This window comes from Sphaerodactylus townsendi, linkage group LG05, assembly GCF_021028975.2.
Source record: "Sphaerodactylus townsendi isolate TG3544 linkage group LG05, MPM_Stown_v2.3, whole genome shotgun sequence".
NCBI lineage: Eukaryota > Metazoa > Chordata > Lepidosauria > Squamata > Sphaerodactylidae > Sphaerodactylus > Sphaerodactylus townsendi.
Window position 1 is genome coordinate 47858992 of NC_059429.1, and position 60948 is coordinate 47919939.

Here is a 60948-nt window from a genome sequence, read left to right on the forward strand (position 1 = left end):
CTCACACACACTGGGTACAACTACTGCGATTGCCAAGCCACACTCGGGTTACAGCTGTGCATGTCTGCCAGCCTACTTGAAAATCCATAATCTTATTTCTGCTACCTGTCTGGTACTACAAAAGCAAGGAGTTGTCATTAGCAGCTAACAGTACATGGCTGGTGAGCAACATTTCGTTTAATGGGTGTCCAATTGGGCTTGGTTTTGGATATGCTTTGCATACTTGTGATTGTATATGTATATACCCATAAGAACATACATAGTCAGCTTTTTCTATATGGTTTCCTCCCAGTTCAGGTAATCTTCTGAATGAAGCACCTGCAGACAGAAAATCAAGCCAGGTTAAAAAGGAGCAACTGCGAAAGATACAGCCTGGTGGCCCTGGCCCTGTCACCCAGGATGATACTTACAGTTTACACATGTGATTACCGTCAAATTCATGCACAGAATGGCTTGATAACTTGCCTTAGATTTTTGGACTAGCTCTCTTTGTAAAGCAGATGTGCCCATCAACTTTCTGACTTCATTTGGTGAAACAGGGTGTGATGAGTGGAATTGCTCGGTGATCGCAGTCGTGCTGTATGTGTGTGTGACTTTTAAGGTTCTCTCTCCTTAGCCCCCAGTCTTTCTTGTCTTTACCTTTTTGAAAGGCTATTAAAATGTTTGGATATATGTATAGTCTTGTGATAGAAGTTTTGGTTCTTTGACATGGAATGTACGGGGAACTTCTGGTAATGAAATACTGTAGCCTTTTGAATTTTTTTACTTCAGGCAAATTAGCACTTTTAACACTAATTTTATGGTGAACTGTTCACTTAAGTGAACATGGGCAAATTGATAATTTTTTCCTTCACTTGAATGTATAGTAAATTGTAGAAGATTAACATGGCAGGTTTAGTATTTATTGTGTGATTTGTGTGTTTGTGTTCAGATTACCTCTTTCATATCTGTTAAATGAAGGGCAAATCTTAGATTGTGTCTAGGTGAAAGAGAAACAATTGTAACAATGCCATGAAATGCACAAATCCCAAAAAATCATAGTATTTTACATGCCAAATGTAACTGTATTTTTTAATTGTGAAGCTATGTTTACACAGGAACTTTTGTTCCTTAAAAGGATCGTTCTAGTCAATAATAAAATTATCTTAAAATGCACCTGCAAAATAAATGTAATAAGTATATTCTGCAATGTACGCTTTTGAGTTTTCTTGTAGCAATTGCAAATGTTGAATTGATGGTAAGTAGCACATTGCTATTGGGGCTACTTCTGGCTTCCCCAGGTTTCCTACCTGGATATTGGAATTCAGTGACCAAATGAAATAATTCAGCGTGAAAGACAGGAGAGTATACGCAGCTTCAGAGATTGACCACATTTATTTATCCCACTCTTCCCAGCAAAGAGCTGGGCTCACGGTGGCTAATAGAGAGAGAGAGAGAGAGAGATTTAAAAATCATCTATAACAATTCAACAATTTAAAACAAATAGCAATAAAATATTGATACATTCAAAAAGGCCCAGGCTCAGTCCCTGACACCTGCTATTTAAAAATATCTGAAACAGAAAGTGACTGGCAATGACTGGCAACAAGTCTAGTTCAGTAGCAGGCAATTTGGATAGGGATAAAAAAAATGAAACTGATTCCTGTATGTTTATTTTTTATATATTGCTGTATATTGTTATAAATGTTTTCCAAGAGCTAGAAAACTGACAAAGGGTTACTAATGCATTCCAGCAAAGTCTATGCCTGCACATCTGATCACTTGTCTTCCGTTAGTTATTTGCACAGAAGACTGGTGCCAAAACAAGTTGATATGATAACTCTTACAAAAAATCAGCAGAGCTAATAATATGCAACAATATGTACGTGGGCTAGATAGGCAGTGATCTTGTTTAAATGATAAATGTTTTGATCATTGCAGTGGGTCCTCTGTTAAACAAAAGTTGTATTCTTGAATATTCTTGACAGTGTCTTATATTAATTTTTGCTCCCAAAGATGCGCTATGTCTTATTTTCAGGGGATGTCTTATTTTTCTGTGTTCTGTTCGTTGGGCATGCTTCCAAACAAAAACCTTGCTATGTCTTACTTTCAGGGGATGCCTTATATTTCGTACTTCAGCAAAACCTCTACTATGTCTTATTTTTCGGGGATGTCTTATATTAGGGGAAACAGGGTAAGACTGAAGAGCCAACCTTCTTTTAGGGTGACTATTTCTGTTCTGTCCAAGGCCCATACATAGAAGTGACAGAATTATATATTCCTTGGGAGAACTTCTCGGAAGGAGAGGAGATAGAAAACTAAATCATGCAGAGGTATAACAGGCAGCCTCTTGTGTCAGTGGGAACTGTGGGGTCCTAGCAACTTTTAATCATTTGATAGTTCCTGATTTATCAGAGCCATTGGGTATCATGGTTGATAGCAATGGACCCTAATCTGGAGAAGTGGGTTCAATTCTCCACTCTGCTTTGTGAAGCCTGGATGACCTTGAGCCAGTCACAGATTCCACAGAGGCAGGCAATGGCAAACCACTTCTAAATGTCTCTTTCCTCGAAAGCCCTATGGGGTCACCATAAGTCAGCTGTGATTTGACTGCGCACGCACACAGCTCTTGCAGCATGTTAGTTCTGGTGCACAATTGAGCAATTAGAGCACTAATCTGGAGAACTGGGTTTGATTCCCCACTCCTCCACCTGAGTGGCAGAGGCTTATCTGGTGAACCAGATGTGTTTCCACACTTCTACATTCCTACTGGGTGACCTTGGGCTAGTCACAGTTCTTTGAACCTCTCTCAGCACCACCTACCTCACAAGGTGTCTGTTGTGGGGAGAGGAAGGGAAAGGAATTTGTAAGCCACCTTGAGTCTCCTTCCAGGAGAGAAAGGTGAGGTATAAATCCAAACTCCTCCTCTTCTAAAATCTCAAGGGAGAATTGGAAAAAAACACACTTTAGTACCAACTTCTTAGCTGTACTTATTTTAGTACATGGCTAAATTATTGTTGCTTTTAGTATTGTTGCTTTTAGTAGTTTTCCTGCATGAGAGCTACTTCATGCAGAAAATGCTTCTTATATAGGGACACTTTCCCCATAATCATTGGTGAGGAATGGAAAATCCAGCTCTTCTCCAAAACAAGCTTTGTTTTTTTGAAACTATGCATGCCACTAATCATACTCGGCCTCACCACATTGCGCTACTTGTTCGGGGTTTGTTTTGTTTTGTGTTTTTGCTGCTGAGGAGAGGCCAATTTTGCTAGGGAGGCAGATGAGGTAGAAATTGATGGAATTCTCATATCAAACCGTATTTGTTAATTTAAGCATTTTTACGTGGTTTTCTCCACACCAAAGACTTAAAACAATTTGGAAGAAACACAATTTAAACAATCAAAAATGTATACCACACCATTATCCTGGATCTGCTGGTCTAATATTGCAGTATGCTGGGGTAAGAGCTTGCACATCTGGGGTTTCTTTTTGGATTGGAAGTTTATCTCCAGCCCACATGGTACTCAGTCCCATGGTTTCTTTATTGCTTTTGCCTTGAACCTGCTCCAGAGTAAAGTCATTGCCCTGTGTGGGCTGAGATCTGGGGTTGGGATGATAGCTTGAGGTAACACAACATTTCTGAATATTTTTGATCTTGTTCCAGGGCATTCAAGCTGCCTTGCTGTGAGCTGATACTGGTTTGCCTTCTATTAGGGCCCATATCTATGTTGCCTTAATTACTGGGAAAAGTTGGAGAATTCTCCTTCTAGTCATCTTTCTAGGCAGTGTTTTATCCAGCTCCAGAAAGACACCTTTGGCTGCCAGTTATCACAGGCTCCTCTGCTGTTATCCAGTACCTGTTGACAACCAGGGCTTTCGTCTGGATGAGTTTAAAACTTGGGATCAGGGATTTAATATAGATGCAGCCTTAGAGAAGGGTATTATTATTAGCTCCAGATTTTCCCCATGATTGAAACCGCTCACACTACAGCTTCTTATTTGTTCAACATCACCTTCCAGAAATGTAGCCCTCAGATTTCAAAAAATGACAACTGCTGCATTAGCATGCCATTATCAGCAAGCATCAGTTGGTCAACAAGTATACATCTGCAGAGCTCTGGAATTGGAGGACCTTCCTCATTATGTCCTGTTCTGTGACCTTTACTCAGTTTCCAGGGCCAAGTTTCTTGCAGCCATTCTAGCTAGCTAACCCTGCATTCAGTAGTAGATGAAATCATTTATCCTTTATGTAATGTGGATCTACATGTCAATTGTGTGATGTAATTATACGCACTGGCAGCCAAGATGATTTGTGCTAAACTCTCATCCTGATGTTTAACATGTAAATCTTTAAAATATTTTTCTGCTGTGCTTTCTCTTATTGTTTTGTTTAATATTGCCTGGGCAGTTGGTTTTGTTACATTGTTGTGGCCTTTTATCGCACACAATAAATGTTACCTACTTACCACTGTGAAAAATGTGGGGCACATACTCATGCCAGAGCTATTGTCTTTGGGAAGGGGGGGGGCTCTGAATAACTGAGTCAAATGGAAGTGATCAGAGATGAAGCTCTAGGGCCACTAGACAAACAAATGTAGTAAGTCTGGTTCTAGATTGCATACATCCAAGGATTCTTAAATAAATCCATGGGTCTAGAGAAGAGGTGTTGAATTCATTTGTTATGAGGATCAGATATGACATAAATGAGACTTGGTTGGGCCAGGCTCAGAGTGGGGGGACCTGCCTCAGCTGGCTCCAGAACAGCACTGGTGGTGTGTGTGCCTGGACTGGTGAGCTTACAGTGGGATGGAGTAGTAGCTGCTTTGAGAGGGCTTATCAGGCCTGTGAGCTAGCTGAATCAACACCCCCCCCCCCAGTAGTTCCTCAAGGGGCCCAATCTGAACCCTGGGCCACTTGTTTGACACACTTTGTCTAGAGGGTCCACAGGAAATTACAGACCAGTTAGTCTAATATCTGTATTAGGTTATTTAGCAGAAACTATTAGTAACTACAGAAAAATTCAACATAAAGAAAAAGGAAAATCAGCAGGGGTCCTGATAAGGAAAGTCCTGTTTTAGCAGGGCCTGAGGTTAGCCTGAGGTTTATAGCCTTGGGCTGGCAGACTAATCAGCTGAGAGAGAGAAAGACCTGCTCTATACTTAGGAGCCTTCCCTTCCCTCTTTCTCTTGTTTATTTCTACTGTACTTTCTCTTTTGTTTTGTAAACTGATTCAGGTCTCCACCGGGAAAAATGTAAGAGACAAAGAAATCAACCTGGTGGAGTTGTTTGAGCAGGTTAATAAGCAGGTGAACAATAATGAACCAATAAACATTATAAACTTGGACTTCCAAAAGGCTTTTGACAAAGTAGCTTACTGAAGACTCCTGAGTAAACTCAATAGTCAGAGGATAAAAGAACAAGTCCTCTTATGAATTAAAATGTGGTTAAAGAACAGGAAGCAAAGAATACAGTTGTCCCTTTCCACAGTGTGACTTTGCACATTGTGCTTTCAGCTTACTATGGGTGAGCACTGGACCCTATTCCCCAACACGCTGCTCACTTCCATCCAGAGGCAGCCACCTTGTCAACAGCTGTGCCAACTTGACGTTCTTTGCCAACTTGACGTTCTTTGATCCATGCTTTCCCACCACACAAAGGAATGTTGCTGCACAAAGGAATACTGTAACATTTTAAAACAGTTTTCCAGGGGTGCAGGAGGCACCGCCCAGTGATGTGGAAGGGACAACTGCAATGATAAGTGAACCAACAGAGGGCAATGGGCCCCCACAAGGATCAGAAACAGTACCAACACTATTTAATCTGTTTGTAAATAATTTGGAATTGGATATGAATAGCATAGTGGCCGAGTTCGTGGAAGTATCAAATTATTCAGGATGGTAAAAACCAAGGTAGATTGTAAAGAGAGATAGGAGAATCACTTTAAATTAGGTAAGTGAGCAACATCATTTATAAAGTGATTCACATTGGAAGGAAAATATCCAAACTGTATGCTGGAGGTATAATGGATAGTTTGAGTATGGCAGTAATGAAAAAAAGGCAAACTCCATGCAGGGATTATTAGGGAAAGAACTGAAAAAGCAACACCCAATATTGTGATTCTCTGGTATAGAACTATGGTGCAGCCTCATTCAGAATATTCTACACAGTTCTAGCTTCCATATTTCGAAAAAGGATGTTGTAGGGCTGGAAAAAATGTAGAAGAGCACAATAATCAAGATGATTAAGGAGCTGGAACTCCTTTTCTGAGCAGAAATGCTAAAGAGTCTTGTTCATAGTTTCTGGTGCATGTGTGGAAAATTACCAACTAGGAACTCGGACCTAAACAAATTCTTTGGAAAAACCCCCACTGATTGCAGTAGAACTTCATAGTTAGATAATCAGTTCATTAACTGACAGATTGCTGAACATGTAGTGGGGGGTGCGAAGACAGCATTGTTCAGATGTAATGATAAAGCATGGTCCAACAGGTTTCACCAGGGCTCATTCCGCACACGCAAAATAATGCACTTTCAAGCTGCTTTCACAACTGTTTTTGCCATTCCGCACAGCTTCAAAGAGCCCTGAAAGCAGCTTGAAAGTGCATTATTCTGCATGTGCGGAATGAGCCCAGGTCATCTGGCCCCCGTCAATCAGTCATTTAACCCTGAACTGTGTGCTTGTGTAAGAAAAGCACAGGATCACCTGCACCTCCCATCTCAGGCTGATATGATAGATGTGAACTTAAAATAGTTGCAAGATGGGGAAGATATTCCAACAAGTCCCTCAAGGCTAGAAGTACAGATTTATCTCTTTTTACACACAAAAACAGGTACAGAGACAACTCTACAAAAATAAAACACTACAGAATATAAAAAGCAAACATCTAGCTAACATTTTATTCATTTTTTAAAAAAATACTCAATTTTTTCCCCACCTTTCTCTCCAAAGGGAACCCCAGGTGACTTGCACTGTTTTCCTCTCTTCCATTGTACCTCAAATCAACCCTGTGAGCTAGGTAAGGATAAGAGTGTATGACAGGCCCAAGGTCATCCAGTAAGCTTCAATGGCAGAGTAGGGATTTGAAACTGGCTCTCCCAGAGCCCAGAGTTAATGTTTAGAGTCCACTCTAACCACTAATTCACAAATTCAGTCTGAAGACACAAAAAAGTGTGCATATTGTGATAGCTAAGAAAACCCTCATCTCACAGCATCTGGCTTCATTTTGCAGGTGTCTCACATTTTATGCAAAAGGGAAAGGGGGGGGGGGAAATGCTTCTCCTGGCTTCTTCTCTGCTTTAGATGAGCTCTTCTTTCCTGAGCCCAGACATTTTCAGCCTGCATTCTTTCTTGTAAAGATGACAGTTAATGATGAAGGGCTGGTGAGAGCTCATTACATATATGATGTGTACAGTAAGAGAGAGATTCTTGCCAGATTTTGATTTGGAACATAAATTGTTTTTTAAAAGTTAGCAAAATGTGATGTTATGTCAACTTCCACCTCAATTATAAAAATATATTCAAAATGGAAAAATCTGATGACTTCAGTAGAAGTTCCACTTAAGTACATTAAGAATGTTAGCAATGCTGACCTATTGTGTCTAGTCAGAAGGAAGTCCCGCTGTGTTTTTAGAATATCACTCTGCTATTTGCACAGGTAAAGTACTCCACACAAAAGCACTCTGAGCAATACACCATAAAAATCAGAAATCCAGAAAGCCCCATTTAGCCCCACCCAATTTCTAAAAATACCTGGCAAGCACCAAGATTGGTGTTGGCAGGTGCCATGGTACCCAGGAATACCATATTTTGGACCCTTGATGTAGTCGTTCTTTTTTTTTCATTTCACCACTACATTTGGTCAATATATTTATTTATTTTATTTATTTATTGTTTAGTTTTCTATACCACCCTATCCCCGAGGGGCTATAGTATTAAATAACTTCAAGGCTAATCCAAGTAAGAGGGCACTAGGTTGTATTGATACCGTTAGGATTTCATGCTTGTTTCATCCTGGAAAAAAGTGGGTAGGAGAACATTTTTTGAAAAATCAATACGTTTCTTGAATTATAACAAGGGTGGCATTTTTAAAATCAGCCTTTCTCCTTTGCATTTTATAACAGGGAGTGACACACAGAAATTTAGCAGTAGATAATTATCCCAGCATGGAGCAATGTACTAGGAAAAGCTTCATCAGCGTAATGTCTGTGCTGCTAAAAACAGAGCAACAGCAAGACAAGATGACAGCTGTATTCCCCAAACAATAATCTCAATCCTTAGTAGTCTTTGGAAGTTCCCATGTTCAATTTCATCATCAACCGGGTCCAAATGTGTTATGCTTTATAGTCTAAATTATCCATCTTAAAGGAAGGGTATTTATAACAGGCCCCGTGTCTTTGAAAAGAACTCGGCCAAACCTGAATGTATTCAGCAAAGATCAGACTTACATTAACCACACTTGCAATACTTGCCTCCTTGCTTTTGTAAGATAACTAGTCTTTGTGGAATTAAAAGGTTATCACTGACCTGTAACTGCCTCGGTCCCCTTTATTACTGAGAATCTCTGCATCTTTCCTTGAAAGGCACAATATTGGCAGACTGCTGGTACATTAAGCAACAACAAAAAAATCCCCATGGTCAGCATGACCTGGATGAAAAAGCCACATTACACGTCACAGAGACATTGCCAAAAAAGCAAAGTAACTCAAAAATATAAACTATTTAAGCATTATAGTACACAAATATCTATTTGTCCTTTTCTTTATCTGCAATTTATTGGCACACTTAAAAAAATAATTGTTCAAACTCAAAATTTAAAGAACATTTAAAAATAACTTTGGGGAACTGACTTTTAATTTTTCCTTTAGGCCGTTTCCGCACGGGCGAAATATGACGTCGTGGAAACGGTAAAAGAACCGCCATAGCGAGAGCGGTCGCACGCCGCGAAAGGCGCGAAAAGCGCGATCGGGCGCCGCCGCTGAATCTTAAACCGCCGCGCATCGCCAGATTCAGAAAAAAACGCTTTAAAACCACTCTTTCCCCTGTGACGCATCGACGCCGCGACTCGCTTAACAGCCTAGCGCGGGAGCCTTCACAATGGCGACCGCCAGACGCTGTTGGCCACTCTTCATTACTACTACCACACGCTCGCCCCTGGTAAAGCTTCTGCATGGCCAAGCACCTTTCCTGCAGACCCATGCACTGGGAGTGACAGTAGCTGGGCGGGGAAGCACTCACAGATGGGGGACGTGCAGGACTTCAGGGCAGTCACTTTGTTGTCCATCGCGACTGCTGCGGCATGACGTCTGGCCTGCATCGCTTCTCGCGCAGGCGCTATATCGCGAGACGCCGCCTCTAGCTTCTTCAGTGCGTAACCGCCATATTTCTGGCGGACGCCCGCAGCTCCGCTTCGTCTGTGTGAACGCCGTGACAGCGCCGCACTTACGCCATCGCATCGCTGCTTTTTTTGGCCGCATGAAACGGCCTTAAAGTTTGATCTAGATGTGACAGTATACACAATCCGTGTGTCAGAATACATCTCATGTCAAACAAGCAGAGAGTGGAGATGCTGTGGGAGCAATGTAAGAGGTAGACAGAATGAGGGTGCTGACAGTTTCCTCCTGAAAATGACTCCCTCCAGTGGCTTTTCTCTTGATGGGCTTCTTTTTAGTCCAGGATCTCCACTGAGAGAAAAAGTTCCTGATAACAGTGAGTGGCTCCTCACAAGCCTTTTAGTATGAAACAGACATCAGTTACTTACTCAGCGGCATTGTCAACAACAAATTTATCATATAGCTAAGAGAACTTTTGGAAACAAGGGTTAAAATGAAACTGAGAAATTACTTTTTAAAAAACAAGGTTATTTCATTACTCAAAATTTTATGTCAGGGCTACACCGTAAAATACTGCCACTTAGTAACCTTACATTTTCCCAAGCAAGAAGAAGAGCAAGTAGTTGGTCTGCTGAATAGCCTGTATCATAGCCAAAAACAGAGCAATTACATCCACTTTAACTCCTTTATAATGACTGCAAGGCAGAAACACATGGGATGGAGTCTCTATCCACCCATGCACCACAAGGACAACACCAGCCTTCATTCTCTTGTAAAGAGATGTGCTTATAATAACCCTAAAGAATTGCTGATTGGGTAAAAGCTCTCGTATATTTGGGGATTCTTAAAGAATTTACCGGTACATAGAATTGCAAATTTAGGTCCAGGTTTAAAGATGAGCAAAATTTATGTGCAAAGGCATGCTCGTTCTGGTAATCTAGTTCACAAAACCTTTGCTTGACTATGCCTGAACTTTTTCCAGATTGTGACACAGAAAAAAATGAAAACACTCTGCACTGTTCATTTCTTGGGTTATAACTTTCTTCCATTTATTAATGAATGCATCTTACAATATTAGAGAGGTGAAATTTAATTCTTGATTGGCAAAATTATGGCTGCTATCCTGGCAATAGCTGCTAGTGAACATATTTCCACTTAGACAGTCCCACAATGCCTCTAAGAAATCAAATCTGTATCCTCTCTGTATCTGGATTGTATCCTACAAACCAAATAGATACCCTGTACAATAGTTACTTGTGGCAACACTTAGGCCTTGATTATATGACAGATTTATTCTCAGTCAGAAGCATTCCAGTATTGTTTTGTCATCCTTTTAAAGAACTGTTTGTAGCAATATTTTTAGCCCCTATAAATTTCCCTGATTTTTTAAAAGCCATCTTCACTTCAATTCATTCCAGTTTTTATTGGGGTACCATAGCATTCCTAAATTTATTTAGTTAATTTTTATCTTGCCTTTCCTCCAGGGATCCCAGTGTGGCATGCATACATCTATTTCCCATTTTTATCATTATAACACACCTGTGAGATAAGTTTGGTTGAGAAAGAGTGACAAGTCACATAGCGAGCTTCATGGTACAGTAGGGATTTGAACTTGGTCCTCCATATCCTATTTGTCTAACCATACTAAATCCTTAATCAATTGGGATAGGCATTAATTATTGCTCTTTAAAATCAGTTCTTGTTGAAGGGAGGTTTTGAATGCTGCTTTTATTTTCTTAATTACAAAATTAAAATCAATTTCTATATGTACTAAGCGGTCCATTACAGTTAAATGAGAAAAAAATCTCCCTGCATGAATGTACTTAAATGTGTGTTTTTATACACACAGACACAACATTACAAATGGTTCCCAATCAAGAATCCATTCAGATGTCACAGCAATACACAAAAATTAATGAATTAAGTACAAAGCATCAGTGAAGCTACTTCCAAGTAAACATAATAGTTGGATCATGGTGATGATAATAAGCACTGCTGATTTTAATGGATAATACAATACTATATTAAGTGATATGTGGAACTATAATATAAAGTCCGCTTAAGGTATAATGTGGAAAAAGTATCTTCTACAACACAAACATGTCATGGTGAGGAATCACCTATTATAAGGCTAGAATTCTCATTCCTTTTACATTGGGTAATAGCTAGATATAACAAACTAGAGTTATCTTGTAAAAGCCCTCTCTTTACTATGACAATGCCATAGATCAACTTTGATCTAATTAAAATATAATTCTGCTTAAAGATTTTTTAAAAACCCTCAGGCCAGATCAGTGGCGTTCCTGCCTAGGGATGGGCACGTCCCTGGCGCCCCCATTCTACGTGGGGGGCTTATCTCTGAGGGTCCTTTGTGTGTTTTAGGAATTTTTTATGTTTTTTTCATCGCCTGCCTGCAGGGGGTTTTTAGTAGGCACCAAAATTTCAGGGTACCATCCGAAGATCCTGATGATATCACCCAAATTTAGGATGTTTGTTCAGGGGAAGCAAAGTTATGGACTTCAAAGGTGCCCCATCCCCATTGTTTTCAATGAAGCTAACCTGAGATGAAGAATTTGAGGGACCATAACTTGGTCCCCCTGAACATAACTTCACCAACGGTGGAATCATAAGAATAAGTTATCAGGATGACACTTAAAATTTTGGTGTCACTAGCTTTAAAAAATACATCCTCCAGCACCCCAAATTTTTTCTGCTCTGAGTCTTTGTTTTGCAGTGACTTTGTTCCATTGTAGCCAATGAGGAATTTCTGAGTGTGTGCAGGCAGGCTGCATTTTGAAGATAGAGTGGGTGGTTCCAGAGGGCTCTGGTAATAAAGCATCCAGGTTTGGAGATTCCTGTTTGGGGTTCAATTTCATGGCCCCCCCCAAAGCTTATTTTGTTTCCGCCTTGCACATGAAAAGTCTGTGGCTGAGTTCTTCCTCAGAACTTCCTCTCAACTCCCCCCCCCCCCACTCCAGAAGCAAAGCTCACCAAGCTTGATGCTATTACTCATGGGCCTCTGAGCCACCTTGAAAGTCTGGTGCCTCTATCTTCAAAAATGTACAGCCTGCCTCAGAAATTCCTCATTAGCTACAATGGAGCAGTCACTGCAAAACAAGAATCTTAAGTAAATTTCTTTGGGTGCTCTGGAAGGGATAGTATTTAAAGTTAGTGACACCAGCCTCTGTATCATCTGGTAACTTATTCTAGTGATGTTAATTCAAGTTTATGGTGTTCAGGGGATTAAAGTTTATGGTCCCTCAAATGGATAGCCCCTCATCTCAGGTTAGCCCCATGGAAACAATGGGGATGGGGGCATTCCATTTGGGCATTCATAACTGTTGCCCCTGAACCACAAACATCACTTCAAACTTGGGTGATATCATCAGGTAGTCTCTGGATGATGCCTTGAAATTATGGTACACCAGCTAAAAAAATGCACTCCCTGCAGGCCGAAAATTGGCAAAATACCTTCAACCCAAATACCTTGCATTCACATTTGTTCATATTTAAGTAGACATAATTGGGACAATTTTGGTCCAAATGTGCCTAAATGTGCCCAGATTCCAATGACCCGTTATATTTATTTCATCTGGAATCTCCAACCCTCAAAAGTGATGCTGTTTCAGGGTGGACTAACAGCATCATCTTTAACCGGGACCCAGAGATTCTCCCTTTTAAGGTGATTTCAAAGAAGAATCTGAGCTCTAGTTTAAACAATTCATTGAAAGTGATGCTGTTTGGGGTGATTCCACTTTTCGAGATAGTTTTGTGAGATGATGCTGACATTTGTTTGGTAAATGTTTTGCTGGGGTGATTTGCTAGAGATTTACATGCTTAATGGACTTCCACCTCGGCTTGGAGTTGTTTTCAGGGCTAACAAATCCTTACCCTCATAGGGTTGTTGTGATTAGGAAATTAGGAAAAGAGTTGGTGGGGAGGAGCCATGTAAGGTTTTGCTGGGGAGGAGGTGCTTTTGGTGAGCTGGTACAAAAAAAATCTTCATTGTTTGTCATGGGGATACCATACTGGCAGGGGCCAAACTCAGGTTTTGTCCTCGGCTTCAAGCTTGTTCATAGGTACTCTGGCCAGTTGTATAATGCCTTCTCCCAGATACAGGCATACATTCAAGCACAAATGCATCTGAAAACGGGGCTTCTAAGAGCGGTAGAACTATTGTTAGGGTTCTTTAATTGATACAAAAGGAGGAATTAAAATATGGGCAAGCAGGGTGAATATTTCATTAATGGTCCCAAGCATCAACTTGGTATGTGAAGGGTTATCACTTATCTATTAGGTAAACTTTTGCATCACAGGTTAGGTCAAAACAACCTGGCAAAAATATCCCTATCTAAAATAGTGTCCAAGATAGCTATGAGTCTTTAAACACATCTAGTAAAATAGTATTTTAAAAAATAGTTTTCACTTGAAATACATTTTTATGGAAAATTTCAATAGCATAGAACAATAATAAAGGTGGAAGAAACTCAAAGCATATGATCAGTTTTGCGATGAAGAGCTGTCACCCATCAAAGTAAATGTCTGAATGGTTGGCTCCATCCACCCTTCAAACGTTTGCCAAAACAGATAAAAAAATTGTAACCTCAGCAAAATTCTAATCAGCCGGGATCACGTGTTCTTGCTGCTCTCCCTATAAAATACCCAAGAAGGATACAGACTGGCATTCACCTTCACCATGAAGGGAATCATACTTGCTCTCGTTCTCACCCTTGCGGGTAGGTTCATGTTTTCTTTTATCCATGGTAGAGTTTTGTATAGTATAGCAAAAATACAATTTTAAAGTCAAATGCATTTTACTGTTATACTCATACCAATGTATTAATTTTCTTCCTACCAGGGATTGTGAAGTCAGCTCCCCGTAAGTACACTGGTTTCTTTTCATACTTAACAGCACATTAGTTGAGGTGACTTTCAGGGCAGTAAGACCTCTGGTGGGAAAGGAGTTGAATCGCTTATCTATATAGTACATTTTATGCTATCCCGTCCTCTTCAGGAGCTCAGTATATGGTGTGCCCTTTTTCTCCTCTATGACAGGCCCAAGGTCAACCAGTAAGCTTTCAAGGCAGAGTGGGATTTCCAGCCAGATCCCATTAGCTCTAGTATGACCCTCTAAGCACCACACCACTCTTGACTCTTGAAGAAACTGTGCTGCAAAAGTTCCCAGTTCAAACGGTGCTTCTGCTGTGAATACATTTAGACTTAGCAAACCCCTCTTCTTCAGCCCCACATCTGCAAGGGAGACATTATAAAGCTATCTCATAGGGTACTTCTAGGGTTCTTAACAGGATAATACCTATAGTGCACTTGGAGCATTCCAAAACACTGTATAAATGCATTGCATTGTACTATGTGGCTCCAAATGATCAAGTGGTTAATTAAATTTATATTTGCACCTCACCTGAATTGCAAAAGATTTTTGAAAAATACTGAAGGAAATCTTAGATATTACATGATTTTTGTAAAAAAACACCACTCGTTCAATGATCTGCCTGCCTACCCATTTCCAGAGTTCCAGATTACTCCTGGGAAGACCCTCTTATACAGCTACACAGGTGAGGCCCTAACTGGACTGGAAGATGAAGAATCACGAAAGGTTGGAATGAAATTCACCTTCGCTGTAAAGTTAACAGGAGACACCAACAGACGATTCACTCTTGAGGTAAGAATTGCAGCCTGTCCAAATAATCCATATATGAATTTAAAACAAAAGTAGCTCAAAAAAAGATTCTAGTTGTGAATGTCCTCCCCCTCTGTGAGGAAACTACTTTGGATGGCATGGGCCCTGGAATGCAAGTGGCACCTCCTGTCCGAGCCTATGGGCTCGAAGCCATTCTAAAGGCAGATGCACCTGCACCTGGCCAATGGCAGCCAACCATGCTCCACAGTATGCTTGCCCTTTACTAGTGGCAGGAAGAGGGAGGCTGGAAAACCTATAGGAAGGGAAGTTCCTGGCTGATTGAAGAATGACTAAGAAATAGGGCAGGAGAGGATGTGTGAGAGCAAATGGTAACTAGTGAATTTGGAGTGGAGGGTGGCGGCTTACCTGAGCTGGGAAGCTACAAGCTTAAACCAGAAGGCAATAGTCAAAAGAGAAGGAGGTGGTCAGGACAGGAAGAAAGTCCCAAGGAGAAGGAAAATGAAGCTGAGTTCTGTAGTCCTGTTTAATTTTTGATGAACAGACTTAATCAGCTACCCCTGTGGTATTATAACCAATGGGAAGCCAGCCTAAAGCCACCAACAGTGGCCTCTTGGCCCCTGTCAGACTCTGGACAATGAATGGGAGATGGAAACTGGAAGCCATGCTGGGTGCCAGGTTCAGACTATCATCCTCTAAGAGACTGATCTGAATCTACAGATGTTCACCTTCCTGCCAAGGAAATGATTGCTCCTAATTAAATGCTTAGCAGAGAAAAAAGGTGGTTTTTTTTAAGAACCAGAAGTTAAATAGTAGAAGGAAAAAGAAAGAAACAGACAGGTTTCCAAAGGCAAATATATAGGAGAGGAAAAACAGAACTGAGCACAAGGGGAATGTTATCCTAATCCTTTTTATATTTCCCCCAGACATTCATGCCCTTTGGGTTTCAATTTCTGAACTTCTGTCCATCAAATGCTGTACACATTGAAATAGAATCTTATATTTATTATATTCTCACATAGCCCTAAAATGACTGATGCATTAGAAATATGTGTATAAAAGTGTGTTCAAGTTGCGACTGATTTACAACAACCCCTCATGGGATTTGCAAGGCAAGAGATATTCAGAGAGGGTTTGCTATCACCTGCCTCTGCAAGCAACCCTGGACCTCTTGGTGGTTTCCCATTCAAAACCTAAGCAGGGCTGACTTTGCTTCGTCTCCAAGATCTGGCAAGATCATTCTTGCCTGAGTCATCCCGGTTAGGGTTACATTAGAAATTGAAGGGAGGTCAAATTAATTGTGATCTTGATATCATTCACCCATTCCAAGTCCTAACTTTTAAGGGAATATCATGTTTAGTCCTTCCCCCATTTATTAAATTTATTAAGTACAATAAAGTACATATGGATAACTGATTCCTTTATTGGTAGCTCTTACAACAGTATTAAATAGTTTTGCCCTGGCCTTGGAAAGTTTGCTATGATAGTATATGCAAACAATACTTGTAAAGTATTCATATGGAAGTTAGTAGAAGTAACCAGAGGGAAATAGCCCACAGCCTGCAATATGTGTCTTGGGAAAATGTAAGAAGAAAGGGGATGTGGAGTTTGGGCGCAATCATTCTCTTCTTCTTGCATGAGCCAAGGGAAAACTTGTTCAATTTACTTTCAACTTGTGGATCATAGGAGCCAAACAATTTGTTTTCAGTGTACATTGTTGCCAATTTCTTTTGAGAAATACTGTATAATCTGCAAGGACACAATCCAGTCCTATTTCATTACTATAAGTCTTTCCAGTTGAAAGAGACAAGACAGGTATCACTGATACTATTCTTTATTCTTTTTTTAATGGAAATAATTTTTCTCTCAATTTTGTCCTCAGCTTTCTGAACCAAAAGTGGAAGACTGCATGGGGAACTCATTCATTCGATCTCCCAGGCAAACTGAGGAAATACAGCATTGCTGCCGTTTCCCCACCGGAATTGAAATGAATGGCAGAAGTATTGGGAAAATTTATTTTCTAAAAAATGCCCCTCAGTTTTGTAGGAATATAGTCAAAGGAATCGTGGGTTTGATGGTCATAACATACAAGGACCAGAAGATGTATGAAGCACAAGAGGTTTGTTTCTTCCATTTAAAGTATACTTGCAGTCATTTTTTTAAGGGGGAGGATTTACTTCTGCACTTTACTGTTTGCACTTCTATTCCTGATGTATGGTTTTGGGTTGAGTAGTTACATGTTAATTGGATTGTTTTTCATTAAAACTCCTAACTTATTATCAGAATTGCCAAATGGCTGGATTGGAACTAAATAATTTGTGAGTGTAGCATTATACTCACTATGAAATCCATTGGTCAGAAAGCACTACCAAAAGTATGGGGACAAGCCAGTCATCTGCCAGATCTATTTACATTCAGATTCTAAAATATATATGATGTAAAAGCAGAACACAAGGTGAATACCGGGTATTAGAAACGAAATGACAATTTGCAGCTATAGAAATTTTCCTACTTATCTAGTGGTATTTTCATTTTTCTAAGACACATTCCATGTATCTGTTTATTAATACTGAAATTTGTGTTTTTGTATCATTAACTTTATCTTAAAGAGTGGTATACAAGGTGACTGTGATGCTAAGTACACTGTCAACGAAAATGGAAAGAACGATTGGATCACCATTACTAAGACCAAGAATTTGATGAACTGCAATAAAGAAATGGTACAAGATATTGGAATGGCTTACATCCATGCTCTTCCATCCTACCCAGTGGTAAGAGTGCTGTGAACAAATTTACTTTCAAATTAGTGTCCAACTGATCTGCATTCACATTTATTCAAGATGCCTCTTTCTGTGGTTTAGAAAAACAGGTTGCTTTTTGGAAGTGTGATAACTGACTACAAAGTGAAATTTGAAGATAATACTATTCTGATCAGTAAAGCTGAAGCAAATGAACTGTACAAGGTTTCTCCAGGCAGTGACTTTGAGAGTCCTGTAATTCTGACAGCCAAGTAAGTAGAACAGCTTTAAAAAAATTAACACACAACTTATCATTTCAAGAGCCCTGAGCAAGACTGAGATTTCACAACAACACGGTCATGCACTTCAATAATTAAAGAATGCTGCTATGTTGACTTACACTGTGTAAGCCATCTTGAGTCTCAGTCTCAGAAATGTGGACTATAAATAACGTTATAAATTATCATCAGTATAACTTGTGTGTGACTTAACCACTTTACCAATGTTAACCAACAAGCTATCGTTCAAAAGTCCATGATCTACAGACAACATGTATATAATTAAATTGAACAAAAGTTGTTCATAAATTGTAAAGTCCTACTTCTAAGTTCTTCCCAGTATATAGCAGCACCCCATTCATAGGCTAAAGCTAACCAGCGTTTTTTGTGACTAAGCCAGTGCCAGGCAAAAACAGTGCTATTTGGTTGTCTATTTGGCTCCTCACTGAAATAAGATTCTCATTGTTAATATGAATAAGACCATGAGTGTCTGATCATATAAATGCCATACAAATTATACATTTACATTTATATTGTATTTTGCCTCTAGATGCATCAAAAGACCTCCTAAAGCAATGTGATCACTAAGAGCCCAGCAACATATCTTGTTTTTCCTCAGGTCCACCCTGAGTTTGCAAATGTGTATTTCAGGTTTTGTGCTGAAAACTTAATCTCAGGCATGCACAGATCCAACTCAGATCAGGACTATGCCTCATGGTTAGAAGTGGCCTCAGCCTCCTTCCCCCACCCCGTTTACCCAACCTGGAATGACCCTGCACGTGCTATTTGCCCCATGTACAGGTAGATTCCTGCAATGGGACAAACAGTGCTTTCTTGGCACTGTTTCTGATCAGTGTAATGAGAGCATCATCCTAATCCAAAATACATACGTGTGTGCCTGGATTTAATTCCTGGCTAGACACTCAAGATATATTTGAGTATGCAGATCCCAGAAGGACTTGAGGAAATAGCTGTTTTTAGATCCTCAGAAGCTGCTTCATGGTGTAAGAATATTTTTGAGATTAAAAAGTAGTGGATTATTTGACATAACCGCTCTAGAAAACATCAATGTTGGCAGAAGTTTTGGGCTTTTGTAATCTGTGTCAAACACAGAATTGTCCAACACATGGAATAATAAACTTTGCTTGGAAAAAGAGAGGTTGTGGGAATGGCCAGTGAAGGCAAAGAGGAAACAGTGAAGGAAGTAGATACAAGGGGAAATGAGATACCCCCTTGCAGGTCCTTGTAGCTCCCCTACTTGTTCATGCCTATTATCAAAGAAGGTCCAATTAAACATATTGCCTGTATTCAGTAGTTGCATTTCCATGGGCGTTGAGTTAGTATTGCATCTATTTCCTCTCAGTTGTCATCTTGATTTCTTCAGGCTAATCAAGAATAAACCCATTACTCTTTCATGGTACCTATGGGTTTTTGTTCCTTTCTAGACAAGAGCTTACTCTGACTGGAGTGAAAACTGAAAATCCTCAACAGCAGCAGCAGCAACAATCTATCTGGCAACATGCTGACGATCAGGACCATAAAAACATTTATTATGAATTTTCAGACCAGCCTCAGATGGCAATTCATATGGTGGAGATCAACAACATTCCACAACAGGTAGAAAATGTTTGACGTACTAAATGCCTCCATGCTTTGTAAAGACAGCAAGAGAGGACTTGTTCTGATAAACTGTTGTGAATATACTCTAGCTACTGTCTTCTGTTGAATTTAACAGATTATGGAAAAAGTACAAGAATTAGCCCAGAGTATCCCAGCAGGCAGCAATGTAGATACTGCTAAAAAATACCTAAAGGTTGTTGAACTGGTCCGCAGAGGAAGTTATAATGACCTGGCCACTGTCTTAAAGAAGGTTGCAAGAGAACCTGATGTCAGGTATGTTGGATATCTGGCACTTAGTTCATAATGCTGAATTATGTTTTGGCATACTGACTTGTACCCACCCTAAATCCTTTGCTACCAGGGCTACTAGGCTTGGGCCCCTTTTCTTATCAATTTCTTCTGAGAAGAAGGGCTAAGAATAAAATCTAAATGTTTCTTCTCTTTGTAGACGTGTTCTGCTGCATGCAGTTGCTATGTCGGGCAGCAATAGCTCACTGGAACTCCTCAAAACTGCCATCCATGACATTGAACTGAGCTTCCCTGAACTACTTTGGCTTTTCCCCACAGCCTTCTACTTTGCAACCCCAAATGAACACACAGCTTCACTGGCAGCAGTGAGTATATGTGAAATCATCATTCATTGTATCAAAAAATTGTGTGCACTCGTTTTGTAGGGAAATCAACAGAATGCAATTCAAAATAATGATTGTTGCAACAAAAGCAAGACAAATCTTCCATCAAATGCTATCCTCTGCAATTACTTTTCTCATTTTTTTCTGTTGAACAGGAAATAATTGCCAGCCCCAGAATCAGGGATGATCACTTGCTTCGTATGACAACTGTCCTGGCATCTGGAGTTCTGGCTTCCAGATGTTCTTCTCGGTCCTCATCTAATCCCAATGAAATTCTCAAGGTATGTGTCCTTATTTTAGGCTAATTTAATGTATTTCATTTTTAATAGATGTATTTTCTAGAGAAATAGTACAGTTTCTTTACTCTGTTCTGGCTGATAAAGACGCATTACAAAACTGTTAATTTCAGAGAGGCCCATTAGTCATTACTAATACAGGTGATAAGCATGTAAAGGAAGAGTGAAGCGCCTAGATGCAGGGAATCGTACTGGCTTCTATAGAACTTTTATAACTGTTAGTGGAATGAATTTTGTTGTTGCCTTGGAAAAGAGCAATTGTATGCTTGGAAATGAGGACTTCGGTTTGTGAATGAATTTTGATTGCTTTTTTGCATGAGTGGGGATTGCGTGTGAGTGGTATGGATGATGCTAAGATCTCTTTCAGCCTATCCTTTGCCTTCATAATCACAGAACATAATAGCATATTCCAAAACAGCATGACCACCCAATCAATGACCACAGTAATGCCATTTACATGGAGCTCTTCATACTTTCCCACTGAGAAAAGACAGCAACACATACAGTATGTTGATTAGATTGTACATTTCTTAGCATCTCTCTCTCTCTCTGTAGCATCTCCATGACCGCTTGGCTGAGGCAATCCAAAGGGAAAACGAACAAGATATAATACTATATTTGAAGGCAATTGCCAACGCAGGTCATGTAAACAGCTTGAAGCCCCTCACAAAAGTCCTGCTTGCACACGACAAATATTCAGACAAAATTCAAGTGGAAACTGTTTTGGCCATAAGACAGGCAGCCAAGATGGACCCTAAGAAGGTAAGATGAATAAATGAGACTCGTATGAAATTCATGAGCTCAAAATATGTGCCCTTTGGAACAAATATACTCAGCTAACACAATATTACTATAGTGATATTTTCAGTGCAATACGAAGTGATATTCACCTGCCCTTAGAGGGCTTTATGGATACAAGGCCTGAATTTAAGTCCATTGCTGTTTTCATGGTTTCCCCTGCAACTTTGACAACTAGATTTAAAAAAAATAGAAAGGCAAGGTTTTGTGCCAGATTCGTGAAAGGTAGATCAGTTATATTAACCTTAATAGGAAAAAAAATGGAACCTTTGTGTTCAGAGATAGTATTCAGGAGCAGCGATGGCTGTTTCCAACATTCTGTGCTGACGAGCTTCCCAAGGAACACAGTGCTAGAGTTGGTGGACTAGAGAGGCATTTATTATGTGTCAGCTATTGAATTCTACTGCTACATTGGATACATATGTCCTAGATTGTTCACCCTATTTCAAAATTATTAATATTATTTTATTTATTTATTTATTAGGCTTATATACCGCCCTCCCCCGGAGGGCTCAGGGCAGTTCACAGCATAAATATACAACACAGATAAAAATAAATAAAGTCCGTACATCTAGTACCGATCCATATTATAATGCAGCGTTCAACTATGACATTTCATTATAAAAGCAAAAAATAGCATCCAGCTTAAAACTCCCCTATTATCCTCAGTACCATTTACATCTTTGGGATCTGACCTCCTGTAACCTACATAATTATTAATGGTCAAATACACACCTTGGACTTTTAACAAATACTTAAGAAACATTTTCTGTACTTTCAGGGGCAAGAGATTCTCATCGTGCCATACATGGACCGCAGATATTGTACTTTGACTCGAATAATGGCTTGTGTCAGCCTCTTGGAAATGAATATTTCTCTCCCTCTGGTATCCATAATGGCTAAAGTGGCGGCTAATGATAATGACATGCAATTCCAGAGATTTGCAATCTCTCACATGAATCAGATAGCTGCTCTCCAGGTCCCACAATACTGGGATGTGTAAGTAGAAATACAACAATACTGTCGTCATACAAGTGAACTATTATTGTTGTTTATTATACCTCTCTTTTTAACAAAAGCCATTCAATAATAACGGCCAGTCAAACCACCTCTTGCGTTGAAAACCCTATGGAGTTCAGCTACAACTTGACATCACTTACTACCACCACCAATAATGGCCAGCAGCTCTGGCTTCACCCATTAACTCATTTTTCATAAGCACAGACAAAGGTCAGGAGCCTCTCATTCTCTTAGAGGTTGGGATAGAGGTAGTTTAGGCATCCCAGATGGTTACAGCTGTTTTTCTGGGTCTTGGCTCTTTCATTAAAAGTGAGCAGCTGAGATACATAATAAGGCTAATAAACAGAGTCTATACTTTACCTGCTTAGAGTGTTAGGCCGTTATGTATATAAATTAAGGATAGCATTTCACGTATCTGACAAAATGTGTTCTAGATCTTTAAAGTTTATGACATCATGCATCTTTTGATCTTTGGGGTACTTTAAGAATCTAGGTCACTTTTTATTTCACGTATTTTTTCTATTTATTTAGGTCTTTCGCTTGCAAGTTTGCCCTTAAACTTCTGAATGCCCGGTCTTTCAAAATGCCGAACCGTTACAGCAATTCGGTTATGTTTAACTTATTTGACAGTGAGTTGAAAATATTTATCTTATCGAACAGCTTTTTGCCAGATATATTTCATTTCTTTTGAATCCTATAATGTACTCCTTCATAGGAAGTGTGCCCAAAAGATTAACAGGGATATCTGACCATGCCCTGTCTGGACATTTTCTTCATCAGCATTCTGCTGTTCTTGGTCAAAAGGATATCATTATGCTGTGTCTGTTTTATCAGATTTACAAAGATCATTCACCTAAAATGATCTGCAAACTGAAAGCAGCCTTTCAGCAGCATGGGGTTGCCTACTAGATACTCAAAAGATCTCCTGGTTTTTGTGCTGCTCTGGGATTTGCTTGTGGTAGGGTTGGTATTAATAAATTCATTAATAGGCTTGCTGTTAAAAAGATGTCATATGATGTACAATAATACTAATTATAGCTAAATTATAGCTAAAGCACTATACAAGCAAAAGCTGATAAAAAGTAGAGAATAGTGAGATATACCATTCATACAGTTTGAAATGTAAAGGAAGCGTAGTGTAAAACAACATTCATAATTTATTTATATTTATCTACCATATGTATACCTTGTCATATCACATGATGGTACCTTATACTGAATTATACCATTGGTCTATCATGGCCAGAATTGTCTATTTGGCTCTTCAAGGTCTCAGATTAGAGGTCTTGCACATCACCTGCTACCTGGATCACTTTAAATGGCACTGAATGGGTTGAACCTGGGACCTTCTGCATGCCAAGCAGTTCTAGCATGAATCACAACCTCTACCTCTGAGAGGGGTGCCATACATTCAGGGTAACTAACAGAACAGAATAATGAAAAAAGTCTCAGTAGTTTTAAAACAGAGCAGAGGAATCTAGAAATATACCAATGCATTTAAATCCAGGAGACATTAAAATCCAGGAAGAGGGACATTTTATGAATTTGCTGACAAGGTTGTTTTTGCACGAATGTTTAGGATTGGGTCAGCATTGGACCACATAAATAAAAACTTGAATGACTTCAAGCTTCCTGAGAAAATGGTTCAAAATAATAATAATAGTATAGGTTTCATCTTTCCATTTCCAAAAGCAGTGTCGGAAGATCTGAATTGTCTGTATTTTTCTTACAGGTCAACATGGAATTGGACTTGTTGAAAAATTTATCACAGTGGGCCCTTCATTTCCCTCAAACGCAATGTCAACCACAGAACTACTCCTTCTAGGCAAAAGATTTAATCTGTTTGAGGTCTGTATTAACACTAATTTAATCAATTTATACGCAAAATGCTTATTCTGTCACTATGTTCCTTCACAAATGATAACTATTATTGGCTGTTATTATGCTCTCCAAAAATGCAGGCTCGTTTTGATGGGGAAGTCCTCAAGGAAAATGTGAAGGGCCAGAGCCAATTTGATCAGAAGAAAAGCAAAACTCAAAGGGGGGTATGTAAATTTATTCTTTTGGTACAATCCTCCATAAGAAAATAATGGGTGAGATTATTGTCAGGCCAGCTGTGCTGATGAAACCCTGGATTTAGGAGCATATTTCTCCACTGTCTTTCATTACCAAAAAGATGTATAGTGAAGTAAACTACAATTTAGGATCTGGTCTTGCAATGTAAGATATATTATAGATCTATTGTAAGATCACAACTCTCATAAATTAAAGTGATCCTCATCCTCCTTAAGAAGGTTCAAGTGGAGTACGCATAGAATTATTTCATGTTATAAACAATTCAAATAATTTCTGCTGCTTTGTGTATATTTCAGTGTGTATTTCAGTAGATCAAATATTAAATCATTTCTATTTTCCCCTTGATTTTTAGGTGTCAGGAGAATTTTCTGAGAGCCAACCTCGATCTGTTAGTTTCAGTCTGCTTGACAAGCAAATTGTCTACCTCGCTACAGCTACAGAGGTACCGATAGTTCATTTTTGTCATAATCTGATTAACAGATTTATCTACTTGCCTTCCAACTTACTACAACTTTCCCCTGTTTCAGAATCTGAACCGACAAAATTTTGAGCCACTGATCAAAAAATCCCTCCAAGCCCTCCAAGAAGGCATTTCAGCACAAGCTGTGGTTCCTGCAGAGATTCGGCGCAGGTTTCCCAGTTCCCTTGGTCTGCCATGGGAAGTTGGTTTCCTTGGCCTGGTTGTTACAGATTTTTCAGCAAATGGTAAGCCTGGAGATAGCAACATTTCCAACTAGTTTTGGAGCATACTGTGCAATGGGGACAATTGTAGATAGTGATAAAACTCAGATCCAGTATACAAGGTTTAATTATTTTCCTTTACAGTGAAATCTCCTCAAACATCAGAGTGATATTAGCTAGTCAGCTGCATATACACAGAGCTAAATGTCACTTGCACTGACTTGGATGGTCCAGGGTAGCCTGATTTTGTCAGATCTCAGAAATTAAGCAGGGTTGGCCATGGTTAGTACTTGAATGGGAGACCACCAAAGAAAACCAGGGTTGCTGTGCAGATGCAATCAATGGCAAACCACCTCTGAACTTCTCTTGCCCTGAAAACCCTCTGGGGTTGCGAAGGCAGCTAAGTTGTCATCTAACATATTAACTAAGGAGCCACATGTGATCTACATAGCTGGGGTATTTTAGCCCTAGTGTTCCTTGGGTCTTAGAGATACAATTCTGCTTTACTGGCAGAGGAACAATGTGGAGTCTAGGAAATACTTAACCAGTTGCTATACCATCCAAAATACTTAAGTATTATACTGATGAACTGTGTTTTGCTTCATATAACTCTAAGGGTTTTATGAGGATTGACCACAGAGTACCTTATAAGACCGAACGAATTTAAGACTTAAGAGAAAGGTTCTGCTCTTTATGCTGTGGTTCTAGGTTCACTGATACTGTTAGGAAATCCCCTGACCTATATATGCGAGTGTTTTCATTTTGGTCAGCTTCTTCTTTTATCTTTTGCAGTGCGTGCAGAGTTGTCTCCTCCTATGCAATCCAGTTTCAAACTAGACAAACTGAACAAACTAAAACTGTCGGCTGATATCAAAGCTGTGTAAGGAAAATAATGACTTTTGATTTATTATTGTCATAGTTTCATTCTGATTCTGAAAGAACTCTCCTTAAATATAATTCAAGCTTTTCTAACAGGGATTCCTTCCTTTTTTCTTTTAGAGTTAATGGTCATGGTGCAATAAGTATGGGAATTGTCACAAGTAAATGGCAAAGAACTATGGAAATTAGTGGTGAAGGCCTTCTGCGTGTCCCACTGAAGGCAACTGTAACAGCAAACTGGGAAGATCGGAGCTTCAAGATCGGATTCCCTCCAGTCTGCAAGAAGACTGAGCTAGTGACAGCAAGGTAGAGTATCTTCAAAATCTTAGCTCTTGTTTCATGCTATTTACAATTCTTTTAACTGGACATGTCAAGGAGTGGAGCTGTACATAAAAAGTCTGTGTGATATCACAGAGCTATGGCTTCTCCTGTCAGTGTTGCACTGCACCGCAATTGCTATATCCTTAACTTGAATGCTTCTTTATTCAATTTATCATGTTCCGTATCTACGTATGTTGAATCATTTTCATTGCATATCCATGTAGACACAACTCACACTTGGTAGTCAGAAATTCAGCAGAGCCCAATGTTGAGAAGAAGATCCCAGTTGTTCCAGAAGAACCTAAAGACAGTCTCCGGGATGAACATTTCGAGTCAGCAGAAGGAGCTTCAAAAGAACAGAGCTCAGCAGTAAATATCTATTCCTCATCTGTGGAAAGTGCCTGTAGCTTTTAGAAATGAACAAGTAGGGGCCTGCAAAACTTGTGGGAGGGGAATCCCATATTCCTCTTACACTGAAGCTCCAGGCCCTACCACCTCCCTTTGTTCTGTGGTGACAGCTTTGGCTTGCCCTCTGAGGCCTCATCCCGCCCCCCTCCCCCCCCACACACAGAATCCTTCTCTTGTGGGCTCTGTAGTGGCTGCCAGTGTGTTCCTATTGCACAATTGCATTAGTTTGCTAATTTTACAATTTGCCATATTTTTGTTGTTCATTTTTAATATTAACAAATTCAAAATTTTCCAGTTACTAGTTTTAATCATTCTTGTCAGTGTCACCATTTCATGCACCATAGATCTTGGAAGTATTTATTTATCAAGCCCATCAAATGAATCTTAGGGCCTCTAGGCAATTTGAAGCCTGTCATGTTTAGCTTATTCCATTTGGAGTAATTCCAAGTAATGATAAACGCATATTAATTGCAGAAAAAGATAGTTTCTGAGAAGAGGTTCAAGAAAGCTGAAATGCCAATAACAGAACAGTCAAATGCTGAAGTGATGTACAAGATGCCAAATATGGATTTGAGGTTGCGTGCCGGCTTGAAAACAAGAAACAAGGCATTTTTAACAGAAGTAATGAAAAGGATAACTGGAGAACATGAATTTACAGTGGATATTGTACCAGGTATTATATGTGAATCAAATGTTCAATTTGTATTCTTAGGAGTATGCATGAAATCATGCTCATTTTCTAATGTATATACATGAATTTTAGGCTCATCGTGTGCTGAAGCTCAGATGGTAGAGTTGGAGGTGGTTCTAGGTCCCAACAAAACACAGCAGCTGCTAGGCCATGCTGAAATGGCCCTCAAACTTCAAAAGGTATATAAAAAACACTGAACTTAGAAAATAAGATCATGCCTTTTGCTTCAATTGAATGTTTTTATAGGTCTGGGCCATCCATTAGGTGTTCCAGGAATCCTTCACCTAGAGATAACATTTCTGTTCAAATGGATAGGAACCTTTATTTTGTCTAAGTTATTCCCCATAGCATCTGTAGTAGCCACATATTGTTCAAAACTATGTTAAATACAGCCGCTGTAGTCATTTTGTTTCCTTGGGAAGAAAAGAAAAAGGTCAAGTTCAATGTCATTAAAGTAATCTTTATTTTTAAAACCAAAGTACTTCTCAATTGTCATGTATCACCCTTTTCTTTATGCTTAATAATGCAGCAGGCTCAAAGAGAAACTCAGAAGAAGGCACCATCTGTCATGAAACAAAAGCTCCGTCCTGGTGTGTTTCCATCTTCCTCCTCCTCCTCCTCCTCCTCCTCTGGCTCTTCCTCCTCTTCCTCCTCAAGCTCTTCCTCCTCTTCCGCTTCTCCCTCTGCTAATGTGAAGAAAAACAAAAGGAGAGAAGAAAGCAGCAGCAGTAGCAGCCGTGATGATAGCAGTGACAGCAGCAGCCGCAGCAAGAGTGACAGCTCCAGCAGCTCCAGCAGCTCCAGCAGCTCCAGCAGCAAGAGGAAGGGACGACGTGTGGGCAAAGACAGACATGCCAGGTCTAGCAGCAGCAGTAGCAGCAGCAGCAGCAGCAGCAGCAGCAGCAGAAGCAGTAGCAGCAGCAGCAGCAGCAGCAGCAGCAACAGGAAGAAGTCTGGAAATCAGCATGCAACAAAACACACTTCCCGGGGCAGGGACAGTTCTTCCATACGCAGCAGTAGCCAGAGCAGCAGCAGCGACCAGAGTGGCAGCAGCAGCCGTGACCAGAGCAATGAGCGGAGCAGCAGCCGCAGCAGCAGCAGCAGCAGCCGCAGCAGCCGTGACCGCAAGAGCCAGAGCGGCAGTTCCAGTAGTGAAAGTGATAGCAGTGTGAAGAGCAGAAAATCCAGATGGGTAACAAGGCTGTCATTGTCTCAACTTCAAGATATTGTTTGGGATGGGTGGCAGGAAAAGGGATTAATACCCAAAGCTCAGCAAACCAGTTTTGGCTGAGTGGGGTGAAAAGCAGATCTCCTCACCTGGAGCAGGTTAGGATGAGAGCCGCGCAAGAGCGTGCAGTTATTTTCCTGTTAGATAACTGTGTATCACATGGGTGTTCTAGAACCCACAACAATCCTTCAGCTGATCTCCTTGAGAGCAACTCCATCCACTGGTCAGATAAGCTGGGGCCGTGGTGCTTGGAGTACCTATTGGCTCTCTCAACTACACTGGAAAGCGTGGTTTATTGTGCCACAAAAGAAAATGCCAGCACCAGTTCTTGGGATTGGGATGCCAAGCTGTGGTCCTTAAATCACTTATGCCAGCATGAGAAATTAATGGAACTGCTCGAGATGAAGGTTGAGTCTATGTAACACGAAGTCAGAAGAGTAGGAGGCAGCTGCAAACACATACAAATAAGTACAAGGTTACATGGGATGTTATACCCACCATATTCTTTCTTTTGGACTGTAAACACCTATGGTGAGTCCACTAATCTTCTGGTCTGCTATTTGAACCTGCAGGTATTCTTGTCATCTAAAAAGTGCTTAATGTGGGATGTGCTGAATCAATACACTAACCACCTGAGACACTATCTGTCAGGAAGAGTCCCTGGCGCCACTAATCAGTTACCTTGAAAGGCTGCAATAGATAGTTTCCTTGAAGCAGAATGGTCTGAAGTCTTTCCATGTAGAATGTATTTTATTATAGGCTTAGATCAGGGAGCTATTTTTTCTAGTCAATTATCTAACAAAAAAGTTTAGATGTTGGCTCTCTTAATGCCAAAATGTCCGGACAGTACTTTCAAGAGACCAACATTCAGGAGTGTTGGCACTTTTGTTCATGCTATTTCCCAATTAATATCATCCATTTATCATAGTGTTCATTTTTCGCCTTATTTTTTAGCTTGGCCATTGAAAGCTATTGCAAAAAGCTGGGTTTTTTTTCCCTTTAGAAAGCTCTTTAACTTTCTGCTTTTCTTTTTTTCCAAGCAGCACCAGGAAAAGTCTGTCGAGGGCCGCTTCATCCCATGGGCTAATATGAAGGTAAGATGTTTCAGCCAGTTTATCAGGTGCTAGAACAGAAGACGGAGTGGACACAATAAAATGTTGTCAAAGATGAACATAATATTATTAGTATTTTAAAACATTTCTTCATCCATTGCAATGTGATAAAGGGGGTACATTTCAGTTGGTTTGCTCACAGCAACAAATAGTTGATAAAAGCAGTTAATACATTTTAAACATTGGGTCCTACAAATGACAAGTGGAAGGTGCTCATGGAAACAGACCCCAGCAGCCTGCTAAGACTTCCCAAAAGCCTTGAGGGGATTTGTAGAGATGTGATAGATTCACCACAAATTTTTACCCCGGAAATGGCTGATGATAAGTATGAGAATCATATCTGATGAAGAATGATCGAAAATGGCACAGAACGCATACACAGAACGCATGCAGACGGGTTTGTAGGATTCTCTTATAGACTTTTTGGAAAATGGAAAGACTTTGTCTCTTTAAGGATATTGGGGATAGATTCTCAACCTGAAAAAATTGAACAACTATTTTGTAAATATTTTATTGCACTTTATTCACGGTTATGTTATGCACTTTGGTTCAAATAAAGAGCGGTTGATGCAAAAAAAATGTGATGTCACAAGCTTTCTGGTGCAAGCATTGCTGATTATACCCAAAATGGCATAAAAAGTAAGCATAATTTAGGGGATTGAAGATTTTTACGAGAACGTACATTGTAAATCAAAGGGACTGCAGAACATACCGCTTATAGGAATAAACAAGGAATATAAAGAACCAAATGAAATCTGAATGTAGCATGAGAGGAAAATAAAACAAATTCAAACAGATCTCTACTTTTTTTAATGTCCACTGCAACTCAGTTGGCATTCATTTTAATCTAATTACAAAAAAATTAAAAAAATATTAAACAAGGAATTTTAACGTATATGTTTTAAATGTTTTATGTTTGACAATTTGGATGTATTGTACTTAATGAAAAATTACAAATATTTTTAAAAAGAGCAGCTATAAGTTGCATGGCTGGGCGCTACTTATTTAAATGTGTAGGAGAACCTTATGAATAATAAATGGCTCCATACCATAGGCTGCAAGGAAAACTGCCTTGTTCATAGTATGCAAGACACTGTTTACATTGCTCTTTATAATTCTGCAGATTGTTTTAAATCTGGAGGATGTGCTTTCATTTTCGCAGAAAGCAGAACTGCATGAAACAGCTAGAGGCAGGCGTGGAAGCAGCAGTAGCAGCAGCAGCAGCAGCAGCAGCAGCAGCAGTAACACCCGCAGCAGCAGTAACACCCGCAGTGACAGTGACAGCAGCCGAACCCGTAGCAGCAGAAGCAGCTCATCTTCCTCCAGTTCTAGCTCTAGCAGCTCTTCAGAAGTGAGTCTCTATATATGCTTAGTTTGTCAGATGACAACATTGATGGGACTTTGTGGGTCTACTATAGGTAGAATAAACAGAAAACCGTAGTAGAATTAATAATTAGACTTTATTTGTACATGTTTTCATTTACTTATTTATCTTTGGACTCAATAAGACAATCCAGGCAGTTTACAGTAAAATATAGACGAGACACATCCCATATTTAAAAGTTGCAAAATAATTAGCAATGATTACTGATATTAAAATATAAAAGCAGAAAGAATAAATAGGCAAATCTCCAAAGTTCTGTTGAATTAAATAGTTTCAAATGCCTTTCTTAAGATTTCAAACTACCCAGTGAGTGCAATCTCCAGAATGGTTGTTGAACAAAGCAAGCTCTTATGTATTGTCCTGGGCTAAGGGGGCAAAGGAATATGGAGAAGGACTTCATGTCAGGGCCTGAGTACAGAGGCTGATTTTGAGAGCTAGGATGGTGTAGTAGTTAAAGTATCAGGACAGGACCTCAGCCATGAAGCTCACCAAGTGACTTTGGGCCAGTTACTCTTTCTCAAACCAACCTACCTTGCAGAACGGTTTCTGTGGAATACTGGCAGAAGTTGTGTGTTAAGCACTGAAAGGATTGACCTTCTTTACATCTGAAAAAGCTTTCGTCAAGAAATTCCTCTATTGAAAAGTTTTAAAGCTACAGACACCTATTTTAAAACTGAAATTAGTTTCAATTCTGTAGTTATTTTAATTAGAGTCACAATCTAAAATAATTTTTCCTTGTTAATTTTAGCCCAGTTTATTGGCAGAGCACAGACATCCAGCAATGCTTGTTGTTTACCGTGTCCTCTACACAAATGGTGCTCAAGAAGGCGTCCTACTTATGGGGTATGAAGACTTTGACTCTGCTAGGCCCAAGATACAAATAGTTACATCAAACATCTCAAAACCAAGCAAACCAACAGCCTTCTTGGAAGCTGCACTTTTGGGCCCTCACAAAGGAATGGTGAGTTTATTCAAACCCCATCTGTCATCAGAGAGCATTCAGTCCAAAAGCGAATGATACACTTCACCAAACTTGTCAATATCCTGCTCTTTCCCTCAGGCTGTTCTGAAATTTGGCCAGAACTGCAAGCAATATGAGATTAAAGCAGCCATTGAGACTGGCTTGTTTGCCCATCATCCAGCTTTGCAGATGACGTTTAACTACGCCCGAGTTCCTTCAAGCCTGAAAAAGATTGCAGACTAGTGAGTAAATATATACATTTAATTATTTATGATGTAGCTGATAGTGTATGTCAGTAAAACCATAAAAGATTATACTTGATCTTTTTGCACCTATGATTGGAAGCACTATGTTCAGTCTTAGTGGTTTCTTCCTGCGCCTGCTGCCAGTTCTCTGACAAACCTCTGAGGGCAATTAGATAACTAGAAGGGACTGGGAGCTAGATGTTAAATCCACCCTCTCCTCTCTCGGCAGATGTGCAGGCTGGACACAAAAACCAAATTATTTTACCTTGTGCTTAAGAACTAATTTGAGATAACAGCTTGTTTAAGCTCATGCAGCATGGTTTTCCTATAATTTTTGAGACTACAGCCAGTCTTTTGTATTTTTTTTCCTCCAGTGTTGCTTATTCAGTTTTCCCAGAAATGGTTGTCAGGCTTGGCCTCTCTCCAAAAGAACAGAGAAACTCCCCTGGCCAGATCAAGATGATTACAGTTGCAAGTCCTCCAGAAAATTACAATGTAATTCTTAAAACACCACATGTAAGTTATTTTGGTATTACGTCCACAGTGACAGATTTGAAAGTACAAAGTCAAATGCATATCACAGTTCTGCTTCCCTAACTTTTTTTCACCCCTCAGTTTGCTTTTCCAAAAATGTGAAAGGATGCTGGTGTATATTAATGTATCAGTTAATTTCAAAGGTGTTTAATGATATTTTTTGCTGCTAATGTCTGACATAGATCACAGTGCAATTTGGCCAGTATTATTTAATTGACCAATAGTGCAAGCTGGTAGAACACAGATGAAGTAGAAAACTGTGCATAATGAAGAGTCTGAACACTGCTTGCACAAAGTGTGGGTTTGGCTTGAGTTATATCCTTATGTCCGTCTGAAATGCAAACAGAAAATAGTGTTGAAAGAACACTGACTGTACTTAATGTTATATTCCTTTACAGACAAGCACCACTATTTCAGATGTCACATTGCCATTGTCATGGTCTGAAGGTAGAGTTGACTCAGCCACACATCGAAACTTGCTGGATTTTATCCTTAATAATCACAGAGGTCAGTGGTTTACCAGCTCAATATGATTTAACCTTTAAAAACTGTGTTCTCTCCATTTATATGATATATGCATATATATATTTATCTATAATATATATATTTATTTATCTTACATTTATATGCATATATGTATGTATATGTATAAATTATCTAGGAAATGTATTTCCTCAAGTATTCCAGTGTTTTTCACAATGTCATGTTACTATGAGTTTTTTTTAATGTATGCTTCAAGACCCAATTTTAAAATGTTTCTTTTTCTTAACTGCAATAATATGTCCAAAGTGTTCCTTGAAATCTTATGATGCCATGACACTAATATGTTATTTGAGAAGTTTATTTTAAAATCTGGTTTACCACCAAACATAAAGCCCACCAGTTAATTTTATCTTTCCTGAAAGAATGAATTGCAAATATTCAAACGACTAACACAAAAATTGACTATAAAATGTGCACAGTTAAGTTCTGAATCCATGAATATTAAATTATATTCCTTAAATTAAATATTCCTTTACGTTCATTAGTTCTAAGGTCAATCAAACCACGAAACGCTTTTACAAATGCACACACTCACATTTCTTTCCCTGTTGTTAGGTATTTGTTCAATATATCGTAACAATCTTACAACCTTCGCTGGAGCTGAAATCCAAACCCTACAGGTTCCAAACTGTCCTCTGATCTTGGCTAAGAATCGTTATCAGCATAAGCAGTTCTCTGTGATGATGACTCAGCGATCCAGCGATGACATCACAAAAGTTCTTATATTTGAAAGTCATGACCAGTAAGTGCAGCTAATTTTTGTACATCAGTACAACAATCCAATTCAATAAAAGAGTGTGAAGACAAGTTTCAGCCACTTAAGGCAAAGACTGTAAGATGTAAAAAAGATTCCTATATTTCTAGCATTTTGCAGAATATGTTAAATAGAACTGGTCAGGACTGTATTTGCAAAGAGTGAATAGGGATGTATTAAAACTGCATTGCACACACATGTTAAAGAACAATGAAACAAACACAATGAAAACTAAACCCTAACCCTAATTTTCCAATAAGAAAACTGAATTTCACAGTTAGAAGATGCTGAACCACACAGTGTAGCTCATTCAGTAAACAACATGGATAAAGGGAAGGAAGAAAAAGTGCCTAACAATTTCACAGGCAATTAAAATTAAAACTGTATTACCTTTGTAGAAATTGTCCTTCTACATAAATCTGTTTTATTGCATTGTTCATGGTATGCACCCATACTATGTTCATTGCATTGTCTTTTATATGTCTAATCTGCCTTGAGTTTCAATGAGAAAAGTGGACAACAAATGCTGTCGATAAATAGATAAGAAAACCCACACATATTGATCATACCAAATGATTTTAGTAGTAATAGTGTTCTCATGTCTGCATGTACATCCAGTCAGGTCAAGCCATCTATTATGATGTAGTTGTTACTTTCTTTGATCTGTGCATGTTTCTTCATTTTAGAGTGCATCTTAACATAATCAAACACTTATATGGCTTTCTAGAACATTTTTTTCCAATATTTTTTTTAAAAAAACACTGGACTGTGCAGGAGAATGATTTGACTTGAGCCCTTTGATCTGTCTAACTGAGCAATCTCACTAAGTAATCCGTAGCAGCACAGAAAACCAAATGAAGCCTTAGGTTTGAATCCTGAGTCTTGCTTTTGCCCTTCTTCATCTGTTGTGAGACACTGCTGTGCTGCCCAGAGTTATACTTTGGCACTGGGTGCAGCTCCTTGAAAGATGTTGGCCTTGTGTAAAGTGATAGTTTTAGTGCAGGAGAAATGCACAGTGTAGTGGAGGAATGCCACCCAAGTGCTGCACAAGTGAGGTATAGCACTGAACCCAACAAGAGTCTTTCCTCCAATGGAAGATTCCTTACCCCTGGACCCAGTCCACTCTAAGTGCCATCTAATAACAGTCTGACTGTTTGGTCTCTTTCTGGCAAGCAGAATAACACTTGGATAAGTGTGATAATAGTCATGGACAACAATTATAGCAGAATGTATTGAAATTCTTATCCAAAAATTGCAGCTTGTGACCACAACAGATTAACTTCTTTTTTGCTTTATCTTTATCAGAGAAATTAAATTGACTGTTAAGAATGAAAAGTTCCAAGTAGAAATCGATCGTGTTCCAGTTCCTCTTCCAGTCCACCTCAAACGTGGTATGTAAAAGGACATGGCTGTTACCTTTCAATTCAGAGGCTGCTTCCAGGGGGGGGGGGGAGGGCAGTAAAATATGCATCTGCTGTGGAAGCAACAGAGTTAATACAGGCAGAAACAGGGCCTGTATGCCCTGACCCCTGCCACTTGCTGCAGCGCCCCCCTCCTTTTCTTTTGTAACAGTGGCAAAGAAGCACTGATATCATGACAATTGTTCTGGGGCCCGTAACAACCTGACACTGCCCATTCTCACCTTACAAGCTGAGACACGGTTTGGTTGTGAAACAAAAAAGTTAAAAGGGCTAAAAGGAGGGCAGGGGATCACAGGGCTTAACTCTGCAATTTTGAAGGCTGAGCTTTGCTGGACTTCCTGTACTGTAGTAACTGCAGGTCAAACAACTACATGGGCACTCTACCTGCAGTCACCCCATACTCTTCCCTTGAGCCAGATCAAAGGATTTTTTCCTTGGTCTGGTTCAAAGAAGAAAACCCCAGAGGGCCTGTTGTGCAGACACTCTCCAAAACAGAAGAGGCATCCTGCTGTCCATATAGGGGGAAATCCCTGTGTGGAATCAGCTGTGGATTGAACAATAAATGAGCAGAATTGATGGAAGACCCAAAAATAAAAATCAGCATTGATATAGAAGAGAGCTTGCATTTAAAACATTGTACTGTCATCTGCTTCCTGAGGACTAAAAAATGATACCTAAAATGTTTTCACAAATCTAGACAAATCTTGTCTGTTCCCCCCTCTTTTCAGTCAGATTTTCATTTTGATGTTTGTTCATTTTACAGATTTCTCCATTACAGTCACAGAGAAGAAAGGTCAACTTTTACTCACCATTGATGATAAATTAAAGTGTTACTATGATGGACAGAATATCACGGTATTTTTCTCTCCACAATAAATGTTTCCAAGATTGCAAAATGATTTGCAAATTAGAAGGCAAATCTGCATGCCTATCAACATCAATCACCAGCTCTAACTAATAATGATAAATGATCTGACAATTCGCTGAAATTTTTTGCTCATTAAAATCAACTGCACTTGTCTGGAGTTCAGATACTATTTTTTTTGCAAGGCTGAAGCATCTTGCTGTAATGTTTCAGTCAGCATTGAGTAGCATCTGCTTTCATGAGCTGCTCTTTATAAACCCCAAAACCACACAGTGAGGATGAAAATTTTTCCCTTTTACTGAGGGCTCCAGTGTTTGGTTTGGCACTGAGCGCACAGCATATGGACGGATCCAAGTTGTGCAGCCTGGCCCCTTGGGGAGATCAGAGCACAGACTCCCAGCTGTTTGTGGGTGTTCTGATCAATCTCTCTCTCTCCCTCCCTCCCTCCTTGCTCAGGAAGCCTCTTGCTGCGTCTCTACTGGGTCTTGGGGAGAAACTTCTGTGGAGGTGCCAGGCATCAGCCTTCCTTGCCCCGATATCAAGAAACCTCTCACCACAACCATTTTGAGATCCAGCAAGAGACTCCCAAGTAGGGGAAAGGATCAGATTGTAGACTACTCTTCAACTTTTTGCCACTGGGACCCATCAAGGAGTTTCAGGACAGATCAGAGTACCAAGGGATACAACAAGAACTTAGAGAGTAGGGCTGCAGAATGCTGCCTGTCATTCTGCAAATGTAAGAAATGTCTTCATTGGATTGTAGGAGCTTACAAACACCTGTCATGCGATAAGTAAATTTTTCCTAGGGAGTTGCAAACCTACACATTTTTCTGGGCAAAGCTTTGCAATGCAATGACTTTGTTGTGTGTGACAGAGAGAACAGCTAAAAGGCAGTGTTCTGTTGCACGTGCCTCCAATAGTTGCGTGGAATATAATGAAGCCATATGCCATCAGAGACAGCCCACTTAGCTTCAGTCAAAATCCTCATTTGATTTGTCTACCCCTGGTTTGGCAGAATGAGCTCATGATCTTACAAGGTATTTTCCATTGTTACCCTAAGCTAAATACCAAACTAGTTTTGTTTTTCTTTTCATGAAGATTGAAGCTGACCCAACAATGGCAGGACAATTACAGGGGATATGTGGACGATTTGATGGTGAAAAGGACTTCCGGACACCAAGTGGATACATAGCTAAAAATGCATTGAGCTTTGTTCAGTCTTGGGTACACACTGAGGGACCCTGTGAGGAAGGTAAACAGATTCTGATCACTTGTTTTTGAGTTTTCCCCTGCTTAATTAACCAGCATCCAGATAGACATTCTATAAGCGTTAGTAAATAATTAGGGATGAACCTCAATACATTTTGTATTGCTGACAGGAAACAGTACTATGATGGTTTCTGCACAGCACACTAATAACGTGTGTAACATATTAATGAATCCAGTTTCCCCTGTTTGCCTTTGCACTGGAAATTTCACCCCTCCAGGAAGTGATTGCAAACAGTCCAGGCTCCTTTGGTTTCTCCAAAAAGGTTTCTAGTTTAGCAGTTTCTGGAAAACTCAGGTTGAGGGAAACATAACAGGCTGAACCCATTTTGATGAAGAGCCCTGTGCAAAATTCTTCCTCAAAATGGGATAAATAGCTTACTCAGCCTGTTATATTTGGGTTGTGCGGGAACCACCTTTGTGAAAACCTCCAGGTCCTTCAGCGGGTATTTGTTCATCTTGTTCCAGACTGCAACCTGCAGCACTCATTCGTGAAACTTGAAGATACCATCGAGTACCTGGGTCAACAGTCAGAGTGTTACTCTGTTCAGCCTGTGCTGAGATGTCGTAAGAATTGCGCAGCAACTTCTACCACTCCCATTTCTGTCGCTCTGCATTGTCTGCCAGCTGGTAAGTCAATGTAAAATCTACTTTGGGTTACCTACAATAACTTATTCTAGTAATCTTGAACATAGAACATAGAATGAGCCTTACATGTGATCAGATAATCAAGGAAGTGTTCTCCTGTGCCAGCGTTTTGCAGGTCCCCAGCTTTTGGAAGGTTTTTTTAGGTTGAGAGGATGAGCTCAAAGGGCGTGTTCATATTGCTTCATTAGTGTGTTTGAGCACCAACTAACTTCACTGACAAACAAGTGCTTCATTTGTCGTGAACGCTCCAGCACACGTAAACACATTTGAAGGGGTTTTTTTAACACTTTCCAAATTGAAAATTTGTTACATTGATCAGAATCCTTAAGTGATGGGTGTGTATATGCAACATCTGCATTAATGATTTGTTACAATAGAGTTTAGTGGGATGACTGTGATTTTTCACCATCTCCCAATGGTACATAATCATTACACTTAAAAAAAAATGCTCAAAGCAGGGTTGGTTCTATTTAGCAGGCAGATAGCCAGTGATTGATGGGTTTCCCAAATCATATGGGAAACCAATGGATTTGTATTACCTGAGCAAAAAGAGTAAAATATCTGCACTTTGCATCCAAACTTCACCCAGAACCTCAAAGCAATCTTATACTTCTTCCTAAGGCACTACAAATCTCATTTTTCTTGTTTTTAACTGCAATGCAACAGAACGTTTTTAGTGCACCACTACCTTAAGCAGCCACCCTACATACATTAATTTGTTACTATTAGATCTAAGCACATTGACAGTCCAATTCTAAGTATTCTTACTCAGAAATCCAACTGCGTATGTTTAGAATTCCAGCTTGAATTGGACATGCGTCCTGCTGAAACTGCTCTGTATAATACATTTCAGTTGAAGATATAAAGAACACTCTTTCAGCTTTCAGGTTTTTCATTCTTTTAATTTCTTCATTCCTTTGTCTACAGGTTCCACAACAAACTTACTTGAAACACAGATGAGACTTGACTTGAAGTCCGAAGACCTGGAGTATTTGATTGAAGTTCACAGGTCATGCTCTTGTGAACATCAACGATGTGCCTCATCAGATTCTGACCCAGAAAATTAGAAACCTGTAGCATTGTGTGCTGTCAACAAATGTTAATTTAAGTATTTTAAAAGTCTTACTAAATCTTTTTGAAGAAAACTGATCTTGTAAAGAAAGTCAAACATATCCTTGGAGAAACAAGGTTAAATATTAATGAAATTTGTGATTTCCTAATAAACACGCATTCAAAAAGAAAAAAATGGCTTTTTATTTCATTATATATGCCTACAGGTGAACTGTTGCATTTGTGTAATTAGATACTTTCAAACCACACCAAGAAATGAGGCATGAAGGATTGTACTTTCTTATGGGTAACATTTGTAACTGAGAAGAAATTACAGAATTCATGGGAGCTAATTCAGTGGGAATAAAGTCAGCGCCCAAACCCACCTACCCAAAGTTATCTTGTCTCCACCACAGTGTAATTGTGTCATGTGTTTTGTTCTTCATTCATTCTTCTTGCCATGAAGATAAGCAGGATTATTGACAGCTTCCCCGACCCACACCTCTTCCCAGACAATATTCTTGATTTTCTTGGAAACTTCAAAATGGGCAATAAAATATGGGTTTCATCCCACCAGGTGAAAAGGGAAATAGCAGGTCCCCCTTTGCCACCAAAATTGTTATGTGAGTATCTTGGGACATGCAAGGATAAAAGGCTTGTGCAACAGAAGGAATAGTTAGAGCAAGAATTGGTGAAATGTAGGGAAAAGCTTGCTAGACCTAACCCTATATTTGTCTGAATCCTGCTAAATTAAAACAAAAATAACTCACCCTATCAACAAAAATTTTAAAACCCATTAAAATATCTTTTGTATTATTAATGAACTAGTGTGATTTTGTAAAAAATCATTTTATATTCATTTTCTTGGTACTTTGGGATGGAAAAGTATCTAAAGAACCAATGTTACTACTGGTTTTAATGAACTAGGAATATTTGTCTGCCAGCACAATCCATTTGAGAAGCACAGGAAAGCTTCAAAGTATATCTAAAGGCTTAAAACACAATAATTAGAATTAACTCTGAAAACAGTACATTTATGAAGAGCCATGTAGAAAGCCCTTTTGAGGTCTGTGGTCTAAATACTAGCATTTAGCTCTAGGTTCACTGAGAGTATAGCTCTAAACCAGGGAGCTACTCTTTGGATAGTTGTCTGTGGAGGTATCACAACCATATTTCATCACACAAACTGATCTCCTCATTCCTAGCCAGGCTTCACAATAGAATTATTCACCACTATCTAGCTAAAATGGATCCACAACTAAAGCTTTCATGAGTGTTAGAAAAATTCCACGCAAAATCTAAAATTCAAAATTCTCAAAATTCCACACAAAATCTGAAAGACAATGTAACATTTCCATATGGACCACAACTTTTAAAGCTAGAAAACAGTTTATATTTTCCTTACATTGGCAAACTTTTATTGATACCTTGATTAAAATTTGGCAGGACTACCAGAGCCTATACTCAGTTTATGAGCCAGCTGTTGGATATTCATGAGTGATCAGTCCTCACAAAGGTGGCATGAGTGGCATAAGCAGCAGGAATTTGTGGTGCTTCAGCCATGACTTTGCTCATAAACTCTGTTTAGAGCAGAGACAATGAAGAAGAAGAGTTTGGATTTATTGAAGTTATAAATTTAACTGTTTCTTTGTTTGAGCAGACACGACACCACCACCACCATGAGACAGCAGATAGGTATCAAGATGTAACCAAACGTACAGTAATGTAGATGTGTAACATGAAATAAAGGATTTCTTATTTTATCTCCACGTAACCCTCCCTTTATGGTTAGTAAACTCATATATAAAAAGCAAAAATCAAATGAAAAGAAACTGCTCAGGTCGGCTATAACTGAAGAGGTTTCTCAGTATCAATAATACATATGCAATGGGGCTTGTTATAAAATCTTTTAATAACATTCCCTAACTATTACCACGCAATGGAGATTCCACTTGGGCTAAAAGATTAGGTTGCATCAGGAGATACCATTTACAGTTTCCTGAATTAATTACAATTACAGAGTATATGTGAGAGCTTTTTCCACACTGGTTTTGTATTAATGAGCAGCTAGCAGAAACATTTGATATATTATCTCAGTTTACCACAAATGCTCAGAGATAAGGTGCTGAAATACAAATGGAATGATCTAATAAGCTTCTCATCAGAACAGCAATTATCATGTAATAACAACCCCCTCCCTTTTTGACCATATGAAAAAGGTCCCAATAAAAACTCTCTGTGTTTCAGGTCTTTCCAGTGACCCAGCTGCAGGGTAGGGAACACTGGTGGAATGGTTTCTCTGTTAAATGCTTCCCTCACCATGCAGCTTTCAAGGCACAGGAGGACCCTTCAAACTGTATTCCTCACTCTGGTGGTAGCATTGGGTTGGATCCAGATAGCTTTCTCTCGCAATTAAAGATCCCCCCTTTCCAGTTGCCACCTCCAGGTGGGGTACTGGCTATCTCCCAGAATTACAAGTGATCTCCAGATAACACAAACCTGCTCCATTGCAGTAAATGGCTGCTTTGGAGGGTGAACTCTATGGCATTACATCTCACTGAAGCCCTTCTGCTTCCCAACCCCAACCTTCCCAGCCCCCACGCCAATCTCCAAGAATTTCTCAGACATGCCAATCCCCTTCCCCCCACCTCCCTTGGCTTTTTTCCATGTGGGTCCCAAGATCTCTAGCATATCTTTTTGGGTGATCCTCCCATTTTCATCATTGTAAAACTTGTTGGATCCAGCCTATTGCTTATTAGTTCAATTTTTCAGTTGGCAAATATAACAGATTGCTCAAGCAATATCAGCAGTTAATTGAATAACATTAAGTACATGCTCTGTTTCCAGGATCTCCATGGATGTACCCAGCAGAGGCAATAATGAAAATATTGTGTTATCTTTGAAGGCAATGGGGAATGCAGGACAGTCAGGAAGTATTAAGTTTGCCAAGAGGTTCCTGCCATTATTTTTGTTGTTGTTGTTGTTGTTGTTGTTATTACTTTCTCAACAAGAATCCACATGAATGCAATAATGGCCCTGAAGAAAATAGCCACGAAGATGCTATAAAAGTGAAGTCATTCTTAAATAAATGTATAGAACATTCAAGTATCATATGCAATCCAAGAAAGAAACACAGAGCGTGCATATTTACATACGGCACTGTGTGATATTATTAACTGACCGGAGCCATCCACCCAATTAACTCCCAAATATGTGCCTTTTACTGTAGTCTTTCTGATTTGTTTTTGTACTCTTAAAGATTCATTTTACATATCAGCTGGTCTTTATTATTTACTGTTGCAATGCATTTTGATAAACTCATAGGTGACTGCAGGGGATCGTGTATGAAATTATTACAGTGCTCACCCTGGCAAAGAAAGGCTTGAACTCCGAATTGCATTCTGAGTATCAAGCTGATTGTTCCATTGCACTTGGCAAAAGACTTTGAGAAGAACCTATACATGTCCAGCAGAGAGTAGTGGAGGATTTTTGTGATTAATTTTTATGGTAAAACTCTCTGCAGGCATAATGTAAAATATACACCCTACAAAAGATAGAATAAAGATGATTCTTATTACTTGTGTGTTCCTGTTGCTATGACTTTTTTCCTGTTCTGCATATGTTTTGCTCTCTCTAGTGATTGATTTAATATTACATCACTTTATGTCTGCCATAAAAACCTACAATTTAAATCTGCAGGGAGATTTAAAGCCTACAGTTTAAATCTGCTGGGGGCGGGGGTGGCAAAACACATGCATAACAAAGCACACACCCCATCCCCAAAGTGACAGGAACACACAAGAGAAGAAAATGGGAATGCAGAAAGGCCCGCTATCTTAAGTTGTTGCTTTCTCCAAGCACATTTTAAGTTTCCCAAACACATTCATTTAATGAGGGTCATTCTCAAAACACTGTGTTTCAGTTGAATTTTGTACTCCATCGACATCAGTCTATTCAAGATACCAGTTCCAGTGTTAACAAGGAAAGCTGCATTGTTTTGAAGCTCAGATAAGGCTTGATAAATTTTATCCTTTATTGCATTTATTGTATAAAATTGTGAACTTTTGCTGGTTGTCACGGACTGAGAACTGCTGCAGAAGGTGTCCTTGTGCAGCTGGTCAAAATATGGGTTGTACCAAAGGGCGAAGGGAGTCTGGGGAAAACACCCCACCCAATGCTAAACAACCCAAGATAATATACTTTTTCCAAGTCAAAACAACAAATCGCTTTGAAATGCTTGCTGATAATGACTTGGAATCAGAAACAGAGATAAAGTTTACAACACTGGGAGGTATGCCAGCTAGCAGGAAAACAATGGTGGAATCAGGATACTCTCGTGTTACTTTATATAAAGCTGATAAGCTGGAGAACCTTGAAGGCGGCACAGACAAAGAAATTAATAAAAACAACGACCTTGATAATTTCCCAACTCTAATGGTAGCTACTGTTGAATATATTTATTAAGAACTAAGGTTCTTAAATGAAAAGATAGATAAAAGTTTTGCACCATTGGTGAAGGTGAGAGAGGATAAAGAGAAAGAACAGTTAATAAGACAAGAAAACTGCCAACCAAAAGCTACTAAAAGGAATAATGACTCTTCCATTAAAAACTGTAACACCTCATCTTGAAACCTTTACTAAAGGATGAGGTGAATTATATAAACCTACTACATGTGGAAGCCCTGGAGCTAAATAAGCAATTACCAAGAATTCTGCTAACATTTAAAAATAATAGAATCCCCGAAATACTACAAAAGAAAAGACCTTTTTGGCTACAAAAGGAGTGTTTGTTTCCAGAGGTATTTAAAAACACTCTTATTCACCCACTATTAATGGACTTTACACTGGAAAAAGTTAGGAGAACTCACAGTGTTAAAAAGAAAGAACCAATGACTATTATGGACATAAATAACCAAATGCAACCGATGGAAATGCAGCATCTTTCTAACTGTAAGGGAATATCAGATACCCAGATAATGGAAGACGGTCTTAAAGAGTCCTTTATTGCCCTTCCAGATCAGGAACAAGATTAGAATTATTACAAGAACTAATCAACAGTAGAAGACTGCCACTAACACAGAAGCAAGTAATAAAGAACTGGGATGATAATATGCTGGATTCATCCCCTCCAACAGACCTTAAAGAAATTCCATTAGTCCCAAGTCCTAAAACTCAAACCTCTCGTATTGTTCAATCTATCGATTGGGAAATTAACAAATGGTCTAACCAAGTTCTATCATTTAACCCTACTGAAGTAAAAGAAGGAAAATCGTGATATAAATTAAAGAGGCCAGCAGAGGGAGCTCTATGGGATTCACAGTGATCAGGCAACTTCACTCCAGAAACCAGACTTTATTAAAGACTGTTTATTAACCACGTTTTGTGCCACTGCGTGCCATGGAGTGTGGGATGCATGATTGTTGTGTTCAGACATGTGGCTAAGGGTTTGAGCTGTGATGTGATGGTGATTTGGGGGTGGCCAAGTGGAAAAATCAGGAGGATCCGATGAGGATTAGTGGTTTTTTACATTTTTGCACCACTGTAGCACCATGGAGCATGGAATGCATGATTTTTGTGTTCAGACATGTAGCTAAGGGCTTGAGCTGTGATGCAATGGTGATTTGGGGGTGACTTACTGCAAAAATTATGAGGATCCACAAGGATCCAGGTTTTTCAAACTGGTTTTTTGTGCCACTACAGAACCACAGAGCATGGGATGCATGATTGTGTTGGTGCTGCCAGTAGACTAAGACGTGCTCTACAGTTTCTTGGTGGTTTCATTTCATTTCAGTGCAAAAATCATATGAATTCATAAGGATCCGTTTTAAATCGTCTGGATCTGGCTTTTACCCAGACCCGTAAGGTTTTCTATAACAAAGAATTAGTGCAGCCTCTCTTTCTGAGACCCTTTAGCAACTCTTTATGGTCTAACAGGACATGAACTTCCGAGCTAGTTTGCTTCTGATATATTTAAAGAAATGCTTTTGTCTCCATGCCTTCCAGTCCCCTTCGTGCTTGCGCTGTGATCACATCACATGCGATTTTTGCCAGAGTTCGCCCTCTTTTTAGCAATTTGTGCAGGAGCTCCACTTTTCAAGGGAAACCTTTTCAAATAAGAACAACTGTCACTTTCCTTCTGTCTTAATTTCTCTGATTCGTAAACATAAATAAACACATTCCAGACGGGAGACTCTTCAGAAACACGCCGCGGTCCGTGGACGTCCAAACTCCGTTGTTCCAGGGGACTCCCTTCCGCTCTGCTCGGAGCCACGCCCTCTCCTTGCACGCTAAAAAAGCGATAAACTCTCTGCAGGCCGAGCCGCTGGGGACATCGTCGCCTTCCCTATAAGCGCAAATCAGAGACCCTGCTGCAGGAGGCGGCGTGAAAAGAAGGCCTCGCCATGAAACGGTTGCTAAACAGCCGAGGCGGCGCGCGCCTCTTGATGGTGCTCCTCCTGCACCTGCGGGGGGCTTTCGGCACGTGCCCCTGTCAAGACCCTTCGCTTTGCAACCCGATCTCGGGCACCAGGGATTTTGAGGTGCGCATGCGCGGTGACCTCCTTTGGGGGGATTGGGCGTCGAGAAGGAGAAGGGAGAATGCAGAGCATGGCATTGGTGGAGGAGCTCTGGTTCCTCTGGTTCGCCAATCCGCGTTAGCGGTGGTGGTTGTACTGGTGTAATGGGAGGTTTAGCCTCTGCTTTTCCTATCAGCAGTTTTGCCCAGCGGGTAGCGTTGCACTTTGGGTCTCTGACAATCCCGTTACAGCTTCTGTGATGCTGCAAGAAAAAATTCGCTTTCTCCGTCTTTCCATACGCGCCCCAGAAGAAATCTGTGCCTGATAAATATCTGCTTTCTCTTAAAGACACAGTAGCGTGGCTCATGGCAAGGCAATCACGTTCAGCCTTCTCCCAAACAAGACACCTTGCTCCCAAGGAAACCAAAGCATGGAGCGCTTTCCCCTTATCTTGCAAAAGCAAAATTCATAACTGTGAAAATAACTCCAGTATTTAGAACAATTAGAACAGTATTTGAAGTATTCCATCCATCCTTTCTAACTCCAGCAACCCAAGCAGTTTGGAACATAGTTTTAAAACAGAAAATGTCTATTACTTATTGTGCATCTATGTTGGCATTTGAAAAAATTAAAGTTTGACATGCATAATAGGGGGCCCAAGTAAAGACTTTGCTGCTATTAATGCTGTGAAGGAAGGAGCTAGGGAGTCCTTTGGCTGTACCCTCAGTCTTTGCCCAATTCAAGATATGGCTGTTAATCATTCATTCTGGCATGGTATTAGCTGTAAGTAGTCCTGAGCCAGTGCTATTTCAATACTCAAAACCATGTTTTTGATTGCATGTCCAGTTCTTTTTTCAAAAACAAACCTAAATTGTGTATATTATGAAAGATGGTTGCAAGGAATATACACAAGTTTGAAAGGCCAGGTTCCGCTTAACATCTACATAACGTAAGTTGCCCTATATGTTTTTGTGTTGTATCTGAGACACATCTGTCTCTCCATGCTAATAAACTTAACACTGTTCAAGGCTTGTGTGTGTGTGTGTGTGTGTGTGTGTGTGTGTGTGTGTGTACCCCTACAGAAGGCTAAAAATGTTGGAACATGTAAAATGCAAATGAATGTAACAAAATTCCACAAGTTTTTCTTTTTTGGAAAAGCAGTTTTGAGAGTGAGCAGTTTTGAATGACGGTGAAGTGATGGGGAAATTTAGATACAGGAGACAATTTTGGAATGTGTGGATTTTCTATATTCTGTTCTGGAAAATGCCAAATTCACTTCCCAGTTTACTGGAACTTAGTTTCAAACAAATATTCTTCTATTCTCAAGTTCTGTAGGGATTTGTCCTGGTTATCCACAGTCTGTGTTTTAAAACAGGGGCCAGGATGTAAATCCTAAACTGCCTTGGGTCCTGAGATGCTCAGCACAAAAGTGGTTAAATAAATATTATTCGGGATTGGCTCTTTTGGTACATTCCCCAAAGAGTGCTTAGATCTTCAAATAATCTGCTGGTGATCCTTGACCCAAAGGAAGTTCAGCTTTTTTGACCCTGGCCTCAGTCTGCGGGACCTTTGGCAGTTCTGCAGGGCCTGTAAGACAGAGCTGTTCCACCAGCAGATGGCTGAGGAAGCAATGATACCATCTGGCCTTCCCCTCCCCCTCCTTTTCCCACTAGATTCCATTGTCCCTTGATGGTGTGGAAATGTTGCTGATCGCCATCTCGTGGTTTTTGTAATATGTATTCATTGTTTGACTTTTAAATGTTTACATTGGTTTATGTTTTATATTGTGTATAAAACATATGAAAAAATATAAACATTGTGTATTGTGTAGGGGCAGCATAAAAATCTAATAAACTAAACTAACAATAAAAATTCACTTCAAATGGTTTCCCTGTCTTCTGGAAATAATAGGTTGAGCTATAATATGTCAATAAGAGCCCCATGCAAAGGATGAGCCGAATTTGCCCGTGGGAGCAACGGTGGAAGGGTGATGTTGCTGGCATACAGCCCTCCCTGGTGCTAGGACATGATGCAGGACAACAGCATTAGCATTCCAGCACCTCTGCCACCAGTGTAGAGGGGGCAAGCTGGGGGCGTGACCAATGTTAGTTTACTTCCCCATGGCCATTCACTGTGTTATGCTGGCTGACGGGGCCTCAGACTTACAGTACCAAAAAGGGTGGCATAAATCTATTGCAACCAGTGGGGGCTTCTTGGTGGTGGGGGAGGCTTTTTTGCCTTTCCAGCCTCTCCATGCTGCTGGGAAGCCCCTTTGGGGGCAGCAGCATGGCTGCAGTGGTGCAGCCAGGCACACAGCCCCTTGGATGGGACTGCCTGACTTGGAAATGCTTGTCTTGAAGAAAAGATTTACATTAATAATACCATCATTGTGCTATAAATTATCTATGAGCTCTTCAAGATAGCATTGATAGCATTGAACTGATAGGTGCTATCATACACAAATGTTTAATGTGGATCCCCTTAATCTTCCTAAAGTTGAAGCTCTTTAGGGTTTAGATCCTCTATATGAAAATCCGTCTACTGTTCATGTTTTAGGAACACTCTTCTGCTTTGTATTCTTCCATAATGGTGTAGGGAGCGCTGGGAAAGAGAGGTAGAACTGACTTTCCTGTCATTTATGTGAAGTTGGGAAAGATAGAAATTCAGACTGTTAATAAAAACATTTATCTTGCTGTGCCTCTGCAGGTTTTTGTGTTTCAAGTTGGTGGGAAGGCCTGGAAGTTCTATGACTGGTCACAAATTACAACTGTGGCAACTTTTGGAAAATATGACCCCGAGCTCATGTGTTATGCTCATTTGAGAGGATCCAGGGTTGTTTTAAAAGGTACATTCTAATCGGGGTAAATGGATGTTTGTGCACAACCTAATTCTATATATGTTTAGTTGGAAGTATGACTCATTATTATGTAGACCCATAGGACCATAGCATGTAACCTACTTCTGCTGTATGAGGCTACATTTGCAAAGAAACTGAAGTAGGCCTGGAATACATAAACCAGTTTCCCCTCCATTGACATAAGCCTCAAGGTTGATTTTGAACATACGGTAATACAAATAGTACTCAACTCCGTCATGTCTTCGCAGGCTCAAAATATTGTTAGTGCTCACCAAACCTCACACGTTCAAATCTTTAACAAATTTCTGTTTGGACAGTGATCAATAACAAAGTCTCTAGCCACCGCTTGAATGTCCAGGACACTAACAATATATTGAGCCTACGAAGACATGACAATGTCAGGCACCACTTGGGAGCCGAGTAGCTCAAGATTTTTTTATTTCAAACCTAAGAATCTGCAGCAAATAATAAAAGACTTATTGTTGGGTTTTTGCTGCTAAAAAAAGTTTTGTATTCACATGAAAGGATGGTACATGAGAGTCTTTTCCCTTTATTGTTATGTTATATTGGAGACTGAGGGACAAGTCCCACATAACTATACATTGTACTGATATTTTAGAGAGTTTTCTTTCTGTACATTATTGTAAATATATTGATAAGTTTTGAAGATACTCAGTTTTGTGACTGCCAGTCTTATTTTGTGCAAATTACTTTAGCTTTGCTTCTGTTGCAAAGTATAACAATATGGTGGACCCACTTGGAGTTTTGTAGCCCTAGTTTCCATGGAGGAAATGACTGTTTTGGAAGATGGAGCCCTGTGAGGTCCCTCTGTGCCTCAAGCTGCACCTTCCCCAGGCTTTACCCCCCGCATCTCCAGGTATTTCCTAACCTGTTCGTAACCCTGTTACCATCCCAACCAGCAGCCAACCTACCTTTAAGATTTCTGTGTTAAGATTCCCCTGCATCCTCTACCTTGAAAAACTGTGGCCCACTTTTGTGATTCTGGCCACCGGGGCAGGCCCACTTGCATTGTAGGGAATCCTCAAGGACTTATGGGGTGGGACTTCACTTTTCCCTGTATCTCCTTCCCTACACTACTCCCCCCCTCTTCTTCTGTCAACCCCCATATTCTTGCTGCTTTTTCTGCCACTCACCAGTCTACATTATATCTACCTCCCATCTTATGCAATATTCATTATGTATTTATTTTCTCACCACCTTTTTCCCCAGTGGGGAAGAAAGTAGCTTTAATTATTTTTGTCTCCTTTTTTTATCCATATAACAGTCCGGTGAGGTAGGTTAGGCTGAAACTATGTGACCGGTTCAAAATCTCCAGGTGAGGTTCATCAGCAAAAAAAGGATTTGAACCTGGGTCTTGCAGATCTTGCTCTGACTACCACATCACACTGCCTTTCATAAGGTGGATGTTGTTGAACAGTAGCAAGCATCCAGGCCTAGCTGAGTCATGCAAGTGAGGTATAAAATCATTCAGAAGTTGCTGCAAGGCCTAGAGTTGCTAGCCTCCAGGTGGGACATACCCCAGGATTGCAACTGAATTCCACAGGACAGAGATTTGTTTCCCTGGAGAAACTGACAGCTTTGGAAGGTGGACTCTAAAATTATATGTAACTGAGGCCTCTCCCTCAAAGGCCAAACTAGGCTAGGAAAGGGTCCCTCCCCCTGCCTTTTGAGAGAATCCAATCCAGAATACTTTGGTTGCCTAACAACAACCACTGAGGGAATCAGTTGCTTAAAGTTACGAGTACTTCTTACTCATTTGTGTGTGTTTTTAAAAATCCCTGTGCACGTGTGTGTATTAAATTTCCCTTTTTTCTGCAAATCTGGGGAACTTTTCGGGTTTGTAGAAAGAACTGTCTTGTCTAGTCACAGCATCAGTCATAGGATTTAAGTATCCTCAGATCTGACCAATTTCATGATTAGTATATAGATGACGATGAGTTGGCTGGGCTGAAATTCTGAGAATACTTACTAGGAAATAAGTCCCCTTGAACTTGGTGGGATTTACCTCTGAGTAAAAAGGTTTTGAAAGAGAATGGGGGGAGGGTCTTCATATTTTTCTGTCTTATAACAATGCAATAAACTGTCATCTCTGATCCCCACTTATTCTTCAGGAGATGTATCTGTGAAGGAAATTGTTGATCCTGCCTTCAGAGCAGCTTGGATAGACCAGAAGGTGGAGCTTGCCAAAAAGCAGTATATGGATGGAATCAATATAGATATTGAACAAATGGTTAATAAGTCTTCAGTGGAATACTATGCATTGACAGCATTGGTTAAAGAAACAACAGAAGCTTTTCATAAAGAAATTCCTGGATCACAGGTGCAAATAAAACAAACTGCTGATTCAAATGAGCATTATGAAATGGGATACGCTAATGCAAAGATCCCAAACACTGTTGACCATGTGGATACTTTTTGAGATTTTTTGATAGAGGATAGAAGTATATGCTGTCACAAATTGCTACCATAGGGGGAGAGGCCAATTATGAAATGGCTGTTATTGGGGGGTGGGAAACAATAAAATAGGATAGCTTCTCCATCTATTCTGAATCTGAGTAATTTTCCCCTTCCTACAGGTGACCTTTGATGTAGCTTGGTCTCCAAAATGCATAGACAGAAGATGTTATAACTATACTGGGATCGCCAATTCCTGTGATTTTTTGTTTGTCATGTCTTATGATGAGCAGAGTCAAGTCTGGACAGACTGCATAGCAAGAGCCAATGCTCCATATAACCAGACATTAACTGGTAAGAAGGAGCCCCATTACTATGAAATGTCACTCATTGTGTCATTAGTGCTAGGTCTGATGTTCTGTGTTCACAGTTATCCAGTCCCGTGGCCAACAATCTCAAATGCCATTAACTGAGATAAGCTTTTTGCCATCCCTTAAAAGCCATGTTTGGCAAAGCTGCAGTATTCATTTTAATTAGCTGCAAAAGTAGACATCTCACCTGTGTTCTGCATTTTTGCTTGAAGGCCATCTAGTTACTTTTAGCCTCTGTTAATGTCTATTCCCTATGTATGGTGTTTATGGGTAAATTACTGGCTTAGTCACATGGGAACATAAAGCTTTTCTGTAAAGATGCTCTTGCTTTTGGAAGAGTCTTGTAGACCGCTGAGTATCTGCCTGAATGGCCTTTGATTTGCTAACATTACAAGTGTAGCTGTGGGCATGGAATAAACATCAAAGTAACTTCATTTTGTATTAAATTAGGATATGATGATTACATTCAAATGGGCATTAATCCAAAGAAACTTGTGATGGGTGTTCCATGGTATGGCTATGATTATCCCTGTCTGTCGTTATCTAAGGTAAGCCTGTCATCTAAACATATTTTTGTTATGCACTGATTCTGAATAGTCTGTTCCTATAGGCTTTGCTGTAATCATCTGGTTTACTTTCCCCCCCCCCCCCCATCAGAGGCGTACTGGGAGTAAATGGTGCCCTCCCTGCCTGGGGGTAGAGCTCTGCCCCCCTCGCTGCCCCCCCAGCCCTCCCGCGCCTGGGGGCTGGGTGGAGCTCTGCCTCCCGCTGAACCCCCCAGCCTGGAGGTGGGGCTCCGCCAAACCCCCCACCCCTAGAAGCGGGGCTGCGCCCACCCACCCCCAGCTGGCAATCCCTTATGCCAGGGGTAGGGAACCTGCGGCTCTCCAGATGTTCAGGAACTACAATTCCCATCAGCCTCTATCAGCATGGCCAATGGGAATTGTAGTTCCTGAACATCTGGAGAGCCGCAGGTTCCCTACCCCTGCCTTATGCCCTCCTCTCCAAGGAGGCCAGAAGAGACTGCCGTCCCCGGCCTCAGAGAGCTGCTTTTATAAGCACTGAGGCCAGGGATGGGGCGGGGCCATACACCTGCCCCTGGGGGCATGCCCACACCTCCCTCATTAGCCAAAAGGCTGATACAGCAAGGCCATCCTCTTCTTTCTGCTGATACAGCAAGGCCTGTCTTCTTTCTACCAGTGGGCTTTGTGCCATCAGGTTTCAACCAATTTATGGTGACCACAGCAAGGGGCTTTCAAGGCAAGCGATTAAGCCAAGGTGGTTTGCAGTTGCCTTTCTCCAGCCTTCTTTCATGGTCTCCCATCTAAGCAATAACCCTGCTTAGCTTATGAGATCTGATAGGCTGAACTTTATTATGCTGCCTTCCCAAAAAGTAAAGAAATCTTTGCGGTTGTCTACAGCTGACTTGTTTAGCTTTTCACATTTGAAGAGAAAAGGAAAGAGCAAAGGTTTTTTTGGTAGCTTTTGCCAAAGATTAACCATATTTGCCCCATAAGGGGCAAGCCTCCAGTATTAGTCTGCTGTGAAGAGCAGGAAGCACTGCAGGGTATGTAAACAAACAGGTATGAATGTGAGTTTCCTCAGCTGGCTTTCTGAGTTCGTATCTGAGAACGTGCTTATGTTCGCTATAAAGTGCTGCAGGACTGATGAAAATGTAGTGCTATATTAAGTGCCAGACAGAATAATATTTACAATTCCTCCTCTACCTAATAGCAGAAAAGCAATTCAACAACAGTGCTAAAGAACCTATTATAGAATGAACCAAAATGTGCTTAAAATCAATGTCAGAGATTCAATTCAGAGCCTTGTATGGTGCCTGTATTTTGTTTCATTGACAGAGCAAATAGAAAATAAGACTTTACAGTGTATCTTGCTGCCAAATTCTACATTTTTTCTTTGAATTCCATAAGTTTATTCTTCTGTGTGGTTCCAGAAACATTTCCCCTTCATTTTTCCTCTGTTTTCCTCAGCATTTTAACTGCCATATTGTTTTGACCCATTCCCGAGCCAGCTTCCTTTGAGCATACAATCATGTTGAAATGGACTTTATTTCTCTACCCCACCAAACACTTGGCCTTTATTCTTGCCCCATCTAGTTGCCCAACTTACCTTTGAGCCATTTTCGCCTCCCCCTCCTCTTCTGTTTCCCAAAGGATTTTTTAAAATCTCTTTTTCATATTGAACTAGTGATGTAACAATGACACAGAGATACAAAGAAGCACAAAATTCTTCCCTGCAAGGGTTTTGGAACAGTGTCATATGGATTTTCTGAAAAACTGCATGAACAAATAATGGCAATTCTCAGCAAATCAGCCATTATTTGAATTCAGTGAAACCTCCTTCATGTAAAGTTAGAGAAGACTGGAGAGCCAAACATATTACTTGCTTCCCATTTACTATCTACAGATACCTTTCTAAATATATATCTTCTTGAAAATTCAGTGAATCTGTATAACACAAGCTTTGTATTTTCAGGCTCATGTATGTTCCATTAAAGAGGTCTCTTTCCGGGGAGCCCCATGCAGCGATGCAGCAGGAAGTCAGCTTCCCTATAGAATAGTAATGGATCGGGCAAATAGTTCTATGTCTGGTATTCTGTGGGATGAGGAACAGAAAGCTCCATATTTTGAATACCAGGTAAGAAGTGATCTAATTACTTTTGTGCACTTTTTAAAAACTTTAAACTTTTATTATTCTATGAGAAAATAGTTACAGCTTTTCAAAACTTTAGTTCAGAATTTTGGGCTTAGTATTTCAGAAGGTCTCTCTCTGGGAACTAATGCCATGATAATTTTCAAGTTCATAGGGAGAGATAACAGATGAAATGCACAGATGTGCAGATGAGATCGGGGGCTTCAAGGCACTCACATATTATTAACACAAAGAGCTCAGAGGACTTTGAGCATGTGCTGGCCGCAGAAGTATGTGGCCACATATCTCAGTAACACGCCAGATTGGCCAAGCACTATCAGGCCAGACTGTGGGCAGTCTGACAAAAATTCTAGTTGGCCCTAGTCTGGATTGGACCTTGTGTGACCAGAATATCCGCCTCTTGGATTTGGGACTTTGAACCTTTACTTGCACTTGGTGTCTCAATCTAGTCAGGTAATGTCTGGATCAGAGGACCAAAAAGCCTGTATAAGTATATTATGTTAGCTATTTACATTTTATTATTTTCTTCTTTGCTTTGCGGTGCTCTTATATTGGTACACATTTGCACATTTCTTTAATGAATCTAATTAATCATACTTCTATGGTGTTATTTGGGTTTTAAGGCTTCAGTCTAAACCCAGCACTTTGGCTTGCACTGGCAAAGCTACCAAATTATTTTTGGAACTCAACTTACAAGTGCCCTACCTTCCAGGGCTGACTTTATGATTAACACCTGGCAGGGCTGTAGACTTGGTTTCTTACTCTCATCTGATGTTTACTCAGAGGTGCTGATGATGGCTGGTTACACTGCATAGTGAGGATTCCCTCAAAAATTTTGTGTTTTGTTTTGTCCTGACCTGTCACTACTCCTTGACTGGCAACAGCTCTTATAGTTTTGAGCTGAGCCTGTTTTTTCTCCCAGGTCGTCATTGGGAGTCTCCCTTTTAACCACTTTTGTGTCTATCATTCCCGCACTGGCAGTCAATCCTGGGCTGCATTTCATCCCAGTCAGTGCCTGGACCAGTCTATTGTCTAGAAGCCAATGACCTTCATTACCTCTTCCTTCTTGGTCACATTTGGCCCTTGCCCTTCTCTGACTTCTGCTTTAAATGAAATCAAATAGCCCATGGGGAAGGATACATCCAGCACTGGGAAGGATACACCCAGGAGGGATGCAGCCTCGAATCTGGAGTTGTCCTAAGACAATAAGCCTTTTCAGTTTTCATGTTTTCAAAATAACGCTTTGCTCCTTTTGTACAGAGGTATAACAAAAGCTGAAGAAAGTGACTTGACCAAGGTTTCATAAGAAGTCCTTGAATTTAGTTCTTTTAGTGCCAATTGCAAAAATCTGTATATTGATCGCACACGGTTGGACCTTAGGTTATTACAGTGGAATAGCCTGGCAGAAGCAGATCTCCCTTGTCTTGGCCTTCCTCCAGCTGCTACCTCAGTTCTAAAAAGGCATTACTAGAGGATGGGGGACCTACGCAGATTTTTAAAAAAAACTATGAAGAATGGTTATAGTGAAGAACAGGCAAAACTGCTCCTTCTGTTGTGCCAAAAAAGTCTTCTTGCAGAAGCATAAATGGTCTGATCAAAGCAGAAATTGTTTTATGGCACTCTTGAGCATCTAACTTTATTTCACTTTTCTGGTGAAAAAAGCACAGTGCAACTAGTACAGGGAGGCTTATCTGCCAGTATGCAGTGTAGGCCCAACCCGTGGAATTATGTGGATTTTACTTACAAATATGAAAAAGTCTAGCAGTTAAATAGAGCAGAAGCATTTCAGCATGTTCTTTTTCCTCTTTTGTAGGACTCACATGGCACTATACATCAAGTATGGTATGATGATCCCAGGAGCATTTCTTTGAAGGCAGCTTATGTGAAAGAACGGGGTTTAAGGGGTATTGGAATGTGGAATGGGGATTGTCTTGACTACTCCAGAGGCCCTGTGGCACAACGGCAGACAGAAGCAATGTGGGAGGCCTTAAAACCCAAATGATTTCAGGAGAGTGTAAACAGAGCCATGTAAGGGTAAAATTCTTTTTAATACACACGTTAAGTAATTTTTCTTAGTTAAAATTTATTAAATTTTGGTATAAAATTGCCACAAAATTAGTTTAATTGAATCTTACATAAAAAGTTCTTCTACACAAAAAGGAATTAATATATATGGAAGAAATTTTTCAAAATTCCAGTACCTATTTTAAATGGCAGATGAGATAATAATATAACACATCAATTCTGGAGATGACCATTAATCAACGCCCTATGAAAGCAAATATTGGTGGTAAGTAAAGAAATTACAGGAAAATTTGCCAGTGAACCCCAAGATTATTTTATTTGGATTGTTTAAAGCCTGTATTGGACCAGGAGATATAGGCCATTTACAAACTTGTGGTCTCCTTTGCACTGGATGTGCATTCCCTTCAGTTTGATTCTCAGTTATGCACATATTTCCCTCTCTCAGTCACTGCACTCTCAGATAAAAGAATCTCCAGTTTCTGAAAGCTTTGAAACAGTGACTTCTTTCCCCCTGCAGGTAAAGCAGAGGGAATCAGCAAGTGTTTTGCTTTCTTCAAGTTCTTCGGCTCCTCCCTTGCTCCACTTACACAACAAAAATTTTTTTCCGCTTTTCCAGAGACCACTTCAGAAGGATTGAAAGGGCTGTTGGTTTGGCTTTTTTATTTTCACACAGAGAAATTGACATAAAACTGACAACGTCTAGTGAATTAATTAGACCACAGACAACACACACACAAAGGTGGCAGGCAATCTCTCCAGAGAGGGTTGCCTGGAGAGAATGGTGAAGCAGGATGTGGACATAATAGTGGATCATCTCAGCTAGGGACACTTCACAGCAGGAGAATCCCAGGAGTAAACAAAAAGCTGTGGGAAAAAACACTGCAAAGCAAACATCCAGGGGGTAAGTAGTTCATGCATAAAGGGCTATAGATTCAGTTACAGCTTCCATAACTGCTGCCATTATGTGTATTGCAACAGTATGCGAATCCATTAGTAAAGGAAGATAAGGATATGGACTGTGGCACTATTAACTAAGTTGACATATTATAAAGAGAAATTAGATAATCTCAGCCAAGCAGATTTGTAAAAGTGCTGGATCTTGTTTCTTAAATATTAGAACAGAAAATATTCTGACTGGCCAATTATGCATGGAATGCTTACCTTAGGGCTCTTTTCTGCACAGTGGGTTTGTAGTGGGATCTCCTCACACTTCTCTGTTTACATGCAAGGAGGCCGTCATTCCTTGCCAGAGAACTTTCCTGAACTTGGTTCCCTTAACTCTGCTCTTAGTGGTGATATTCTCTCCCCTGCTCCTCCCCTACATACACTCACATATATATTTCCTGCTGCCACCAGAGGACAGAGAGGCTTGTTATTTCCAAGGACTTTCTATTATTATTACATCAACATCTCAATATGAGAATGCAGAGGTTGTTGTGTGAGTGAACTTCTTTTCTTTGACTTTAAGGAGCTGGCAACATGGAATGGGGGGGATGAGAGGTAAGGCATGGATGTAGTGCGAGGGAGTGGGAAGGGTGAAGCTAGATAGGTTGGCTGTGGGCAGAAGGAAGATGCCTGGGACAAAACTGTGCTTACTGGCAAATCTGTCCTGTTCAGGAAGCGAATCAAATTAAAAATCATGCTAGAAGTAGTCTTGCTGGCTGCAGAGAGAAAGAAAAGTGAAAGCAGGGCTTGACGAAATACTTGCATACAAGAAATCTTGCTGTGACAGACATTCACCCCTATTGTGCAGCAGACACCTTGTGCATAATCGTTCTCCATTTTTTTAATTGAGAGGATATATAAAAAACAATGTTTTAAAATAATTTTTAACATATTCAACCACCAAGCGTGCATCCATTTATATATGAAATAAATTCAAATAATCAAGAAAGCCCTAAGAAGAAATATATCTGGTTTCTTTACAAGCATAACTAAAGGCACAAAAAATTGAAATTTAACTGAACGTCTATCTTGCCTTTTTTTTGTCCGCCCACCTGCATTATTTTCACACAAGAAAATATATTGTTACAATGAATTTTTATTAAAGATTTCAATTGTTACATATTTCTGTAGTTCAACTTCAGCAAAGATATTATCAGGGGTACATCACAAGCTCCATCTACACATTTACAATGCCCTTATGTTTGCTGGAGAGCCACATAAGGACTTTGTATCACTTGTGCATTGGGAGGTTTGTGTCTTCCAGATGCACATCAGCTCTCTACTATCTGCAACTACAGCACACAGGGAGAAGCAATTCCCCCAACCTCAGTTTTTGCACTCACAAAGACATCTGTGAATTACCACGAGACGTGGTTGCTGCTCGGGGTGGGGGAGGCGAAACCAGCAGATGCCGCCCAGGTAAGGGCGGAAGGGGAAGACAAACTATGCTGGGAAAGGGATAGGATCACCAGAAGAAAGGAGAGGCGAACCGAGGCTGTTTGCTTTGCAGTGGTTTTCCCCCACGTTTTATTGTTTACACAGGGATTCTCTCTCTGTGAGCATTAAATTTTTGAAAAGGACGTATTTTTGATCATTTTGAAATAGTGGCCCTAAGAGTGGGCAAAAAGAGCTGTTGTGTGGGCAGGGAGCAGCGAGAAAACCTGAAACAACCTTAATGCACAGTGATCTCCTTTGCTTTGTGTACAAAGAGAGAGAAAAAGTTGCACTTTACTTGATTTTGGAAATCGTGAAGATTCTCTGATTTGAGAGTGTGGTGAATTCTGAAGAGGAAAAACTGTGTGCATAATTGAGAATCAAACCTAATGGGAATGTATACTCAGTACAAATGAGACCACAAGTGTATAAATGTCCATAGTCAACCTGCTGTTACTTTTGTATTGTCAGACTGGTGGTAGCACCCACCAAGTTTCTAAGTGCAATTCATAGTGCTTCTGATTACTTTTAAAACATGCAGTACTGCAGGGAGGATTGTCTGCTCTCATACAAAGTTAACCATTCACTTTGACCTTTATCAGAACCCAGTTCTGTGTAACCTTGTGAAGAGAGGTGGGTAGTAACCCAAGACAGTATATTCTTGGTGGTGTCATCACATCTGTGGAGTTCTTTCATTGGAGAGGTCAATCTGATGCTTATACTCCTGGTTTTCAGGCACTAGGCAGGGACATTTTTAAATAAAAGGTTGTCTTTGATTAACTTTTTTGTTTTCGGATTGATGATGGTTATGTATGCTCGTGCTGGTGAACTGATCTGTTGTTATTAATTTGGTTGGTTGATTTTGATGTTATTTTAAATGATGCAACCTGTTCTGAACAGTAATCTCTGGAAAAGTAGAATATAAACACTTTTAATAAACAACAATTGGCTGTAGTTGGTTCTCATCATTTGATTTAAAATATGTATCCCCAAAAAGTAAAGGACTGTTATCTGTTCCTCAATATAGATAAATATAGTACAACTCTGAATTTCACAGAATACAACACTGTTCATCTATGGAGTTTCATAGATTTTCTTTGTAAATGAAATCAAAAGCACTGAAGGTGATTTTTTACCTAAGAACTTAGGTAAACCCAGAAACATTTCTCTGAAAGTAGCCTATATGGGGGGAAAAGGTTTAAGGGCAACTGGTATGTGGATTGCCTTAACTATTCTACAGACTGTATGGGACAACAGCTAACATAAGCAGGAGACCTTGAAACTAAAGTGACTTCCTGAAAGTGTGAACAGGGTCCCTTATGGTTTAGAATTCAGTCAATGGATGACTAATGTGCAAACATACAATAATAACCAAATGCACAAAACTGAGGGGTGGAGAAGGAGAAAATGGCTGAAGGGGAGGTTGGGTGACTTCATGGGGACATGGTTTAAAACCAGGTGTTTGGTGGGGAGGAGAAATAAGGACCATTTCAACATGATTGCACACTCAAGGGAAGCTGGCTCAGAAATGGGTCAAAAAAGTTATCTGGAAAGCAACCAAGGGAAAATAAAGGGAAAACATTTCTGAAACCAAATGAAGGGGGGGGACTTGAAATTGAAAGAAAAAACATAACATTTGGTGGCAAGGCACATTATAAATTAATGTGGGAAAGTCCTTAATCCTGACAAAATGGAGGGGCTGATGGTGAGGGAAATGGGACACATTCTGTTCTGGATGAAGTTGCACTCCCCCTGAAGAAGTAGGCTTGTAGTTTGAGTCCTGTGCCTCTGGTTAGATAAACAGGGGACCCTGGTGGCTAGGGGTGCATTTCACCAATTTCAGCTGGTGAGCCAACTGTGGCCTTTCCTGAGCTGAAACAATCTTGCCACCCTGATGCATGTCCTGATCATATCTTGATATTACTGAAATGTGTTCTATGTGGGGCTGCCTTTGAAGACTGTCCAGAAGCTACAGTTGCTGCAGAATGCTGCAGCCAGTGTGTTGACTGGAGGGGTCATATGGATCATATCACTCCAGTCTTGTTCCATCTGTAGTGTCTTCCAATTTGCTTTGGGCTCAATTCAGGGTTCTGGTCTTGACCTTTAAATAGTGAACCCTATGTCAGCTTTTCTGGAATTGTTTGGGGTTTTTTTTAAAGCTGAACCCGAAAAATTCCCAACAGTAGACCTGAACAGGGGGATCAGCTTGGACCTTAGATGCAGTAAAAGTGAGCTGTGTGCAGGGATTGGGTGACTCAACTCCTGCATGCAGCTCTTTTGGCTACCCTGCTTGGGCTTCA

At 40.1% G+C, this 60948-nt stretch overlaps 3 protein-coding genes across 3 annotated transcripts in view; all 3 read left to right on the forward strand.

Moving 5' to 3' along the window:
* LOC125434018 (afadin- and alpha-actinin-binding protein-like) overlaps positions 1-1189 on the forward strand; it is a 4355-nt gene extending 3166 nt beyond the window's left edge. Inside the window, exon 5 of the mRNA XM_048499047.1 lies at positions 293-1189. Within this exon, the coding sequence (XP_048355004.1) occupies positions 293-425 (133 nt within the window). The 3' untranslated portion in view covers positions 426-1189. The remainder of the gene's footprint in view (positions 1-292) is intronic.
* A 26146-nt stretch (positions 1190-27335) lies between these two features.
* On the forward strand, positions 27336-39446 carry LOC125433342 (vitellogenin-2-like). The gene is made up of 15 exons (XM_048497845.1): positions 27336-27384; positions 27475-27581; positions 28100-28260; positions 28396-28594; positions 29671-29724; positions 31875-32087; positions 32187-32329; positions 32707-32848; positions 33265-33373; positions 33965-34151; positions 35469-35554; positions 36348-36439; positions 37548-37701; positions 38184-38345; positions 39291-39446. Exons 1-15 carry the CDS (start codon positions 27336-27338, stop codon positions 39428-39430), a joined length of 1998 nt encoding a protein of 665 aa, XP_048353802.1. The 3' UTR covers positions 39431-39446.
* Positions 39447-45717: 6271 nt separating this feature from the next.
* Positions 45718-59602, forward strand: CTBS (chitobiase). Its single transcript, XM_048498975.1, has 7 exons — positions 45718-45952; positions 48635-48773; positions 50918-51126; positions 51383-51554; positions 52022-52119; positions 54068-54229; positions 56058-59602. Exons 1-7 carry the CDS (start codon positions 45815-45817, stop codon positions 56244-56246), a joined length of 1107 nt encoding a protein of 368 aa, XP_048354932.1. The 5' UTR covers positions 45718-45814; the 3' UTR covers positions 56247-59602.
* Positions 59603-60948: the final 1346 nt, after the last annotated feature.

Coding starts and splice junctions, on each gene's coding strand:
- LOC125433342 (XM_048497845.1), top strand. CDS start 27,336: ATGAAAAGGATAACTGGAGAACATGAATTTACAGTGGATATTGTACCA. Junction 29,725..31,874: donor TCCCATGGGCTAATATGAAG/GTAAGATGTTTC, acceptor TGTTAATTTTAG/CCCAGTTTATTGGCAGAGCA. Junction 34,152..35,468: donor ATATTTGAAAGTCATGACCA/GTAAGTGCAGCT, acceptor TATCTTTATCAG/AGAAATTAAATTGACTGTTA.
- CTBS (XM_048498975.1), top strand. CDS start 45,815: ATGAAACGGTTGCTAAACAGCCGAGGCGGCGCGCGCCTCTTGATGGTG. Junction 48,774..50,917: donor ATCCAGGGTTGTTTTAAAAG/GTACATTCTAAT, acceptor CTTATTCTTCAG/GAGATGTATCTGTGAAGGAA. Junction 51,555..52,021: donor ATATAACCAGACATTAACTG/GTAAGAAGGAGC, acceptor GTATTAAATTAG/GATATGATGATTACATTCAA.